The 66,005-nt window shown below is 34.1% G+C and overlaps 2 protein-coding genes across 4 annotated transcripts; both read right to left on the reverse strand.

The window, feature by feature from the left end:
• Window positions 1-11,584: 11,584 nt before the first annotated feature.
• LOC129314795 (uncharacterized) lies at window positions 11,585-24,722 on the reverse strand. Of its 3 annotated transcripts, XM_054958221.1 has the most exons (8): window positions 24,313-24,720; window positions 22,524-22,586; window positions 22,345-22,440; window positions 21,974-22,021; window positions 17,210-17,281; window positions 13,083-13,141; window positions 12,270-12,360; window positions 11,585-11,909 (listed from the first exon to the last, which is right to left on the reverse strand). In XM_054958221.1, exons 1-8 carry the CDS (start codon window positions 24,604-24,606, stop codon window positions 11,772-11,774), a joined length of 861 nt encoding a protein of 286 aa, XP_054814196.1. In that variant the 5' UTR covers window positions 24,607-24,720; the 3' UTR covers window positions 11,585-11,771. The 3 variants fall into 3 exon arrangements, with proteins under 3 accessions (XP_054814196.1, XP_054814204.1, XP_054814213.1); XM_054958229.1 differs by lacking the exon at window positions 22,345-22,440 and having other exon boundaries at window positions 24,313-24,722; XM_054958238.1 differs by lacking the exons at window positions 22,345-22,440; window positions 22,524-22,586 and having other exon boundaries at window positions 24,313-24,722.
• Window positions 24,723-39,358: 14,636 nt separating this feature from the next.
• LOC129303014 (sister chromatid cohesion 1 protein 4) lies at window positions 39,359-60,154 on the reverse strand. Its single transcript, XM_054942002.1, has 18 exons — window positions 60,035-60,154; window positions 59,785-59,926; window positions 58,788-59,049; window positions 58,514-58,618; window positions 58,334-58,431; window positions 58,166-58,215; window positions 58,043-58,124; window positions 57,242-57,290; window positions 56,991-57,102; window positions 55,949-56,792; window positions 55,077-55,484; window positions 54,830-54,974; window positions 53,753-53,889; window positions 51,894-52,936; window positions 50,261-50,288; window positions 42,878-42,980; window positions 41,934-42,063; window positions 39,359-39,953 (listed from the first exon to the last, which is right to left on the reverse strand). The coding sequence occupies exons 1-18, from the start codon at window positions 60,152-60,154 to the stop codon at window positions 39,855-39,857; spliced, it is 3,957 nt and encodes a 1,318-aa protein (XP_054797977.1). The 3' UTR covers window positions 39,359-39,854.
• Between the last annotated feature and the right edge of the window lie 5,851 nt (window positions 60,155-66,005).

Below are 66,005 nucleotides of genomic sequence, written 5' to 3' on the forward strand. Positions count from 1 at the left end.
CAACATTCATAAGTAAAACCTTTACATAACACGAGCCAAAAGAAGGAACAACATCTTTGTAGGATCTTTAGTTTTCATATTTGAGACCAGAGTGGGTCTACTTCATTTATGTCCTATTAAAGTTGTAAATAGGCTAATTCAACAAAGAAATTTCTATTCTTTTCCCACTTCCATATAATACTTTTCCCTCATGGATAATTTCCAACCCCTTCCTAACTTTATCCCATTATTTTTTTATTCTAAATCAAATATTAGAGCCTGGTCTCTTGTTATTAATCTTTAGGATTGGGTACTTACCATAGTGATATTTATTTTAAACAACCTTTACCTAAAAGTCATATCTCCTTTTGGTCAAATTCCACCCAAGTTTCATCAATAAAGCTTTATTTTAGAGTTAGGCTTGATGAAGCCCTAGCCCGCCTCTCTCTTTTGATTTACAAATGTTATCTCAGGCCACAAGATGAATTCTCCATCTTTCTCTAGTACTTCTTTAGTAGAAATCCCAATTGCATTTTTCTAGCACTTCGTAAGTGCTTACTAAAAGGATTTATTTGCATCATATAGCTTGGAATTGCACTTAAATATAGGAGATAAGACTTGTACAGCCAGCCATAGAGATAAAATTAACTTTCCAACTGTCCAATTTAGACTGACCTTGCCACCACCCCTTTAAAGGTGTCTTTCACTACTCTTTGATGATGAAGGGGAACTCTAGATGTTTACCAACATCCCCTGTTTGGGTAAACCATGAATTAGAACTCAACTAAGAACACTTGTGATGGTTGACATTGATAGAGAAGTAAATTCTAGTTTTGGCAATGTTAACCTTTAAACCTGAGCTAGCACATAAGTTATTTAAGCATTTACTTTTCACTTCAACTTATTGTAGAGAAACTTTAGTAAATAGTATGATATCATCAACAAAGGATAGATGAGAGATAAGAGGACTTATTTTGGTCAAGTGGATAGGCTTCTAACTCCCTTTTTTGGTGTGCATTTGAATCTCATGAGCAAGCTTCTCCATATAAATTACAAAAAGATAATGAGACATAGGATCCCCCTTGCCTCACACCCCTTGAAGTGGCAATCTTCTTTGCCTTATTGCTATTCTAAAGCAACTGGATCCGAGTTGTAAAAACATAAGAAGAGATGAGATCAATAAATTGAGAAGGAAAGCAGAGCTCTTGTAAGCATTCATTAAGAAAATCCTAATTCACTTTGTCATAAGCCTTCTTTAGATCAATTTTATTCCATGAAACCTTTCTTTTTCATATTTCTCATAGAATGAATCACTTCTTATTTTATAATAATATTATTAGCACTATTCATGCCTAGGATAAAACTACACTAATTAGGGGAAATCACATAAGGAAGAAAGTTCTTCAACCGATTTGCAGCTATCTTTGTAATAATTTTATAACTAACATTGTAAAGAGTAATGGGGCAAAGGTCTCTAAATGACTTTGGGCTTCTTTCTTTAGGATGAGCACTAATAAGGTCTTATTAGGTTCCTTAATCTTTATTAGGACGTCCTTAATCTTCATTAGGTTCTCAAAAATATTATTTACAAGGCTAATAATAGCTCCTCGAATGGTAGTTTATTGATTTTGAAAGAAAAGGGCATTGAAACCATCAAGACTTGGGACTTTTAAAGGACCCATGCTAAATAGCACATCCTTAATCTCCTCCTCCTCTACAGGTTTAGCACATAAACATAGGAACATATCATCCACAATAGGGAAGATAACTGAACAATCTAAGATTGTTCTGCTAGTGGTGTCATTATAGAACAAATTTACAAAGTAAGAGGTAGTACATGACTTGATTTCATCTATATTATATAGCCGTGTACCTTATTATTATAAATAGCATCAATTTTATTCATCTTATGATGTTTGTTTACATACGAATGGAAGAGTTTGATGTCATGATCACCTTAAAGATTCTATTTAATTCTAGTCTTTTATGCCTAGAGAAGAGACTCTTGTATTATAACATCTTTAAGCTCTTTCCACAGGGTAATTTGTAGCTCATTAAGTTTGCTATTTTCACCATCTCTAGTAATAGCTCTTGGAATACTATCTAGTCTTGTCATAATCTTTCATTTACAAGCATCAATATGACTAAATGTATTATAATTGCATCTATAGAAAGCTGATGTAAACTCTAACATATTCCTGCACCGGTCAATGTCCTCATGCCATGTATTAAGAATAAACTCCTCATAAAGAACCTAGGAGGTGATGAACCAAAATGGCTTGTTGCATTTCATAAAGGATTCATCAGTCTTGAGCTTAAGCATGATTGGTCTATGATCGTATTTATAACATGTTAAATGCAACATACTTGTATTAAGAAAAGCGTGAGTCTAGATATGATTACACATATACTTGTCAAGCTTAGCCAATAAAATTCAACGATGCTATGCAAATCATAGCCTTTGAAAGCCTAAGTCCATCGGATTACTATTATCAAACCAAGACATAAAATCTTTATCACTTGACAACTTTCATTAAGCCTACGACATTTGTTCATACTCATATAAGGTTGCATCAAAATTTTCCCTTAGTATCTAGGGGCTGTGAGTTGACTCATATAACCAATTTAAATCCTACCAAAGGCCACGTTTAAAGGAAGGGTTTTGGCTAGCATAAACAATAGTAAAGAACCAGCAATTTCCATGCTTATTCTTTACTCCCAAATGCACGAACTAGAAATTCTTCTCAATGATATGAAACTTCCATCCATACTCATTCCAAAGACACCAAATACCTCCACCGAAGCCATCGTGTCCATTATAGTATCATATTGGAATCTAAGAAAAGTCACTTGCTTATCTATATTGTTCAAACTGCATTGAGTTGCTTAAATTACAAGAAAGTCCACTTTATAATATGATTTTAATTTACGAACCAGAGGAGAGAAACTCTTACTCCCTCTTCCTCTAAAATTCCATATTTGTATAATTATAGAGAAGGTTGAGAAATCACATGGGAAATATCCTTTTCCATATTTAAGTCCCTATCCATGTCATTTGCTTGATTAATCACATCCTCGGCACTAGGTTGTTCATCTATGGCAACACATCTATCATCTCTTTACATCAATAGTTAGATATGAATTCATAGTCCCTACATCAGGCCTATCATTACTCTCACCTGGGTCAAAAGTAGTTTCATACAAATAAGGCTAATTTTGGAGGATAGAAAACTAGTTGAGCGTTAAAATGGGCTTAGAGCTTGTGCCTACTATCTCTGGCTTTTTAGATCTCACATTAAGCAAGGTTTTATTTTCTTTCCCTCGAGATTTGAGTTTGCTTGCGCTTTTCCTCTTTCCCCTACCACAGCCCAATCCGAATGATTATTGCTTATATCTTTGCTAAATGTTCATTTACTTGAATCTATGATCTCGACCTTATTTCCCTCTTTTATCCTCTAAATATTAGACGTATATGAAACCTTGTAGTTATCCTTACCAATGAAAACCCCATTCACATTCTTTAGTGTAACTTCATAAATTGATCTTGGAAGGATTCTTGGTCTAGATCTTTCATCCAATTCTTAAGATTTCTCCTTATTCAAACCCCCACAAAATCACAGTGCACAATCATTCCTGGAGCTTGGTTATTGCTTCCACCCATTCTTCCACTAGCGCCGTTGTACTACTAGTCTCATCATCCTTCTCTATTATACTATTTTATTCATCCCTCTTCTTCAACCTAGGGTTTCATCCTTGGACTCCTCACATTGCTTCTTCCCACATTTTGTTGGACATTACTTATGAGTATGACTATAGCATCCACATGTAAAGCATATCATATAGAGTCCTTTATAGATAAAATGGGCTTGTCTTATCCTAATTGATCAGAAAAAGGAAGAAGAGGTTTATGTAAGTCAACTTCAACACAAACTCGAGCAAAACTACCCTCATTATAGATTGATGTTGACCAACCAACCTTAATAATTTTGCTTATTAAGTTCCCAATCCTCTTCAAGGTTTAACATTATATAACTTTATTGGCAAGTTAATCAGTCACACCCACGCAACTATCCTTCTTTGAGTATCCACTTTCTAAGGGTTGATATTCTACCACCATTTTTGAACTAAGAGGTAGTGGTCATCAATCATCTATGGGCCTTCCTGAAAGGCACAATCTCAATCCTCCTTATTCACAGAAGGCATCGTAAAATAGCCATTACTCATTGAGATCACTTTAATCTCCTCTTGGGGTTTCCATATATGAGTAATCTTATCTTGAATGATATGCTTCGAGAACTTAGTACCTAGAAATTAACAATCATAGAATTTATCTATAGTTTACACCATGAAGTATACCCTTCCACTATTGCACTAAGTTTTAGCCATTTCTCTCCTGAAATATCACTCTCAAGCATCTCCTCCTTATCTAACTTTACAGAATTTTAACTGGCTTCATCAATTTTGTTTCTTGTCTCAAAGTAAGACTTCTAAAAGTTTAGAATATCTTCTTCCTCATCATGTATGATTAGATAGCTTGCGCTCCTAATAGCAAGAAGCTTGTCTTTGTAAGACAGAGGCACACATCGCCTACAGGCGGGGATAAGTTCTTACATCTTCGTTTCCTTAGCTTTCTCCTTCTTATTCTCCAAACTCCTAAACACAAAGACCATTGATGCCAAATCATGATGCTTATCTCATTCTCTCCCACCTCCCTTGTCATAATCGTTCTCCTCTAGCCCACTGCCCCCCTCACTTACGCATTGATCACCATCGCTTTTGCTCATTATTGCTTATTAATACATGAAATGATTTAGCTATAGAAAAATTCTTTTACACCAGTATATATTTTCTAAATGATTATTTTATCTTTTAATTATCATGGTATACTTTTTTCTATTATGGTAAGGTTTTTAAATATATGGTTGTCTTTCCTACCATAAAAAGCCTTTTTATTATAATGGTAGTGTTTAGAAAAATATTTTTCACTCTCTAATACTATGTTAGACATTTTTCTACTATAGTAGAGTTATTTTTTAAATTTTTTTAAGTTTTTTAGATAATGTTATTATTTAAAATGAAATAAATTCAGTAGATCAGTGAGGGATGTTTCAAGATTCACATTCCCATTTTTGACAAAGTCATAAGCACAGCTTTATGTCATTGTCTTGGCTAGCAAATTCACGCACAACTTGGGATTGATTCCCTTTGTATAATAGAGAACGCACTGATAGATATGTATACAATATGTGATGACTAGACTACTACATACAAAATGTTTTGGTTAATGGCTAATTAAGATGCAATTTCTTAGTATAGCTTAATCTATAGACATGCATGGTTAGGCCAAATAGAAAGCGCAAAGGCTTTGTTTGATGAAATGCCTTGTAGAACAATTATTTCTCGAACAACAATAGTTACTGGGTCCGTAAAAGTTGGCTGCTTTTTTGATGCATTAAGAATTTTTCACGAAATATAGATGGTTGGTATTAAACCCAATAAGAATTGTATGGTCTCTGTTTACTTGCTTGTGCACAACTAGGAGCTCTTAAGGTTAGGAAATGGATTCACATGTACTTTATCACTTTGATAAGAATGGGTTTTTGAAGAAGATGGCATTTGCAACATACTAATTGAAATGTACAACAAGTGTGGCTGCATTGACCAAGCTCAAGGCTTTTTGAACAATTAGTTGAGTAGGATGTTTTGGAGCACTATGATTAGAGGATTCGCACAAGGATTTAAGGCACTTAATGTTGCAAATGATATTTAAGAAGGAGATGTACTCAGAGTCTAATCTGGAGGCTTTGAGGAATTGAAATTGAAACTTGAAAGGGAAGCAAAGAGGAAGAAGGTAGGTCTAAAGAAGTCGCGGCTAAGGTCTAATACATTTGTGATGGAATTTTGTAGAGGGCTAAAATAGTCATTTCATAAAAATTAAAATGATAGCCAAGTCCTTGGCCCTTGAAGACTTCAAAAAAATTATCATATTTTACGATATTTAATTGTCATTTGGGTATTTTGGGAGAATATTTTTTGGTCATTCTCCCAAAGAAAAATTAACAATATTAATAGTAATTAAAATAATTAAAAAAATAACATAATCTGTAGATCAATCCTCGTAACTCCAGTGCACCCTCAACTAGAATATGGGTTACCAATATTGTCTAATAATAACATAGATCAAGTTTGAGATTTGACATAATTGACTTCTTTTTTTTTGTGCAAAGTGAGCCTGAGAAGGTGCAATTTCATTTCAGACTTAAAAAAATACTGCCAGAAAATGACAATTAAGTCCCAAAGGATCAACTTTATTCAAGGTAAGTCTCAAGATATTTTAAAATACCAATTAAGTCCCCAGGTCCTTAAGTGGCATTTTAATATAATGAGAAATGACCGAAACACCCTTATTTGGCTAGTGAAATTTTGAGGTTGTTCATTCTCTACTCTACCCTAGCAATTACTTGTTCGTCGTCTCTTCCCTGCCTTGTCCATCATCTCTTCCCTGCCCCATTACAAGTGAGTAAAGCTCTCCGTCATCTCTTCCCTGAGTTGTCCAGTAAAGCTGTCTATCATCTCTATTCTAGTCCTGTCCAACATCTCTTCTCTACCCTAAGTGATCACTTGCAACCAAGTAGAGGAAAGCTATTCATCTCTTCCTTGCCTTACCTTCCTACCTAATTAAAGCTTGAAATGTTTGATTCTTAGAGCAGCTAAAATACTTCTTGGACACTAGAAATGGTCCTTGAGAGATTAAGATCTAGTCAAATACTTAATCTTTAGAAAGAAACTCGATTAGATCATATACAGATTAAGCTTTTGAGTTTATTAACAATATGGGAACAAGGGATAATGAAAAATTATCATTAAGAGTTTAATCCCAGCTAAAGTTGTGTTTAAAATAATTTTAGAAAGATTATAAGGTTAACACAATTATAAAGAATGCAAGAAATTGATATTGAATGAGTTTAGAAGAGTTTGTAATCAAACATGAAGAATAAAGCATGAAAAATTATGTTTATACCAAAATAAGTGAGATTATATGGTAAGAGATCATTTGTATTGGTATAAGAGAGTTTTATACCGATATAAGACACGAATAATCTCAAAAATGAAGGTTTGTACTAGTATAAGGGGTTTTTGTACCAAAATAAGGAAGAATTATATGGTTTATACCGGAATAAGACTGTCGATACCGGAATAACGGATACAATTACAAAATAAAATATGGGTCAATTTGTAACGGTCATAACTATTTCATTTTAAGTCTAAATCAAGAAAATGACCTATGGTTGGAAAGCTTTGAATATCTAGTTTCCAAAAGTAGGAACTACTCAAAAAGTCAAAGTATTTTGAGAGATATAATAAAAAAGGTGAGCAAAGGTCAAGGTCATTTTTCTGACGTACTAAAGGCTTCAACAACCAATTTTGAAGACTCATAACAATTTCATATAAAATCTATTTTGAACAAAATTAAGTTCTTTGGAAAGATGTACAAGTTTATTTTCAAATAAAAGAATTTTCACATCAAACGAATTTGTATATTAAGATATATATAGAAAATACTGAATAAAGGTCAAAACCATATATCCCTAAAATTCTTAACTCAAATCATAAATTTTAAGTATTAATAACATAATTCCACTTTGAGTAAATATAACCTTTGAAAAAATTTATGGAGTTAGTTTTTAAATAATATTTAAGATAAAATATTTTCAAATCTTGTGATTATGGTTATACCTCACTATTTATTTTAAAACAAAAATGAATGATAAGATTTAAAATAAATTTAAATAAAAACAATGAGTTTAACATAAAAATTAGAAAGCTTAAAGATATTATACCCATCAAGATCAAGGCTATAATTTATCCAAGCTTATATGTCTTTATTTACTTAAGCTTTTCTTGGATTATATTTCTTTTTATCTTTATGTTCTTCATTCTTGAGTGAAGCATGCTAATGATGGCAATGGCTTCCTCTTCATGCTTACTCACATTGGATAACCTTTAATAATATATCACAATCATAACGGTTAGTTCAAGTATTAATATGCATGAGAATAAATGTAAATGATATTATGTCATGCATGCATATATTTAATTAATATATATTTGTCATCATCAAAACTTAAGTTAAACATAATGGCATAATACATTATGTCCAATACGCTCTAGTAATTTGCAACTGAGACACCATATTTTATAACTTTATTCTGAATAATGGGGAACTCCTGCTCGAAATTTTAGATCAAAGAATTATTAAATTCTTAAAAAATTATTACAGGACAACACTCTAATAATTTGCAACTGAGACAGCAAATTTTACAATTTTCTTGCGAATAATTTACAACTTCTACTCAAAATTTTGGATCAAAGAACTTTAAATTTTTAAAAAAGTTATTATTCTAGGACAGCACTCTAATAATTTACAACTCAGACACTAGATTTGTAACTTTTTTATGAATAATTTGCAACTACTTCTTGAAATTTTGGGTGAAAGAACTATTGAATTCTTGAACTTGCAAAGCTATCAAAATTATTTTAGGACATGACTCCAATAATTTGTAATTGAGATATCAAATTTTGCAACTGCCTTACGAATAATCTGCAACTTCTCAATATTTTGGGTGGAAGAACTAGTGAATTCTTGAATTTGCAAACCTACCAAATTATTTTAGGACATGACTTTAGTAATTTACAATTGACATACCAAATTTTACAACTTCCTTACGAATAATTTGCAACTCCTTCTCAAAAATTTGGGTAGAAGAACTATTGAACTCTTGAACTTGCAAAGCCACCAAATTATTTTAAGACATGGCTCCAGTAATTTGCAACTGACATACCAAATTTTGCAACTACCTCACAAATAATTTGCAACCTCTGTTTGAAATTTTAAGATGACACATTTTTAGTGATCATAAAAGATATAAACTGTACATATAAGCTACATGTATTAATTCATCTAATGCATCTGTATATATCACTTGTTCACATACACACAAGAATGAACTTGAATTTACAAAAGAGGAGTTGCTATATACCAAAAAAATTCCCTAATACTATCAATATATATGTACATAAACCTATATATGTCAACTAAATCTAACTTGATCTAATCTCATATTATAGAAACATCAACTTCGATTTACAAAAGAGGAGTTGTTATAAGCCAAAAAGGCCCCTAAAACTACCCATATATATAAATGTCACCCAAATCCAAGTTCATATGGTAACCCATTTATAGTAACATCAACTTTGATTTGAATTTCTACACCTCTTTTGTGTATGACCTGCTTTATGGCAACGAGAACAATGATAAACCTTCTTTTGCTTCATGGCAACCTGTGTGCAATACTATACTTGTAGATTGCTTGTCTACAATTATCAACACTTGCAAAAATATGCCTAGATCTTACTAGCAAATCCTTCCATTTTGTTGCATTTAGCTTAGGTATTGGTATTGGGATATTTTGTATTGCACATGGTAGAACTTCAAGATCATGTGTAGCATGTGAATTTTCAGCTAAACATCCTGCTCTGCATTTCCATTCAAATCATGTTTATTACTACCATTCATATTTATATTAGCATAATATTAATCATTCAACTATTAAAAAAACTTACCCATCAATTGAATCTTTTATTGCCTTTATACTTTGCTGTATCTTTCTAATAATGTACACATGAGCAAAATTATCCTTCAACTTCATTAATTGATTTATCTCTTCATCATCTTTAAGCTTTAAAAATGCATTACAATCAAACTTTATTGTGTACTTTAACTTTATTCCATTTAAATCATAATTCAAGTATGATGAAATTAATCTAACAAGTCTTTCAAGAAACATTCCTTATCTGATCATTCTTTCAATACAACTCCCCCAATTATAATGCACTGTCCCATGCATATCTTTAAAAATATTTTCACCAAAATGAAAATAACAAAAAATTTTCTTTAAACAACTACTTTCCATCATACCCAATAATATCAACTTACAATAAGCAAAATAAAATATCATAATATATCACTAAAAAATAAGTTACTTTGACATTAACGATTTCTGCATCAATGAGACAATGACAACATTCTATCTTAAAATATGAACACTCGATAATAAATTCTTACACTTTTAGTTGCCAAATGTCAAATCTTCATGCCAAATCTTTAGAAATGTGAAATAAAAAAAAAATTCATGTTTAGTTGCAAAAAAGCATTCCTTCTTTTTCCCTACAAGTGTCATTTTGCAAGAAATCTGAGCATACTTAAGTCAATCTTTTTATTCAGATATAGGGATTTGCCAAAAAAAAAAAATCTAAAACGCACCAGCCAAACAAACTCACGTAGAGAGAGAATAAGCGCTTACCTGAGCCAATAATTAAAGCAACTCCACCTTTTTCAAGCGTAACTTTATTTTAGGAATGTGTATTTTTTTAACTTGTCTCTTCATTACTAACATGTAGCTCTTATTAATGGTGAGAAGGAGTTTGCTCAAGAGAAAAATGTTAGAATTGATGAGTATAGATGTTATATTTAATTATAGGGGCATTTTAGTTATTTCTACTATAACTTTAATTTGTGAAAAAAAGCATGAAATTTTATTGATCTTTTAAAATTACTTAAAACCTAACTTAATTTAACTAATTCCTTTAGAACTTGATTGTTATTTTTTCAAATACCACAAGTAAACCCAAACCCCTTCCATCCTCATCTTCTGTTCCACCACGTTCAAGTCAGTAGACTCCTCGAACCCATCTCAAATGCATCTAGTTTTGGTGCCGTGGAATGATGAACGATTGTACTCATTAGTAAAACGCACCGCTTTGCTCCTTTTTTTTTTTTTTTGGGGGGGGGGGGGGCCTAAACACCGTTTTGCTCGTTAGTTGAGGCTATTTACTCAATCTTTTTGGGAGAATGACTTTAAAAAATCATAAGATTGAATTAAACTTTAATAAGAGCTAAAAAATTTAGAAATCCAAAATAAGAACCAAAAGTTTTTTAATAAATTGGTTTAAAAATTTGCTACTCTCATTTTATAATTTACAATCTTCAAAACAAAAATTCACAAATAAAATTCGTTAATTTGTAAATATAAAAATATCAAATATAACAATACTTGAAAATCTTTTTCTTCACAATTTTACAAATATCACTTACAAAATTTTGTTTTCGAATAGCAAATAAAAATAGAATAACAAATAACAGCAAAATTTTAAAATATTTGACAAGTGTTTTTTGACAAATTAATAAATTTCACTTGAAAATTCTAGTTTTAATGATTACAAATCATGAAATTAAATAGTATGATTTTAGACTGACTCACTAAAACATATTTAATCCTTATTTCGAAATTTTCAAATTTTTTGATCCTTATATTTAAGAATAATTTAATCTTTTACTATAATACCATTCTCCCTTTCTTTTTGGCGCGTAAATTTCATAGGGAGTTGAAGAAAATATTTTTATGAATCAATACATTATTTTTCTTAACCAAAAAAATTATATTTTTATGAAACCAATACAATTATTAAAAAAATTATATTTTCCTTATACTGTTTTTTATAAATCAATAATATTTTTCTAAATTAGATGATTATACATCTGAAATACATGATCAGGGAAGATGATAAGCTCAATGTATCAAAATTACATAGTTGTACCTAAATTTCAATATATCATCACTAACATACGAACTTTCGATAATTGAACAATACCTGAAAAATGTTTAACCACCACTCAAAGTTTTGTTTCCATCATAATTCAGATATTATCACCCAGGGTGAAGCTAAATCAGTCATCTTCTGCGCACAGCAGAATTTGTTCCACGATGGGTCTCAGCACCTGCTTGGCCAGCAGCCGGCTCCTCTGGCATATTCATTGCTTGGGTAATGGCATTCATAATAATGAGTCCTAGCGGGATCAAGTACATCCACTGAAACAAAGATTTCGAGTTAAAATTTTGATTTGGAAAATTGAAAAGGAGGTAGATTGAAAGAAGGGGAGAAAAGATTTTCGACATTTATGTCAGGTAGCTTATACACACTATGTTCTCAATTATAAGACAATTTTAGAGGGTGTGATGTTCCTACTATAAGACAATTTATAAATTTCAATTAATATTTCCCCCTAAAATATCCCTAATTAATGAGTAAAAAACTAGGCCTACATTGGAGTAAAGTTAAGATTGGAAAACACTTTTAAGACATAAATTAGTTAAAACTGTTTTATTAGTATATACAAGTTAGGCAACTTCGTCTTATAAAAACAACGGAGGGAGCAGTACGTTACTCACATATTTAGCCCAGAAGGACCTCTCTGGCGGCTTCACAACTTCACTCTCTCCATCCCCACCACCAACTACATCTTCAGAAAATACGGGAGCCCTGTAGGGAGGGGAAAAAAAAATAGTAATTGTTGACAAACTAATCGCTCTGCTGTCAGTTAATCAATCGGGCAGACTGAAAGATGAAATCAAGTAAACATGTCAATCAGCTAAACTGCAATTCAAGAGGTTTTGTCCCTATATTTGTCCGTTAGTACTCGGGTCTTCCCTTTGCAGAGGAGAGCAGCTGGCTAGCTTGCAAAGCTCATATTTCACTTTCTCGAGTCCCTTTGTTTTGCACATAAATATACAGAAAGTAATACAAGCTTGAATTCGATCCTAAAATGATCAAAAAAAGCTTTCCTAGGGCATGATGGAAATGCTCTTGGCGACAGAATCTCAGGCATTGCGAAAGGGAAATGTATAGGAGGAGCTAAGGAGGAGGCAGATATCCTCCGGTGAAGCATGAAGAAAAAATAATGATGTGAGGCATTTCGAGGAGGATGTTTTGAATGAAAGGATGAGGTGATATTGGAGGAAGGAGGTACAAAGTGTCAATCCTATGGTCAATCACTGAAAGGAACATCATTAGAGATGGCAGAAAATGGTGCGAACAGAGAAAAGGGAAGACAGAGGTTGAAACTACGGTACACTTGAGAGGAGGGATGCACATCCCAAAATTCACCTTGAAAAAGAGAGTATTAGATGGATATGAAGGGCTGCATCTATTATGCTTAACAGACTAACGATTCCGAAGCTATCAATACAAGAAAGAACATTTACCTTGGTGCTTGTTCACTGTTCCTCAATACTGTGTGTGACCTGAAAGACCACCTTGAAGGCTAAAGCAACATGAAAGAAACGCATGCGATTAGCTTTTGCAACAGAGAATCAGGTACTCAATAAAATATTTGAAGTTTGCACTTGAACTGATGCCATTTAAGGTTTCACAGCCCAATTACTCTTCAAAAACCAGGAGAGATGGTGGTATATTAAACACGCAGATATCAGGTTTACGAGTAAACATGCAGATATTTGGAGAAAGGTATATTGAAATGACAAACCTAAATAGTCACCTGCCACTGCAGTTTTGGATTAAAACATAATTCTAATTACAAGTTTCATATCATGCAATGACCCACAGAATTTGTACAAGAGAATTTCAGTTGGGTCCCCTTAATTTAAAGAAATTTTATCAAGTCTCAAAAGATTTTAACGATGTTAAAATTTAAATTAAAGTATATTTACTAATTTTCCCTTCTTCCACCCCTGAAGAATCCTCCCTACACCACAGCTACAATGCCAAAGCCACCACCACAAAAGTCACCACCGACAACATGCGGAGCTCCATGGCCAATGGCTGGACAGACACTGGAGCTCAGATTGGCAGCATGTCAAGAGAGATGAATTTGGGATTCAAACCTTCAACATGAAGTTTCTTAAAAGACATAATAACCATCAGACCAACAAACACTTCAAGTTTTAAAAGGCAAATATATATATATATATATATATATAAAACCTTTGTAATCTTCAAATGAATGCAAATGACTAGTAAATTTCAAAAGGGTAGGACTATTTTTGCTACAATAAAGTTGCAAATTTTAACAAGGTAATTGTACTTGTAAATGGAGCTGTTTAGTTGATAAAAACCAAGTTCTAATTCCTTCACTTGTGAATTTCAGCAACGTAACTGTAAATATGATATGATACAATTGGGAACCCTAAAATGGTCACTAGTCAATCACCGCTCCGTCATCAATCCAACTATCAGTGATGGCGATTTGGCTGCCACCAAAGATGGCTGAGCTTCAATGGCTGCCTACATGACACAGGTATCATGATTTTTTTTTTTTTTGAGGGGGTGGGGATTTTAGTAGATGCACTTTAATTTTTAATTTTGTTGAAGTCCCTTGAGACTTAAATGAAATCAATTGATCAAACCCCACTCCCACCAACTCTGAACACTCATCCCTAACGTTTGCTCAAATCGAACTTCACCCGTCGGTCATCGACCATCATCGCTGCCCGTTCTACCATTGTCGCTCTCTTAGGCTCCTGACTTTCCTTGTTCGAACTCTATCTCTCTCACCATGTAGCAAAAGTGCAGAACTCATTGTGATCATGATGCATAACTCGTGTTGCTCTCAGCTGTCCTCTCTTGCCATGAAGCAGAACTTGTCGTGAAGCAAAACTTGTCACAACAGTGCTATCCTCTATCTCTCTCAATGAATCTCCTTATCATTTGGTCATTAGTTTTCTGATTGCTATGCCTCTTCCTTCTTTGCATTTTTAATTCAAAATAAGTGGTTACTATGTTATTTGCTGTTACTAATTTGTCTATTGTTTCTTAGCATTTCTGATTCTATTGTTATTTTTTTTATTATTGTTAGACTTTTGAATGGTTATATTTCTATAATTATTGTTGCATTGGTATCTTGTATTAAAGATTAATCTTGGATTTGGTTGAACATTTTTATAATTAATGTCTTTTTATTTAATTTGTATTATTTTAATCATAACGGTTTAACCTCCCGTTCAACCCCAGTTAAACCGCTAACCCTTGACCCAGTGCCTTTACTGGTTCAATGACCAGTCCGGTTTTAAGTACCTTGCCATTTATAGATAATATAACTAAATACCCAAACTACCCTTATATCCCTAATTATCCCTATTACTCCTAACCCCTATGTATCAATACTCCCCCCAACAAGAGATCTTTGTCCTTAAGAATCAATACAAAAGTAGGAAAACAAATATCTAAAATAAAACTTATCTTCTTCCCCTCCTAAGTTGCTAAAACTTGATAAAATAAAATAATTTTAGGACAATATTAATGCACATCAAAAGCCCAAATTTTCTGCAGTGACTCTTCAATCCAAAAGCCTATTATGGCAAGTCACATAAACTTGTGAGACACCCATTGTTGAAGTTGAAGAACACCCAACATCTCCATCTTCGTGACCCAATTCCACCCAAAGGCTTTTTGAGAAGCCTAAACTTCATCAACATAATGTCTAGCAATATTGTATTTATACCCATTTTGGATTATTCCCTTTTCAAGAGACTTTTGGGCCAGGGATGCTAGAGAAGCCCAAAACATGTGAGAAGGGGCTTGCTTGCTGCTGTGTGGAGAATACTTAGAGGATACCAGGGGCAAATCTGCAATTGTGGAAAAATTTGACTGTTAGGGTTTTTTTACAATCACACATGGACCCAACAGATCATTCGAAAAGCTCAAATTTTGGATTGGGTCCAGCTTACTTCCACGAGAAGAGCACATAGCTAGAGGATATTGAGTAAATCCCAACAAAAACCCTAAGTCCATGATCACTTGCAAATCTCCACTCGACCCGTTATCTTCATGATTGAAGCCATATGCTTGAAGGCCACTTACCTGGATACCTTGAAGGTCAACTTGGTCGAGTTCATCACCACCCTCATCTTTGTGTTCGTCGGTGAAGGCGCCGGCATGGCCTTCAACAAGCTAACCAACGATGGTGATGCTGAACTATGAGAGAACTTGACTGCAGGCATTGAGTTTCTGATGCAAAAGGGAGACTTCAACGTTGCCATTGGAATTGTTAAGGAGATGTTGTGCTCTATTTCAAAAATTTGATGATGATGATTGCTCACCTTGTGGAAGGCACATAACAGTAGGTGGTGAAGAACCGACTGAAATATTAAGAAGAGAAGGCCCAAAAATTGATGATGGAAGTATGGTGCAAAAATCTCTCGTTAAGTAGGTCGAAGTCATCAACTGCTCCAAATGCTTTAAGTTGATAAGTGTAGATGAGCTCGTTAATACTAGACACTGTCCCGGTTCTTCACTTAGGAAGCCAATGAGGAGTGTTGTCTGCATATCTTTCTTGACAAAATCACATTCCTCAAACACCGACTTTTCCATTATCGTCACATCTATGCATGCAGACTTTGTAAGCTCTAGTTGTTTCAATTTTTGATCAATAACTTCTTGAATCGTGAACTCCTTCTCGATACTTCTTTATTCTTAATTTTCATCTTCATCAAAGTCATTATGTAGGTTAGTTACATTTGCTGAATAATCGTTCTTCGTGTCTTGATTCCCCTTCTGACCATACTTCTCCTGAAAATCTGCCATATATATGGTGCTAGCTAAACTATTTGGATTGAAGCCTTGGACAAATCTCTGAAGTTCAGGCTAAAGTCTATTAATGAAGACCTTAGTGGTGATGGACTTTGGAAGGTGTGCATACAGTAAGACTTCTCAGAATTGCTGTGCATACTCAGTCACAAATGAAACATGTTTCAACAGTCTTAACTTTGCGACTGCTGTGAAGATTGTTTTCCTAGTGATTTAAGTTGAAGGAGGAATAGTGGTAGTAGACACAGATGTCGTCATTGTTGAAGGAGGGTACAAGTGCTGGTTAACAAGTACAGTGAGCTTAGCAGAGATTTCATTCATCTGTTGTGAAATCCGAGACATAGATTGCTTAAAATCAAGGCAGTGCTCTAGTTCACCTCTAAGATTGGAGGATCGAATCTCCGATGGCTTCTCCATGGCTAGAGAGGAGGCTCTGATACCTTTAATAGGGTTAGAAGAGGGAGAGGGAGAGGGAAAATATATAGAAGGGAGAGAGAGAGAGAGAGAGAGAGAGAGAGAAATAACAATTCCATTCATAATGACCAATTACAACCTAAAGGCCTATATATAGATAATATAACTAAATACCCAAACTATCCTTATAGCCCTAAATATCCCTATTACTCCTAATCCCCATGTATCATCATGTATGAGTGACAAGTCAAGGGTGAAGGATTCCTTGTACAAACATAATTTTAGGTTGACCATAGATGGTGGTATCTAGAACATCAATCTTAAAGTATATTCTTCACAGAAGTCAACTGGGTAAAAAGCATATCTAACTCACCAGCTTCAATTGTCGGGGATAAGGGCATGCTCCAAGGGCACCATAATTGACAGCCACAATGCTAAGGCCTTCCTGTAATAAAAAGATTAGAAGAGTGAATCTGACAAGAATAAAGTGATAAATGGAAACAAATGCCAAGAGAGAACTGTAAAATAACTTATTTTACACATGCTATATATAGTACAGATGAGACAATAATAGAACTGAAATACATACCAACCACAATAACGATCAATATCTACCCATAAGATACAATCTTAGCTTGAAAGACTATGCAATTGGTGGTAACAGAGAAATGATGGAAATGGGAACATTAGATGTTATCAAATCACAAACTTCTAGTTATATAGCAACATGATCCTTTCTTGCTCAGCAGTAAACTACATGATAGTCATTTTCAGGATTTGTATGATGATAAAATAACTGGCAGTGCTCAGGAGTTTATTGTTGTTGTAAATAAATTACCCTCAAAGAGTATTACTACACATTCTTCTTGGTACTAGGATATTTTTGCAAATTTGTTTCTTGCTTTGGGCCTATAAATAAAGGCCTTTACCATACTTGTGACATCATCAGAAATTCCTTCAAAGAAAATTACTCTTTACCTCATTTGCCTAGTCATTCATTCTCCACCTTGCTCATCTTTTCCTTAATAATCCAATAGGCTATATCTCATTATTCAAACAAAAATTGTGGAAAGAAGGGTTCTTGGTGCTAGTACTACTCTCCTTAGTGAAACCTTGCTATGGCACTATAGACAAAGATATCCCAACTTTTAATACTCACCGATGCAAACCTATAACGAGAAGGGTGTCAACATTCCAAGCATATTAGAAATTCCTATCTAAAACGCATGAGTAACCATTAGCTACTCACAGTTACAACATTAATCATCAAATAATGGCTGGTAACTCCCCGAGGCAAATAATGAATAATTTTAACCCCATAATCCCCTCTTGAATGCTTTGCTTTAGGATAAAACTAACCCTAAGGACGAATATAAATAGGGTTTCCATTGCTTTATATGACATCAAGAAACTTGAGAAGTTTCTCTATGATTTGAGAGTGTTTTCACTTTTCCATCCGAGTTCTATACAACTATCCTTCACACAAACACAATGACACAGCAACTAGAAGTCTTTGATCTACTTCTCTAGAATAATCCCCTCAATCTTCTCTCAACTTAGTCTTCACTACTTGGGCTCCTCATCATGGCACCCTAATACACTTGTGCAATTAGTGCTCACTCTTGTTGAGCAACATTCTCTTAGAGAAGATAAAAACTTAATTAGACATTAACACAACCAAAAACTACAGCAACCCTAATGAGTTTGCATACCACAAATAAAAACACCAAAACTTTAGCCTCAATAAGTTTTCTATTTCTGAAGTGCTAAGGAAAACTCAACACCCTAGTACTCCACAAAATATCACTATCACATAATCAATGCCAATAAAGATCATAAAAAGAACTCTGCCTATGTTTATACCTGGTCCTAAGCCTAGGCAAAGGAGGAGAGTTATTTTAGGCTCTCAACAGCTAACGTAAAACTTTGTTGAATCTCATGAATATGAACAATAGTCAGTTTTGTACTAATGACAGGTTGTTGCCTGAAAGTAACGCATTGTGTGGCTTAAGTGCAGTAACAAGTGAGTTAGAACTGCTGCATCTACAGCTTGATTTAGTGTTAAATGAGCAAGGGCTATCAAGTTATTTTAGACGAGAGCCACTAAAGAAGTTAGTTCATATGAGGAAGATCAAATCTTGTACTTGGAATGTTAGGACCTTGACTTGCAAATCTATACAGGTGGTAAGAGTTATGATTCATAGAAGAATTAATATCTTGTGCCTGCAAGAAACTAAATGACTCGATGAACAAGCTAAGAATATTCAAGGCTATAAACTTTGGCATATAGGGAAATTAAGCACAAGGAAAGGGATAGGTATTATTGTTGACGAGGAGTGAAAGAATGTGACAAAAATTAACAAAATTGGGGACATAATTATTTCCTTAAAAATGATCATTGGACATGAGTCTATCAATATTATTAACACTTATGCACCTCAAGCTAAGGTAGAAGCCAGTTTTAAGAAATTATTTTGGAAGACTTAGAGGATTTGATTCAATGCATACCACAAGGTGAAAATATATTTATTCTCAAGAGATTTTAATGGTCATGTCAGGAGAGGGGGAGGTAATTATGCAAGGAATCATGGTGGTTTTGGTTTTTAGGAGTTGAATAATGAAGGACAATCTATTCTTGATTTCTCTTCGGCATATAATTTTAAGATTGTTGACCCTTGTTTAAAGAAGAAGGATGTTCATCTCATCACTTACAAAAGTAAAGTCTCATGATCACCAATTAATTTTTTTTTTTTTGGGTAAGGAACTTGGATGGAAGACTTGGTAAAAATTGTAAGGTGCTTTCTATGGATGGCGTAACAGCACAACATAGAATCCTTTTTCTTGATATGCGTATTACAAGTAAAAATTTGAAGATTAGGTCGTGGCTGTTAAAAGGTGAGAAGCAGGATATTTTAAGAGGAATCTTTTGGCTGAATGAATTTGGGAGTCTTAAGGGAGTGCTAGCATTTTGTGAGAGAATATGACTAAGAAGGTAAGGAAGGTTGCCAAAAAAGTTTTGGGAGAGTCAAAAGGTATTGGTCCAAGAGATAAGAAGTCTTGGTGGTGGAATGATAATATATAAGAGAAAGTCAAACATAAGAAGAATTGTTTAAAAACCATCTATTTGAACAATAATGATGAAAAATTGGGAAAGGTATAGTATGACTAAGAAAAAAACAAAGAAAGTTTTGAGCAAAGTGTATTCTAAATTATTTGAAGAGTTTTTCATTGGTCTTGAGACAAAGAAAGAAGAACAAAAAATTTATTAAATTGCTGAGTAGGAAAAAAATTGAGAGATTTGGAACAAGATATATAAAGGATGAAAAGGAAGAATTTTGATTATCGATGGTGTTATTAAAGACAGCTAGGAGACCAACTTTTACAAACTTTTTAATGATGGAAGGGGCTCACCTAATAACTTGGAATATTTAGCAACTCATAAAGGAGAATAATTTGTCATTCCATCGAAAGATACACGATATTAAGATAAAAGTTCTTAAGAAAATGACAAATCGTAGAACCAATGAACCTAATTGTATCTCTATTAAAATGTAAAAATGTTTAGGTGAAGAGAGGGTGCAATGGCTAACTAAATTATTTAATGGGATCTTACAATCCAAAAAAATGCTTGATGAATGGAGGGGAATCACCTTAGTCCTTATTTACAAAAATAAAGGAGATATTTAGAATTATGCAAACTACAATGGGATTAAACTTATGAGTAATGCAATGAAATTGTAAGAAAAAATGATTAAGCATAGGTTAATATTGTAGACTGGTATTTCTAAGAATTAATTTAGCTTTATGCTAGGTAAGGCTACTGTAGAACCAATTTATCTACCAAAGAGATTAATGAAAAAGTATCGATGCAAAAGTAAAAATTTACACATAGTTTTGATTAATTTGAAAAAAACTTATGACTATGTACCAAGATAAGTACTTTGAAAATGTGAGATGGAGGGTGTAGAGGTTGTCACCACCAAAGGAAGCGGTGGAGGGTTACTTGGTGGCATGTTAAATGGTTCACCCATAGTGACCACAAGAAGGCATAGGGGATGGTTGGCAATCATAGAGAACTTAGCTGAGAGTTCATTCATTTGGTTGGAAAGTTGAGATATGGTTTGCTAAATCTCCATAACGTCGTGGGTGTGTTGGTCTAGTGTTAGCTAGTTACATTGAAGCAAAGTTGATTGCATCTCCAAACAATGTTCAAGGTTACCAATGCATTCATTAGATCATGTCTTTGGTAGAGACATGGCTAGAGAGGAAGCTCTGATACCTTAATGTTAAGAAGATAAGAGAAAGGAAGAAAGAGGTTAATTCATTTCACACACTCCCATTACATTCTTAGGACCCTATTAATAGATATTTAGAATATTCCCAAGCTACCCTTTTATCCCCTAATTTCCCTAATTGCCTCACTATTCCTAGTTCCCATGTATCACAAGGCATATCAAAAATAAATATTCATTTAATCTCTTTGGAGATTTTCCTAAATGTGACTATTGAGAGATCACAGAGCGACTTACTTGTTCTACATTTTCTTAATAGATTTATTCTACTTTATTCCTTTTATCAATATTGGGCACTTACCATATTCATCATATTAGAATTGGATTTATCATATAGCACTTTACTAAGATTAAAGGTCACTTGATAGTATAATTATATAATAATTGCATTTAAAGGTTAGTGTTTTGCATTTTAGTTTAGGTCCATTTCTTTGTATCCTAATCACTTAAAAGTTGAACCTAAGAAAGCCCATAAATTGCTACTTGGTGCTAATGACCTCAGTAGACCCTATACTATAGAAATAATTTGGACCTTGTTAGTTGATAGCTGACACAATTAAGGGCTGATAACATTCAAAGAAAAGTACAGAGTGGTTGCAGCAGACTTGCAACTGAATACTGAAAAGGAGGGAGACAACTAGGAGAGAATAAAGCAACATAAATGAGAAAATAAAACCCTGAGATATCAGGGATAAAACAGACAATCACAAATAACCGACAACCATTTAAATAAAAACAGATAGTTAGAGAGAATATCAATCTCATCATGCACCAAATCCTGAATAACAAGTGCGAGAAACTGTCTTTGCATGAATAATGTAATTTATAATAACAATGAAAATTACCATGTGTATTACAAAATTCTCCTCTAAACCTTCTCCTGTAAGACATCGCTGGATTCAAAAAGAAAGAATCATTACTTCTGTCAAGTAAAATGCTCACAATGATGCAACAAGAAGTAAATGAGGTAAAAACCAGAAGAGTGAAAAATGTGGTGGCAATGGAATTAGAACAAGCATGTGAACAAGGAAAGACTAAGAGAGAATAAAAAGAGGATCACATCTATAAATTAATATCAAATGATAAAGGTATTAGAATCTTAGTTTCAAGCAATGTTGTTACCTAGAATCCTAATCTAGGGAATGAAAGCAATTCAGCCAGGCAATGATTTAGAAATTTCAAATTCACAAGCACCTGGAACCTGAATCATACTTACAGCTTTCACTGAGGATATAATATAGTCCCTACCAGGAGGGCTCAAAACATTGGACGGCAGTCTTATCCTATAGAAATCATCTTCTTGCAACAGCTTCTGTCATGAGTATCAGAACTTTCTATTGAGCCGATATCCCATAAATAAATAGATAAATAGACAGAAGGTAAATAAATACTTACTTCAAAATTATTCTGCTCAATTTTATTGAAAGAGTTTCTTAAAAACCGCAGCTTTGTGAGTGTCTGAAAGATTGAAATTGCATTTCAGAACAAAAGCACAAATGAAGCAACCAAAATGTTATGTAATTGTAATATTGAAATATTAGTTACTTTTAGTTAGGCTAGTTGTGGGAAATAGCCGTTGGGTAGTTATTAGGATTAAGAGCCTGTATATACTAGAGATACCCTTGTAATCCTTATGTCTTCGCTATTCCAATGAATTGATCATATTATTCAGAATCCCGTGTCTCTCATTCTCTTCTCTCTCAATCTCTCTGCAACTCTTTCTCTCTTCTCTGTTCTTCTCCCTATTTCTCCCTATCTCTCTCTCTCTCTCTATATATATATATATCAGAATTACACTGATATAACACAAACATCCAAGGGGCATTGATATGAAAGTGTTGAGCAAAACAACTATACATGACAATGGATACGGGCCTTATAAACCAAATGTCCTTATAGGTCCAAAATGGTCTGCACACATTGACAATTGTTGAATTGCCCTTTTAGTGGTCACGTTACCATGATTCTAACCTAGAGGGATTCACCATCTATTCATTATCTATCTTTTATTAGATAATCCTACATTACCAGATCATTCATTATCTATATTTTATTAGATAATCCTAGATCACCGAATCTAGGGCACACAGGCTAGAGGAATTCAGTCTTACTATGTGTACTGTTTTGCAGTGAGGCAGTTCATGAGTAAGCCATAAAAAGAGCATATGGAAGCTATATACAGAAACTTGAGATATTTGAAAATGACACCTGGAAAGGCCTATTATTTGAGAAAGGGAATTCTTGAGGTATTGAAATCTTTACAGATACTGACTGGGCAGGACCAATGATTGATCGGAGATCCACCATTGGCTGTTGTGCCAATATTTGGGGAGATCTGGTCACTTGAAGGAGTAAGAAACAACCAGTATTGACTAGAAGCAGTAGAAGCCAAGTACAAGGCCTTATCATCAGGCACTTGTGAAGGAATGTGGATTGTTAGGCTATTAAAGGAATTAAAAATTGAAGCCTTTGGGCAATGAAATTATGGTGTGACAACGAAGGCAACGACTAAGATTGTGAATAATCTTGTTCATCATGCTGATAGGCAGGAATTTCATAAAGGAAAAGATTGGAGCAGGTACAATTGATTTGTCCAATGCGACCTCTCACTCTCAAGTTGCTGACCTTTTTACTAATGTTTTATCCAGAAAGATTTGAACTACTTTGCAACTAGTCGTGAATGATCAACAGCTTGAGTGCTGGAGATCGATTCTGTCAATTTTTATTTTTTTTTTGTCTTCATTGTATTTTATTTTACGCATTTTCACCCTTGACTTCATGGGGTCTTTATCTTCTGCAATCATGTTCTGTTATTTCCTTGTAGGGTTAGTTTGCAATATGTGCTATCAACTCGCCTATGTAATCCGTATCTGCTTTGCTCGAATAGCATATTGGGGTTTGATATTTCTCCCTCTCCTCTTACCTCAATCACAAGAGGGGAAAAACACAGACTCTTCATACTAAACTCCAGACTACACTCCGGTGGAGTTCTAAGTTTCGCCGCTTTTTTCAAGCGATCACCTCAAGCACCAACAGTAATGTTGCAGATGCCGCACAGCATGGGCATTGTAAGTAGGTGCAAATTAATAAAATTGTTCCTTGGAATTTCTGAAATTAAGTTTAAGGAACAGCACAGAGCCACAGTCAAAGCACCTGAATTCAACAACGAGGATAGCCAACCAACCTGGCCGCCGTGATTCCATATCTTAAGGCGAGCAGAAAAATTGCCGGCGCCAGAGAACAGGGAGTCTCCAAAAGCGTGTTCGAGGTCGAACTGGATCTTGGAGTCTGATCCGGATTCGGAAAACCTCTTTCGAGAGGTGGTAGTAGCGGTGGGAGGCGGTGATTGAGTCCGAGCGAGCCCTCCCTCGAGGCCAAATTCTTCGTCGTCGATGAGAAGCTCATCCGATTCGAAAGCCAGCGACGAAGCAAGCAGGAGACACGCGGTGAATGCTAAGATAAACTGGAATACACTCATTTTGTCGCCTCGGCAGGCTGTAGATGCAGTTCAGGCGGCCGCGGGGTTCTTTTCCGTGTGTTTCTATGTAGTTACTTGCGGACGAGGAGCAAGACCGCTTGGGCTAAAGTCTTGGGAAATCAGCCATATTAAAATTACCTTTTAGATTCATTTGATATCCAAAAATTAATTAGCAGCAATTGGATTAGTGGGGAATGTTGGAGTAAACGAAAAAAATTTGGATAAAGCTAGATTTAAATGTTGGCTAAGTAAGCTTCTTATAATAAAAGTAGTTATGAACTTTATACCATCCCCGTAGGGGTGGTGAAGGAAAGGTAGAGTAGATATTTACATGATAAAATAAAATTATATGATAAAGTTGTTAGAGCAATTATGTTCAATAAAAAAAGATTTTTTCTTTTTCACCAATTTCCTTTTTTATAACATACGGCACAATAATTAAAATTGAATTATCGTAGTTTTTAAATAAAATATCAATCCACATTTGATTTGAGTTTCGATTGAAATTTGAATTCAATTGAAGACTAATCTTATTTTTAAGGATTCCTATTTCAAGCATTAGATCTCATATCTCAATTAAGAGGAGTCATGGAAAGAACAGGTTCAAAATCTTGATCAATGCCTTTTCAAATCTTGCTATAGCTGTGCGAACTCTTCTCGCATGCCATAAATGACCTATGAAAAAGAAGAATCCTAAAACAAAATGAGAGGTAGGTAACTAACTTCTAGGATATACATAATTTTTAATATTAATTTAAAAATATAAGAATAAAAAATAGAAACAAAGCAAATCCTATTTCTTACAAAATAGGATTTTCAAGATAAGAAATAAACAAACTATGATAAATCTAAGTGACTCTTTCTTAAATCCAAGCGATCTTTTCGTAAACATTTGTCCCCAATCCAATCGAGGATCGAATTGATTATAAAAATATGAGTTTAATTAGTTGATTTATTAGTGAACAAGAAAAAATATTATCTGATGGGTGAATAGATTGACCTTAAAACAACAACAATTAATTATGATTGCTATAAAACAAGCTCGTATTTAATCAAACAAAGGGGGGAAAAATTTGAGGTATGGAAGAAGATTGGAGAGCACGGGACAAAGGCACACCGACAAAGTCATTCAACTATTGCTGTTTGATTTTTAATTTTATGGACAGCTAATTTTTTTAATGTGATCAATTATAAACTATGATCCTAAATTTTAATAAAAGTTTTTGATATTCAGAAAATATTTTATTTTAACTTTATCCCAATTTTCTTTTTTTTCTTTCTACATCTAAATTTTATGCCTTAATTATTATTAATGATTAGAATAGTTTTATTGCATGATTTTTGGTTTATAAATTTAATTTGAGATTTTGCTTGCTATAATCGATTGCTATAGCAACATAAGAGCATTTGGCTTGGCTTGAGTGATTACTTATGCTTTATTTCTAGTGTGGCTAATATAAAACAATTAAAAGATTTTAATTAATCTATAATTTAATTTTTTGTTTAATTCTTGAATGATATTTTGAAAAATATATAATAAGATGAAAACAATAAAGTTAAATAAAATTAATTTTTTTGTGGACGAGGAAGGTTGAGCTTAGTTGATTGTGTTGTGAATGATTGCACTACTTGTGCTTGATAATTTTCTCAATTGAACATGTTTTAATTATTTAATTTTAATTTAGTTTTTTAAATTAATTTTGTCATAAAAAATTTCCCCCATTATTTAACTTTTCTTAATCATAATTCAAATAGTTAATCTATTGATTCTTAGAAGACCATCTAGGTTTTGTTTTACTGTAAAATCTAGTTTTTATTAATTTTAGTGCTATTCGATAGTAGTGTCAACGAGGTGAATATAGGAAATAGCCTTAGATGAGAATTTCCAGTCTAGTTATTGGGGACTTTAGACCTCCAGATGCACCCTTATTTTTAAAGGATGAAGTCCCACCACAAATGAGATTCTGCACAAATGCACTTAGTTTCTCCTAAAGCAGGTAGTCAATGATGAACTGAAGCACTCAAACTTTCACGAAGATCCCAATTTAGAAGACATCTAGACTCTACAACCTGACTGTGTTCACATCAATGTAAATGGCTTTATATGGAATTTTCAACATGCTACTTGCGGAGAGGTCATTAGAAACAACAAGGGTTACTACCTTATGGGCTTCCATAAGAACCTTGGAGCGTGCTAGTTATTATATGTAACATTCAAGAAATTTAATCATAGTTAATTAACTTAATGAGTATAATTGGTGAGTTGGTGAGGTATGCGGTCAAAGGGGTCTAATTGGTGTAATTAATTATAATTTCAGCCCTAGAAATGGGTCCGGAGTGAAGTAGGCCCACTTGGGTAAGAAAGAGGAAGAAAAAGCAAGAAAAAGCACTTTATGCCATATGTTGTGGCATGTGGTCAATCCGTTATGGCACACAAAGGTAAATTTAAATGCAACGGGCCTCTCTGTGCCATGTGTCACAGCACATGGCTAAAAATTTGATTTAATTGGTTTGAATTTGCATGCGAAATCAAAAGATGAGTAAGGGAGAAAATGAAAAACACAACTTGGCTCTGCTAGGGCACGTGCATTGGGATAGTTAAAAGCTTTCTAACACCAAAGGTAAGAATAATGAGCTTCCCATCTTTCTTTCTCTCCCATATTTATGAAGATCTTGTTAGATATGGCAAAACACTTAAGAAAGGGGTGAATTAGGTGTTTCATCAAAACTCTATTCAAAGAAGATTTTGGCAACTTTGAGTTCTAAACTATAAGTGTAAGAATGTCAAAGTTGTTTTCACAATTTTAATTTGTGTATGAATGTCTAAAAGCAATTTATAAGTGCAAGTTTGAGTAAGAACATGTAAAAATATCAAATTTAATTTTATACACTAAAACATAGCATTAACTAAGGTTGGTGGAAATATAAAGAGTTAAGGGAAGAAAGATTGCAAATAATGATTTATTCTACTTTAGCTCCTTCTCTTCAGCCTACATCCAGTCCCCAAATAATTACTTGAGATTTCTTCACTGTAACACAAACTTGAGTAAGTACTTGCCACCTCATATATATACAAGTTTAGTTTAAGCACTTGTAAGTCATTACAATAACTTACTTTCCTAGTGAGCTTCTTTTCCTAAGAGAGAAACCTCTCTTGATTCCAAGAAAAAATCTCTTCCTCACCTTTACAAAGGTTAAGTATGTGAATCACTCAATTGAAACTCTCTCTAAGAGTAACGATGAGTATAATGAAGCTCTTATACTCAAAAGATGAAAATATAAATGATCTTGACTCAAGAATAATAATTTTCATATAATAAGAGTAATATGATTATGAATTTCATAACTCAATAATTTTTGAGATTAATCTAATGTCAAGATCAAATTTGAGTGTTAAATTTATAACTCATAGAGTGAAATGATAAAGATATTAAATGATCGTTTAGAGACGTTACATAGGTGATTATAACTATTAGTGCATTTTTTTATGAGTGAATAGTGCTAAATGATGTGTGTTTTAGAGGTTTCTCAAGCAAAAATGACATATTACACAAGTTTTGGAAGTGTCTTACACGTGATTTGACTTATAGAACTTATTTAGTGAAAATGAGGCTTCTAGATATCATTTTTTTTGCATGTGCACAAGTTGTTTCACACATGATTGAGCATTTAGAAGCTATTCAGTGTGAAAATAAGCTTCTAAATGCATTTTCATGTGTGGTCGAGAGGTGTTCTCACGCAATTTTTTGCATTAGTGCTAAATCATGCATGGTTGACTGACGCTCTCACGTGTGATTCTGCAACTTCATTATGCAAAATTTCATAATGTCCTAACTCACTCAATACAACTTTAAATTTAACAAATTATATATCATTAGAAAGATCTTGAAATTTAGTTTTTAATGAAAGAAGTTTCACACTTAGATTCAATGTATAGTTTTAGATATGATCAAAAGAGTGTTTGAAGGTCAAGACTAAAATCTATACAAAATTAATATCTCAAAACTCAATTTTAAAATTCATATTTTTCTTAATAGAATTTCACTTTGAATAAATAAATTATCATTGAAAATATGTTGTAGTTTGTTTTTCAAATGAAATATATTTCATATTAAAATGATTTTTGTAATGAGAGACATGGCATGAAACATGACCAAAGGTCAAAACTGATTTTTTGTATAATTCACATTTATAGCTTAGACTTCAGGTGTTCATGAATTTTTCAACTTAAATCTATTTTGAGTAAATAGAACAACTTTGAAAACTTTATGGAGTTAGTAAACAAAATGTTTCAATCTTTGTGAGACATATATAATGAAAGATGAAAACCATGATTATAAAAAATTATATCTCACTCTTTCTCTTAATAACTAAAATGCATGTTTTGATTTAAGATTTTAAGATTTCTTGAGCCAATACTTCATATCTAAATCAATGTGTTTAATATAAAGACTCTTAGTCTAATGATATCATACCTATCAAGTCCAAGGCTTTCAAGGTGTATCCAAACTTATATGAATGTTTTCATTCTTCATAAGCTCTTCTTGGATCATCCTTCTCTTTATCTTTATGTTCTTTAATAATGAGTGTAGCATGCAAATAATGAATTCATCTTTTTTCCTCTTCATGGTTATTCTTATCTTTAGTTTGGATAACTTTAAATGATATACCACAAACAAGATGGTTAGTCTAAGTATTAATATGCATATATCTAAGTTGTGAAAGATAATACTATGAACACTCTTGGATATAAAACTGATTTAAGATGAGGAAAAATATGATAGTATAAAATACTTTGATACACACAAATCATTTTTCCAAATCTCATATAATATGAAACAATATGAGTAAAAACACTTTAAAGTACTTGTTCCATAGTTATAGTTATCTATTATATATATGAACACAATCAGGCATAAGTATAGTTAATTTATCTATATTTGTCATCATCAAAATTTAAGCTAACACATAATGTCACAAGTCATTATGTCCAACAGATTTGAGTTAAAATTTGAGTTGGGAGATTGATTTTTAGTTTATAGGAGCTATGAGTCCGAACCCATTGGTTAAAATATATATAAAGGGAGTTGTTTAGGGTAGATAAATCCTATATTAATGATTTTGTGTATGGTTAGTTGGGTAGAGCCATTAATATGCGAAAATTGTAATAAGTATGGTTGTTGGGAGTATTGGTGAACCATTAATGGTGGTTTGAAGATTTATTAATGATAATGTATATTAACGAAACCTAATGAACCCATTGGCTATAGAAGGGTAGAGATTTATGGGATTGGTAGAATAGAGAAATGTCAAATTAATGGTAATATAATCCCTAAGAGTGAGATTATGATGATATCTTTGTAATGTGAATTGTAGATTATCGTTATTGGTACCATTCAAGCTTGTGAGAAGCTTTGGAAGTTGGTATTTAGAGGAGTAAACCTTTGACCTCTCAAAGGTTTAAGGTAATCGGGGGAAACCTATAAGCTCCCTGAGGTTAAACCATAACATTAACTCCAATCTTATAATTATTCGAGGTATTAAAAAGAATTTCACAAAAATTATTTTAAAGGAATCCCAAATTGTCATTTCAAATCCCATACATAGAATTTAAAGACTTCAAATTAGAGTTTTAAAAGCAAAGCGGAAGCTTGGAAGACAATGGGACTCAAATAATGAGTTTTTAAACTCAAAACAGATTTTCACATAGAATTTGACACGTGTGCTATGGCTTATGGCTCGTGCACCATAGCGTGTCTTCTCTGTGCCATACACCGTGGCGCATTGTACGAAATTTGATAGATCAGTACCATCATTTGACAGTACAGGGAAACTTCCAATGCATCCCAAATCTTCGTCTGATGTCCGATTAAGGTGGTTTTAGTGTCTACATGGAACTTTCTCCTAGTTCTAGCTAATGGCACTAGTTTCATACTCAAATTCATTTTCTATCAAAAGTAAGATACTAAAACCCATTTTGACACATTTTCACAAAAATTCCCAAATGGGGTGTCCCAACTCAACCACACGTGCCAATAGCTTACACCAACCCTGCAACCACACTCAATGGACTCTTGCAGACTCGTGCAACACACTACACACAACTAAAAATACTTATTTTACAAAATCACCACTCAACCCTAATTTTCACAAAACATAGAAGGGGAGGAAAAGTTGCACAAAATCAACCATTTCATTCATATTTATCAAAAATATATATGCTTATACTTGCACAAGTATTTTGGCTCTATCCTCATGTTCATAACAAAACTCACTAACCTAAGGCACAAAATACATTAATTGAATACAAAATCATGCAGGTAATGCACCAGTCATGACAATGAATCCTACTTGGCAATTACATTAACAAATACACATGAAAACAACTAAAGAGAGGTATAAAGAGGATTTATTCCACAAATCCTAAGCCTTTGTATGTTTTTCCTAACTTGGATCCGATGAGCTAGGTCCTAAATATATTGAGAATTGAGGGGTGAGTACAACCACTCAATAACCAAGTTTCACTTAACCCTTACAGTTATATATTAATTATAAATAGATGCAATTAGGCACATAAATATATATTTCACATAGCATTAAGCCACGGTTCACAAAACTAACAACCATGTGACTAGGTTTGCCACAAAACACTATATCATGTTGTTTTCAAAACATAACTCAGGGTCACAAAAATAACAACCATTCACCTTTAACACATGCCAGACCACAAAACTAACAATCATATGGCCGGATTTATATGCATGATCATATGCCAACCTTATATCCTCCTGTTACCTCCGACACGAAATTAGTAGCTATCACATGGCTACATCTTTCATGGACTAACCCAGCCTTTCACTTGTAAGGAGCTATCGAGCCAGGGTTAACTCACTTACTTATGTAATCTGGTTTCCCTTAATACTAACAACCATGGGGAGTTGTACCCCTAATCTAACCTTCTTATGAACCGGTGGAGATTAGTTAGGGTCGAGTCCCTCGTAGAATAAGTGAGACGGTCCCGAATCAACCATGAGACAAGGGCTACCTCCTGATTCCAACGGTCGGTGCCAAGGCTAGTTCCCAATTCCAATGGTCACTACCACTATCATGTGGATTTCAATCAATCTACTCCTCTCCCTAGGCAAACTCCCACTGATAATCATGCTATGTACATTTCACACATATTACACATTTTAACAATCATTTCTAACCACAATGAACTTACATAATACTTATGCTCATAACTAACTCATATTTCATTACAATTCTCCACCCATAGTAATAAATCATAAATAATTTCATAAAATATTAACTGTGGTAGAATCAAGGTTTTTTTTTCAAAAGAAACCATTTCACAATCACGCACTTGCCAACATGCATCATCAAATTAACCATAAATCACATTTCACAATGCAATTAACATACAACTATAGAGATTAATTGTTCCCTTGTTATCTCAAACCTTTGAGAGGTTAAAGGTTTACCCCTCACTATACCAACTTCTTAAAGCTGCAACAAGCTCGAAAGGTGCCAAGACAAACCTTTCTACAACCAAATCATAAGGATATCATCATCATCTAGCTCTTTAAGCTTTATCAATATAAAACTCCTCATATACTATTTTACCAACTCATAACTATTACCCATTATATCCAATGGGCTCATTAGATTTTATTAATGCATATTATCATTAATAACACTTCAAACTATCATTAATGCATATTAACCTCTCCCAACTACCTCATAAATGTCAATTTCGGATATTCAATGCTCCCATGGACCAATGACTTGCAAAATCATCAATATGGTATTTTAATACATAAAATCACTCCTATTTAACTCATTTTAACTAATGGAATCAGACCTATACTCTTATGGACTGAAAATCCATCTCCTAACTTAAACCCTACTATAAATGATCATAAATGAGGGAGAGAAAGGAAGAAAAGGCACCATGATCTTACCTTGGGTGTTTGAAGCTCCAATCTATCAATAATGAGATCAAAAGTCGTGCCTTAGCATAGCTAAAATGAGCTCTTCATTTTCTTTCTCTTCTCCTTTTGTTCTTTTCATGCAGAAATAAATCAAATACATTTGATTTTTGGCCGTGCGCTGTGGCGTACATTGCCCTCTACCATGGCGCATGGCATAGAGAAGCTTGCTACGTTTAAATTGTGTCCACGCACCGTGGCTTGTGGCACAGAACACAACTCTTTACTTTTTCTTCCTCTTTCCTTACCCAAGTGGTCTGCCATCAATCCAAACCCACTTTAGGGCTGAAATCGTAACAATTATACTAAGTTAAGCTCCTCTGGCCATATAGCTCATTAACTCACTAACTACCCTAATTAAGTTAATAAATCAGGGTTAAAATTTTTTAGATGTTACAAAACCTAGCTTAGATAGTTGAATATTAATTGTTTATTTGTTTAGAAATGGTTGATTTGAATTGTGAGTTTATATTTTAACTATTGATATAATGTTTGGCAATGTGATAAACTTGTAAAATGGTTTTGGGAATGGTGCCTCTTTTATGCCACATGTTGTGATTGATGATTTTGTTTTATGGCATGTTATGGTGTAATTGACAAAATGTGATATTTTAAAATGTACTATATAAAGTACATTCGATGTGGAGTCTATTAAGAGTAAGAAACCAATGTGAATTTGTGTTAGGATTGTGAATTGGGTCACATTTGCATAGTATATGTGACATGTGCATAACATAATCATTGGCAAGAGTTCACCTAGAAAGATGAGTAGATAGTTAAATTCACGTGGTATTGGTAGTGACTGTTAGAATTAGGAACTTGGCTTGGCACCGATCATTAGAATTAAGAGGTAGCCCTTTTCTCATGGTTGATTCAAGATTGTCTCACTTGTTCTATAAGGGACTCAAACCTAACTAGTATCCATCAGTTCATGAGGGGCTATATTAGGGGTATAACACCCCATGATTATTAGTATTAGGGGAAACCATATTACATAAGTAAGTAAGTTGACCCTGACCCGATAGCTCCTCACAAGTAAAAGGCTGGGTTAGTCTGTGAAGGACGTAACCATGTGATAGTCACTAGTTCATGTCGGAGGTAACATAAGGGTATAAGCGTGGCATTTAATCATGCATATAAATTTGATAACATGATTGCTAGTATTGTGGTTTGACATGTGTTAGGGGTGCATAGTTGGTATTATTGCGACCCTAAGTTATGTATTGTTATTTAGTATGAGTATATGTGCCTTTGGGCCCAATCACATGGTTGTTAGTATTGTGGACCATGGCTAATTTCATCATATGTGTTGTACTTGTGTGTTATTTCCTATTTGCATTCATTTACAATTGATATGCAACTATATAGATTAAGTAAAACTTGGTTATTGAGTGGTTGTACTCACTTCTCAATTCTCAATATTTTTAAAGCTTAGGTCATCGGATCTAATTTAGGAAAAGCATATTGAGGCATAGTGAAGGGAATAAAAAGAAAAAGAATTAATTAAAGATATTAAAGATTTAATAAGATTGAAAGATTAAAGACATTTTGTTAGGATATTTTTATTAATTAAGAATATTTTGTTTTAATTGTTGTAATATTTGAATTATTATTATTTTTTCATTTAATTTTAAGATTTTAAGAATTTCTCGCGTTTAATTCTAAAGTTAAAGTTGAGGTCTATAAATAGTGCCTTAGCTCATTTATTTTGTACACACATTTAATTGAATAAGAATTACTATTATCTTGCCTCTCCTCTGAGTTTTCTCTTTTCTCTCTATTGATCCCTTTCTTTCTTTTCTATATTCTTTCCCCTTTTGTTCTTCCCCATTCTGTATCAACTGGCATCAGAGCCAAGATTCTCGCACTGCTTTTATTACCAAACTCACTTTAAAATATCTTCTTAGTTCCAAGAATCATCATACCAAAATGCTTTGGGAGATAAGTTTATAATTAAGATTCCTTAAGTTACTCGGTAAGGTTCTTCGACCCTAATTTTTAGGTTTCTTGCCATTTGTCTCCTTTCCTTATTCCTTTTCCCTATTATTCTTGTTTGTTTCCACTTTCCTTCACTTGAAGCCTTTTTATCATATTTCCTTTTTTTATATTATTTTATTTTTCATATTTTGTTTCCTTCCTTTATTTATTCCATTTTTCATTTCTTTCATTTATTCATTCAATTTTTTCTTTGATTTAATCATTAAAAAAAATTCACCTTATAAATAGTTATCTACCCTAGGCTAATTGAAGTTTCTATTGGTTTCTTGAGGGGTTTCCAAGTCCTCAAAAATCATTGTGAATGCTTCACTCAAATTATTACTTATTTAACATGTTTGGTCCCCTATAGGGTTAGACTTGTTAAATAGGTCTTCACTTTTAAGTAAAGGAACTTAAGAACTTTTTCTCAAATAGGATATTAGAGCCTCTAAAGAAAATATCACCTTTAATTGCCTACAATCACCTAAAAAAATCACATTCAATCATGATGTTATGACTTCACTTAATTATCGATATGATTATATTGACCTTCATTAATATAATTATCATTGTCAATATGATTATGTTGACCTTTACCACTATGATTATGCCAATCATCCTCAATGTTACTATCAATATGATTTAGTTGATCAATCAAACTTAGATTTCATATGTTCACCACTATGATTATGCTAATCATCATCAATGTTACTATCAATATGATTTAGTTGATCAATCAGACTTAGATTTCATATGTTCACACCTTGAACTTGTGAGAGATAAAATTGATGAACTCTAAAGCTCCGTTCGATCCATATTAAAAGAAGGGCATTGCTATCAAGTTGAGAAAGAGAAGTTATATCAAAAGGAAATAACTCCTAATTCTCTTGATAATATCTTAAAACATAAAGACCTTAATATTTTGACTGCTAAAGGAGATGATATGCGTAATCAAGACCATGTACCTATATTAGTGGTGTTAGAGAGTAATATCACTATGGATTTTGAGATTGAGGCATGTGATGACATATAAATTAAAGAAGTCTGGTCGAATTATATTGAAACTTTTGCTCCTACCTTAGATATAGGCATTGTTGAGACTCAAGAGGCAACTCTTAATTAAGAAGAAGAGAAATTATGGAAGCAAATTCTACACACAGTAACTGAGAATTATGAGATAATTAATGATGGTATCCAATTTCAATTGACTCTTACTTTACCTAATTCATCTATTATGCCCTCTAGTGTTGATGTTATTACAAATATGTTATCACATATTATTCGTGAATCATATAGTCCCCACCAATATTATCTTATTCATTGGAAAGGATTTTAATGTTGTGCTTCTACATGTTCAGACTATTTACTATTCACTTAATGCCATTTATTGGTATTTGATTTGTTGGAAAGGGTTTCCAAACAAAGACATAACTTGAATTTCTTGATCCTATCGTACCTTTAGAGTATATCCACAATTTTACTCTCTAGAAGAGAGTTCATCAAACAAGGGAGAAATGATGGGAAGAAAAAGAATTAATTAAAGATATTGAAGATTTGATAAGATTGAAAGATCAAAGATATTTTATTAGGATATTTTTATTAATTAAGAATATTTTGTTTTAATTGTAGTAATATTTGAATTATTATTATTTTTTCATTTAATTTTAAAATTTTAAGAATTTCTCGCATTTAATTCTAGGGTTAAGGGTAAAGCTTATAAATAGTGCTTTAACTCATTTGTTTTGTATGCACATTTGATTGAATAAGAATTACTATTATCTTGCCTCTACTTTGAGTTTTCTCTTCTCTCTCTACTGATCCCTTTCTCTCTTTTCTATATTCTTTCCCCCTTCTCCTTCCTCGTTTTGAATCACATAGGATTGTGGTGAAAATTCTACTTCCATGCCTCTCTACTTTATTTATGTGTATTAATGTTGCATAATTGCTAACTAGATCACATGCCATTATTTTGTACTACTTGCATTACTATAGTTTACAACTTGTGTATTTTGTGCCCTGGGTTAGTGAGTTTTAGTTATAAATTCATTGATAAGGCCAAAATATATGTATTTTGCATGATTTGGAATGAAGATGGTTGTTTTGTGTAAAGTTTTCCTCCCCCTTGTATTTTATGACATTTAGGATTGAGTGGTGATTTTGAGATTTATGTATTTTTGGTTGTGTATGGTGTATTGCAGAGGTTTGGTAGAGTCTATTGAGTGTGGTTGGAGGATCGGTGTAGGCTTTTGGCGCTTGTGATTGAGTTTGGACACCATTATTGTGAGATTTTGGTGAAAAAGTAGTAAAATAAATTTTGGTGTTCAACTTTTTGTAGGAAATGAATTTGAGTTTGAAACTTATGCCCTTAGCTAAAACTAGGAGAAAGCTCAGTGTAGACACCAAAACCACCCCAATTGAATGTCAGACGGAGATTTAAGATGCATTTGAAGTTCACTCCCTGTGCTATTAAATTGACAATTGATAATTATTAAATTCATGTAATGCGCTGGCCACGCCATGACACATGGCACAAAGGTGAGTGAGTCGCAGTGCATGGACCTTTAGCCTTGGCTCATGTCACGTTTTCTGCACAAAATATAGTTTTGAGTTTTGAAACTCAATATTTTGAATTTCAATTGATTTTCAAGCTTTTACATTATTTTAAAACTTTGATTTAAGTATAACAAGGGTTTAAGAGATTAAAAATGTTGAATTTTGGGATCCCATTATAATTGATTTGAGTGTTGCTCCCATTTATATAATTTTATAAAGTTGGTAATCCTTTGAGGGGTTTTATCTTTTGATTACCTCAATTTTGGAGTTAGCTATGGTTTATTAAGAGAAACCTTACATGATGCAAAGATATTGGCTATCAAAGTTGGGACTGGGGTTTGCCACTCAATCTTGGCAAAATCTCCATCCACTTTGATTCTATTGAGGCTGTTAACACTTTGAGACGAGACAATCCTTTAGATCACCACTTAAGAGATGTTATTGATTACATTAGGAATCATTTGTTTCTCACGCATGTTGTAGAATTACACCATTCTCACGGAGACATCATTAGATGTGTGGACTTTATGGCCATTCTCACAAAGACATCATTAGATTGTTTATCCATGTATCTTGAAGATGAGAACCATCTTTTGGTTCTTCATGCTCAATTTTCTTTTTCAAGCTTAGCTTTCCGTTTGTAACCCACAAAAAAAAGTGTTTTTTTAATTAATTTTAAAATCATATATTTTTTTAAATTAACAACATAAGATTATTAGCTATTTGTTAAATCATATATTTTTTTCTATCTTAATTTTTTCCTTTTTTTAATTTTTATGAAATTTTGTTATATTTTTTATTTTATATTACTTCGATGTCTTAACTCTTAATCATATAATTGAATACATTTTGTGCATCATAGCATAGGGGGAGAAATTAGTTTTAGGAAAGGATCACACACCCAAGATATAGATATATATAGATATATATTGATATTAATACACCTAAGATATTTAGCGTGCCGTCTCCTTCCATGAAGCTTTGTAAGTGATACTGGATTACTGCCCGTCGATCTTCCTCTCCCCTGTTGTCATAATTTGAGTTAACTCTTTTATTTATTTATTTGTTGCTAATAGCTCATGAGAAACTCTAGTTATGATTGGTTACTAGAAAGGAATAAATTAAAAAATTAATAAAAAACAAAATAAATTAAACAATAACTTCTCTTCATGTTATAATGATAAAACTTATTAATATATATTATAAATATAAAAATCATCACGCCTTTTAAAAATTTCATGAATCATGATTTTTAATTTTATGAACTAAATTATTCATTTTCTTTATAAATGTGATTCACCATTTTTTTTGATAATCTTATTTTTATTTTTTCAATTAATTTTATTTTTTTTAGTAATTAAACGTGACATGTGTAATCGAGTTTGTCAATTTACTCGATATTTAGCCAAAGCTTGTGTGCGCATCTTTTAGTGCAGTTGTGCTTCAGTTACTTGATTTTTTTCCCATTATAATAATAAGTATTTTGTTAAATTATGAAATTGGAATTAAAGTCATCGACTTTTATAACGAGTCAATTACCTAGGAGAGAACAGCAAAATAAAGAGAAAACTTGAAAAAATAAGGGAAAAAAAATAGATAGCTTTGAAGCGTATATCATTTCATGATGAAATCAATCTCCATTCTCCTCTTTTTCTTTCTTGTTTTTTTTTTGGACAAACAATCGCCATTCTCTTCCCGTCGTTCTTTTTTCAGTGAACCAAACATAATAATTGAAAACAATTTTTTATTCTTCTCAATTTTTTTCTCCTTTTCTTCCTTCTTTTTTCATCATCCAAACATGTATATGTTTCATTCACAAAACTTTCACGCATATCATCGTCCTTATTATTCATAAATCACACACTTCGATTTAAATCAATCCAAGTTCACTTAAATGAGGTTTAATTGCCAGAAAAGAATTGAATAAAATATATTCAAAAAATAAATATAAAAATATAATGATTAAGATGTAAAGAAGAGATGAATCAAGAATATTCACAAAAAGATATAATTAATTTAAATTATGAGATTGATAATCATAATAATTCCTGTAATTTGTGATAAGTGTGAATTCGTCATTTAATTTAATTCATTTTATTCTTTCTTCTTTAATCCGTTCTATCCAAATGAACTCGTCATTGGGATGACTCATTCCTCCCGCAAGGTTATGTGAATGAAAATGGAAGTATCAAGGGACCGTTCCTGCAAGTAACCATGTCTAACAAAAGAAATGGGCTCATAAACAATTCTTCACAAATGTCTTGTAACTCTTCAAGGATCAATACAAGATGATACTATACAATCCATAGGTACATGATTTGATAACCATTGCAATAACATCTAGGATGACGACTACTACTCCAAAACCACCTTGACAAAGAGAGCGATAGCAAAATACCAACCTTTCTTGCACGGAACCGTTTGAATCACAAACATACAAATTAGCAACTAGAGTCACAAATGGCGATATTTTACAAAAATATATACATAAAATATTGATCCGACTATGTTGTTACTACAGTCAGCATCATACAGGTGCCTCTTCATGCTCATCTGTCCCCCGCTACAGAACAACCCATTAAAGAACTAGACAGCTAACCCCTATCTCAAAAAAATCATTAAAAAGGGAGCGGGTGGGGGGATGAAGAATTACCCAATATGGTAGACATGAACCAAGTTGGAACCATCTGTATCTTTAAAACTACATCAGCCAATCCTATTCAAGGCTTAGAAATCTGATTTCATCAGCTTTGATCGAGGTTTGATGTTAATATTTGCAAAGGGTTTCATCTGCTCTACATGAACATAATCCCTGGTCTTGAGAACCTGCCAATATGATCGAGACAAAATTAACCATACACAATGTCGCTAAGTAGTCACAGCAGTAATAGTCTGAACGTTTCACAGCAAAGAAATAAAATTATCTATGGAAAACTGGTGGTCATCCATTATAAGTTACATATTCCACACATACATTAACTTCCCAATCAAGAAAAATTTTTTTTTTTTTTTTAAGAATCAAACATGGAGTCCACATATTAACCAAACATAAAAGTCAAGACAAGGTTAACAAAGATCTAGCTCCTTTCTTCAATCACCACCTTACAACAAGAAAACGGCAGTTGACCACAAGAGTAAAACTCATTTCAGAAAGCATTTTTTTTTGGACAAACATTCAGAAAACATGTTTAAAAACCTGTGAATATAACATGAAAGAAATATATTTATATCCAAAATCATTCAAGATACACTTGTCTTGAAAAGCCTCATTCCCATGAGTCCATGACCAATGAAAAACTCCCATGCTTTCCAATTCCTTTTACCACCCTGTCAGAGGAAAGCCTTGACAATAATACAGTGAATGTTCGAAAGACATGCCTAAAGCAATTCAAACAACACTCTAAAAAAGGGGGAGTAGGGAAAGAAACATCAAATACTAGTTAAACCTAATGACCATATTGGCGTGTTCATCCCTGCTCATTTCCAGCCATAAACATCTGCCTGCTTGAGGTTGCTTTTTTGAACTATTTCTTTAAAGCAGCGTGAGGAAGTAATTAGTATTTGACAAAATCCTTGTAAGCACTCTTCAGAAATCTTTAAAAAATCAGAAGTTCTTGCTACTGTCAAATTACTCGAGAATAGGTAATCGAGCTGGTAGGGCAAAATCAGAGAAAAATATGGTAATTAATTATTTGAATTGAATTGTGATGGTTCCGTCCTAAAAAAAAAAAAAACTAATTTTACCTCTGCTTTCAAGGATAAGCTCCATTTTATCTGTTTACTTCCTGCAATGGGTAACTAACTATTGCCACCACTCAAAAGACATTTTATTTTATTTTTTCAAATGTTTGGCTAAGACACCTCATATTGTCAAAACAAGTAATTGTTTTATAAATATTCAGCACCTGCCATTTCTTAGGATAGGCCAACCAAGAGATTGGCGTCCATACAAGTCAATTCAGAATCTGCTATTCCCCACTCCCAATTCGTCAAAAACAATTTGATGGCTACAGATATAAAAAGCCTCCCAACCCATCCTACTTTTTGAAACATTTAAAGTCACTAGATACCAATGGGAAACTTAGTGCTAATCACCTCCCAGGAATCCACACAGCTAGGAGGCTAGAACAAGGTCTGACAACCAGCTAAAGTAATCAAGATGAGTGATTATAAAGTATAAACATCAATATCACTCCATCCAATCCCATACAAGCATGCCCGAGTTAAGCTTCAAATGAAAATAACTCAAAACAGAAAGGGCATATGCAAGAGAACCCTCAAATAACAAAACTGTAATATCAGTAAGTTTACTTTTTAATCTAGCACATCTACCAATACAAATTAGGATAATCTCAGAAAATACTTAGGTTTTCCAGGGTTAAATTGTAGTTATACAGTAGTTGCAAAACACAACAGTTCCAATTTTTAGATGCAGTTAGTGGAACAGTTTAAACTTCAAACAACAAGAAGCCCTTTCCTGCTAGGTGGGAGTTTAAAGTTCAAACAACAAATGAAATTGAGTCATTCGCATTTAAGAGATTGCATACATATTAACCAAACTTCTTAAGTTCTAATAAATTCAAAAACTTTTATCTTGATGACGAGATGACAAAAGAAGGTTCCAGAAAAGTAAACATTGACACAAAATTAACAGCAGGGAAAGGCATTTTTGTTCCCGTACTGCATATGATACAGAAGGGACCCCAATAGACTTTAGCAACATATCTTGAGCAAACAGACTCTACAAATCTCCTTACTTTATACAGCACTGAATTATGTCACCAAAACCAAGATTCATGAACATACCAGTGTTTCAAAAAACATCCTTGAGGCTTCTTTCCGGGTTTTACCAGCTATTAGATTATCAAGTGGCAGGTTCTTCCTTCCATGCACATCTTCCTTATCAAATAAAGCCTGCAGATACTTGGCAACAGCTCTGTGGATAGAAGTATTAGTTGGCTACCAAATTAACATATAAATGGATTCAGATCTCATCAAAATGTTAGACCTCAAACAAGATGATGGCATAGAATGCTCTATCAAAAAGAACACAATAAGATTCAAAAGTCAAAAAAATCCAACAAGCAATAAGGATTGTATATTAATTAGCATAACAGAAAGAAACATCCAAGAATTTAAAAAGACAAAAAATTACTGAACTAGAGCAAGACTCCACTTACCTACACCAACACTAATAACAAGCATTATCCCACTAGGCCCTCCACTTAATTACAAGCGAAATAATTTAAATCTAGCAATAACAGGATAACCCCTCTCTTACAAGGCATCAGGACTGCCCAAGGCAATGCCGTCAGGTTAAAAGACACTATTTAAAACAGCAGTGCAAGAGGGAATGAAGCGTTACAGCATGATAAATTTCAGGGTCTGAATTCTTATTCATCCTTCAGGTAACAGGGCACATCAGTTTTATTGAGATTATCTTAGTTTTGGTCAAAGTAATCTGCTCTAAACCAAACAGTGTAATCCGAACAAACCAGTATGCAATACTAATAAATAATGAATAAATGAAAAAAATAACTACGGCAAAAGAAACAGGGAGCTAATAGATCCAATGGACTTTATTAGTCTACAATACAGCATATGATATATAATTAGAGGATTACTTAGACCACCATATATTGATGCCAGATTTTTAGAAAATAGTATTGCTTTATTGCATGAAAAGGCACAAAAAAAGCAGTTAGTTGCTGCATGCAGAAGTTTTCTACAAATGCTTCAAATATACAAACCTGGTCCGAGAAGACCATCCGCTATTTTCTAGAAGAGCTCCTTCATCACATGGTATATAATCATCATCACCTTGAACCATATCATCATCAACATTCAGAAACCCTGAAAACAGATTGAACAGGATGCTACCTATATCAGACAAACATAACCAGCAGCAATAAATGACTCACACTCCACATAATGACTACATTGACTATTTTAGAAGCCACAAAGGCATAGCTAGCACCTATCCTGTACACAAGACCCCTGGAAGACATAATTTTCTATCCCCCCTACCTTCATATTGGTAGCTCCCTCAAGGAAGAATAATGATAAGATTTTAAATTATTGACAAATGCAACTGTCAATCAAGAAGAGAACTACACTTCCAATCTAAAATATAATCCTGTATAAGGAAACCTAAGTTAATTTTCTTTACTATTCCTGCGTCCAAATTCTTTCATTCAGATTTGGGATCAGATGCCACAAGCCTGTTAGTTTTGTGTCTAATTCGGTACTTGATGAAATAGAGTTGTTGCATTTTTGTTTTGGTCATCCTAGTCACGAGCACTTCAAAAAATGGTGATATTTGGTCACCCTCAATTCATGAATAAAGATGAATGGGGTCCTTCCAAGACAAAAACAATAAATGGAGCATGGTGGTATTTTTTACCTTTATAGATGGTCATATGCGCCTAACTTGGGGTATATTTACTAAAGGAGAAATCTGAAGTGCCTGTTGTTTTCCAGAAATATCATGTTTTGATTGAAACTCAACTCAAAAAAAAAAAAAAAAATCCAGATTCTTAGAACTGGCAATGCAAAAGAATACTTCAACTCTAGCCTTGAAAATTACCTAAGTTCCCATGGGATTCACCACCAAAGTTTATATTCACATACCTCTATCACTTAAGCCTGATCCCTGTGCTTTAAAGTGCATCTTAGTTTGGGTACTCAGAGAACCAAAAGGACCACTCCAATTTTGACTTGAAACTAGTCCTAACTCTAGACTTATGGGCACACGATCTTTCAAAATCATTGGGTGCACAACAAATGTTCACATGCCTCACTCACTTAAGCCAGATCCCCATGCTTTAAAGTGCATCTTTGTCAAGTACCAGCAGAACCAAAAGGGGCACAGATACTACTGCTCTCCTACTCAAAAAATATTACACTTCCAATGATGTCACCTTTTTATGACCACCAACAATCACTCCTAGGTAGACCATCCTATTTCCAGCCACTTCTTGACCTCGAACTGCCTAAAAACGGCCCAGTAACATCTGAATTGCTACCTGAAACAGCCTTTAAAACTCTCAAAACAGAACCTGATCCTTCCACTGAACAACGTGACCTCATTAATGACTAGAGAGCAGAACATTCCATGACTGTCCAGAATGAGGAATCAGACCAATTTGAATTTAACTAGAGGCCCAGGCACAAGAACAGGTCCAGGAAGAGCAAGCAACTAATCAATATCGAAGTCGTGGGAATATTACATCTTATTGTCAATAATTAGCATTTATTATTGTTCATTAGGCTTTATTAGTATTTATCAGGTTTTATCTCTCTTGATGTATGCAAAAAGGACCAATTTGTACATTAGAATACACATGAATGAGAAATAAATTTTTCCTCTCTCAAAACCCCCCATGGTATTCGAGCATCATGCTCAACATTCAAATCAGGTTCATTCTGAAATGGCTGGCATGAGACTTCCTAGGTAGTACGTGAGGGCATTCTTGGGGATAATGGTGGGGCAAGTTTGGACTCTTATTACCACCCTAGACATGCTCAGGATGCTCAAAACACCAAAACCCAAGATAGCAACGGCAATGGCAAACAGCAGTGTGTAGCCCACACGTGACACCCACAAATTGCATCCTATTGAGGAAATAGCAAGGATAAAGATTGTCCTTGGTAAGGAATTTGAAGTTAAGGATCTCAGGAACTTGAAATATTTTCTTGTATGGAAGTTGCAAGGTCAAAACGAGGCATATATGCATCTCATAGGAAGTACATACTCGATGCTTCTCAAGTAAACTGGCATGTTAGGTTGTAAACCTGACAAAACTCCCATTGTGGTCTCGAGAAAGAAGTTTGAGTGAACAATAAGGAGCCAGAAGGAGAAGACAGCTCTAATGATGAGGTTGAAGAAGATTACAAGGAAAAAGAAGAAACCATTGATAAATACAGATATCAAAGACTGATGAGGAAGTTGGTTTATCTATCCCACACAAGGCCACATATTGCTTTTGTTGTCAGTATAGCGAGTCAATACATGTGTGATCCAAGGAAGAGACACTCAGATTCTCAAATACCTTAAAGGTACCTTTGGTAAGGAATTAGTATTCAAGAAACATGATTAGAGGACAATTGAGATCTATACAGATGCAGGCAAGGGGGAACTATGGAGACAAGAGATCCACCTCTGGCAATTACTCATTTGCGTAGGAAACTTAATGACTTGGAAAAGTCAAAAGCAAAGAGTTGTATCCAAAAGCAATGCTGAAGCAAAATTGAGAGCATTAGCTCAAGAAATCACAAAAGAAATATGGATAAGAAGGGTCATGGAAGAAATACAGGTAAGAATTGATCCACCAATAAAGTTGCATTGTGATAATAAGGTTACCATAAGCATGGCATTGAATCCTATACATCATAAGATATCTAAACATGTTAAAATGGAGAGACATTTTATCAGAGAGAAAGGAGGAGGCATTGTATGTTTGACATACCTACCTATAAAGTTACAAGCCACAGATATGCTGACCAAGGGACTACCCAAGCCTACCTTTGAGAGTTGTATAAGCAAGTTGGACATGATTAGCATCTATGATCCAACTTGAGGGGGATTGTGGGAATATTATGTCATTATTGTGAATAATTATCATATATTATTATTCGTTAGACTTTATTAGTATTTATTAAGTTTTATCTCTCTTGATATACATTAAAATACACATGAATGAGAAATACATTTTTCCTCTCTCAAAATACTACAAAAGCATATTACACTGATCATCTAACTCTACCTCAGATTCTCAATTTTGCAACTTGGGCTGGCCTATTGCTTTGAGGAATGGGGTAAGGTTTTGCACTAACATCCTATTAGCAACTTTGAATTGTATAAACAATTATCTCCTGCTAAGAAAGCTTTTACTACAGTTGAACAAATACCTAAAAATGTTAAATAGGCTATGGAGAATCCAATGTGGAAAGAAAATATTTATGAAGAAATGGAGGTTTTGATTAAAAATCAGACTTAGGAGTTGATTGAGCTTCCTCAAGGTAAAATTATCGTGGATTGTAGATGGGTGTTCACTAAGAAATACAATCCTAATAGGAGTGTAAATAAGCGTGATGGCTTGTTACAAAAGGTTTCACTCAAATCTTGATTGGCACTTGTTTCAGTTGGATGTGAAGGATACATTTCTAAATGGGAATTAAAAAAAAAAAAAAGGAGAGGTGTAGATGGACATACCTCCTGGTTTTAAAACAAGTGTGAACCAGGGTAAAGTATGTAAATTGTGTCAATGATTATAGGGCCTGAAACAGTCCCTCATACTGGGATTCAAAGATTTACTAAAGTTGCGAAGAAGCATGGATATACTCAATGTCAGACAGATCACGCACAGTGACACAAAGTGATGGAAAAATAACTACATCCATTGTCTGTGAGGATGATATAATTATTACCAGCAATAACCTGTGAGAAGCAAAGATTGAAGTAGGTGCTAGTAGCTGAATTCAAGGTGAAAGACTTGGGACAATTGAGATATTTCCTAGGTATTGAAGGAAACATCGATAAATAAGGATATTAGAGTAACAGCCATGCCCATGGAGGTCAATCTCCAATTTGGTCAAAAGAAAGACAAAGATGGGAGGATAATAGTGAGCCTCCCAGTTAATGAAGAAAGATATAAGCTATTAGTAGGGAAACTAATTTCTCTCTCATACCAGACCTGATATATCTTATCTGGTTTGTATTGTAAGTCAGTTTTCTACCAGGCCTGTTGAGGAACACAGAGAATCAGTCTTCAGGATCTTGCACTATTTAAAATTCACCCCTAGTAAAAGCTTGTACTTTAAAAAGGGGCTACACAGATAACAACAACAACAACAACAACAAGCCTTTATCCCACTAGGTGGGGTCGGCTACATGGATTGCAAGACGCCATTGTGCTCTATCATTTATTAAGCTTTTAGAAATATTATTAATTAAGAGATCACGTTCAACAACTTCCAAGAGTGTTCTCTTAGGCCTTCCTCTACCTCTCTTAATCGGACTCAAAGTTATATGTTCCACTCTTCTCACTGGTGCCTCCCTTGGTCTTCTTTGTACATGCCCAAACCATCTCAACCGATTTTCTACCATTTTTTCCTCAATAGGTGCCACCCTCACTTTTTCACGTATGTGCTCATTTCGAATTTTATCTTTACGTGTATGTCCGCACATCCATCGTAACATTCTCATCTCTGCTACTCCAACTTTATGCTCTTGCTGTCCCGTTAGAGCCCAGCATTCACTACTATATAACATTGCCGGTCTGATAGCAGTACGATAAAACTTTCCTTTAAGTTTATTAGGCACCTTACGGTCACAAATAACTCCTTTAGCTTTTCTCCAATTAAACCACCCAGCTTGAATTCTATGCGAAATATCTCCACTGATTTCGCCATCATTTTGAATAATGGCTCCCAAATATCTAAACTTTTCCACTTGAGGTATGATTTGATCTCCCAATTTCACTTCCAAATTATTTTCGAATAGTCTTTTACCAAATTTACAATATAAATATTCCGTCTTACTTCTACTCAGACGAAAACCTTTCGACTCCAATGTCCTCCTCCATAACTCAAGTTTGCAATTAACCTCTTCTCTTGTCTCTGCTATAAGAACTATATCATCCGCGAAGAGCATACATTTCGGGATTTCCTCTTGAATATGTTCCGTCAAAACATTTAAAATCAAGTTGAACAAATAAGGACTCAGAGATGATCCCTGATGTAGTCCAATCTTGATAGGAAAATCCTTTGTTTGACCACAAGGCGTTCTTATACTAGTTTTTACCCCCTCATACATATCTTGTATGGCTTTAATATAAGCAATCCGTACTCCCTTTTTTTCCAACGCTTTCCAAAGCACTTCTCTTGGTATACGGTCATAAGCTTTTTCCAAATCAATAAAAACCATGTGTAGATCTTTATCTTTACAACGATACTTTTCCATTAATCCCCTTAGTAGATAAATTGCCTCTGTAGTTGATCTACCTGGCATAAAACCAAATTGATTCTCAGAAATACTTGTCTCCAATCTCAACCTGTGCTCAATTACTTTCTCCCACAATTTCATTGTGTGGCTCATGAGTTTAATCCCTCTATAGTTAGTACAATTCTGAATATCTCCTTTATTTTTATAAATAGGAATTAATGTACTTCTCCTCCACTCATCAGGCATTTTCTTGGACCGTAAAATCACATTAAATAATTTAGTTAACCATCTCACCCCTTCTTCACCTAAACATTTCCACGCTTCGATAGATATACAATCAGGTCCGTTAGCTCTACCATTTGCCATTTTCTTAAGAGCTTCCTTTACCTCCTTATCACGTATTTTTCGATAGAATGACAAATTTTGTTCTCCTACACCAGTTACTAAATCCTCCAAGTTACTAGATGAATCCTCTCCATCATTGAAAAGTTTAGAAAAATAAGTCTCCCATCTATTTTTAATTTCATCATCTGTAACTAAAATTCTTCCCTCTTCATCCTTAATACACCTTACCTGTTCTAGATCTCTTGATTTTCTTTCCCTACTCTTGGCAATCTTATAAATATTTTGCTCTCCTTCCTTCGTCTCAAGGTTCTTATAAAATTCTTCAAAAGCTTTGGAACGAGCTTCACCCACAGCTCTCTTAGTTTCCTTCTTAGCCATACGGTACCTCTCCCAATTTTCCTCATTGTTACACAAATGTATGGCTTTAAAACAGTTCTTCTTATACTTGATTTTGTCCTGTACACTATTATTCCACCACCAAGACTCCTTATCTCTCGGACCAGAACCTTTCGATTCTCCCAAAACTACTTTTGCAACCTCCCGTATCTTTTTAGCCATATCCTCCCATATGATGTTAGCACTTCCCTGAGAATCCCAAATTCCTTTATCCAAAAGATTTCGCTTGAAAATATCTTGCTTCTCACCTTTTAATTGCCACCACCTAATCTTTGGTGTTACTACTTGTCGACGTTTTTGGATTTTACTCATAATACACACATCAAGGATTAGGACCCTATGTTGTGTCGTTACAGCATCTCCAGGGATCACCTTACAATTTTTACAAAGTTTTCTATCTGTGTTCCTAACCAAAAGAAAATCAATCTGCGACCTTGAGGCTCCACTTTTGTAAGTGATGAGATGCTCATCTCTCTTCTTGAAACAAGTGTTGGCAATCTTAAAATCATACGCCAATGAGAAATCAAGAAGAGTTTGCCAGAAAGAAGAGTTTGCCCAAAAAAGGGGGGGGGGGCTACACAGATGAATTGAAATATTCACAGATGCTGATTGGGGAAATTCTCGCACAGAGAAAAGGTCAACTACACGGAATTTCTTCTTTGTGTGGGGTAATTTGGTCAAATGGAGGAGCAAAACACAATCTATAGGATCGTGCAGCAGTGCTGAATCAGAACTTAGAGCTTTGGCTCATGGGATCTGTGAAGGAATTTGGCTCAACCGATTACTTAATGAAATAGCAGTGAAGTTTGAGGGGCCAACACATGGAATCGCATCTTCTAGGGAACAGGTATCAAAGTAACCAAAAACACGGACCTGATGGAATCCATACAGGTTCCCATTCCCTTCTTATGGAATTCCAGGAACCATGTCACCTTGATCTTTTTTGGTGTAAAAGCAGATCAGGAATTACCAAAGAAACTTTAGTTGATGTAGCTTGACTCTATTACACGAGTGAACCCTTGTTGATCCATCTAGAACAATAAAGTTGGACGCTATTGCTTTCCTTGTATGATTGTAGTAAAAAGGATAGTATTTAACAGTTGATTTCTTGTGGTAAAGGTGCGCAATATCTCAAGAAAAGAAAACACCTCAAACAGAAAATTTTCTAGCAGGTTTATGCACATTTCTTTGCTTCTATTCAATCATATATATATATATATAGCAGGACCGCTGTTCTAATGCTCAGTACTCACTTTGTACTATGGTTCGCTACTTAGAAACTCTCATAGCAGCCCTACTCAACCATCAAAAGAAAAGCAAATCAATAATATGAGCCTACATATACACGGCCTCTTGGACTGGAAAACCACTTATAGATATCTACATAAGCTTCTGGCAGCGTACATATCAGGAGATGAATCAACAGTGTAAGGATTTAGAAGCAAACCTGTATCCTCTGCAAATACAATATTTTCCTGCGCCATGCAGCCAAAGAGCTTGGTTAGATATTAATCAAAACTTAAATTAAAGGGAAAACATACTTTTTGGTCCCTGCACTTTGCTCGTGTTTTGTTATAGGTCCCTGCACTTTTTTTCAGTGTTTTGAATCCTTATACTTTTATTTTCCAATGTTCTAGGTCCCTAAATGAATAAATTGAACAAAGTGTGGGGACCTTGGATAAGCATAAAACACCAGAAAAAGAAAGTGTAGGAACCCAAAACATTGAAAAAAAAAAGTGTAAGGACCTACAGTAAATTACAAGCAAAGTGCAGGGATCAAAAGGTATGTTTCTTCCAAATTAAAATACACCAAGTTTCATAAATAAAGAACCAGAGTTCAGAGATCAACCGCTTCAAAAAAGAAGTATACCAAATTGAACAATAAAACCATATGATATACAATAAGATAAATCATTATGAATTTAACAAAATTACATGATCAACACTATCTGGTATTCAAGATCAATACTTCTATGAAAATGAGATGAGAAAAACTGTGTGCATAAATATGTGTCTATTATGGTCAAATGAAGGCATCCTCCTAAAAAGGTAAAACAGGAGAAGAACCAGCATGCACTACAGATTTCAATTAAATATGATCAACAGGATTTTATTACAAAACTTGCAATTGACAAAATGCAGAACAGTAATGAAAGGGGAGAAGAGAGAGGAAGAAACAGAAAGAAAAAGCAGGGAGAAGTTGGCAGAGGGAAAAAAGAATAAAACTGACAATATAGTCCAAATAGTCTAAAATCCACATTAGCACAATTGGTAAGTGTTTTACATATAGAGACCATGGGATAACTCCTTATAACTTCAAAAGTTAAAAGTAAATTAAATTATTAATTTCTACTGCTAATATTGAATTAAAATATCATTTCATATACGTATCATTAATCCTTTATGACTAATTAATATCTCTCCCAATCTCTTTCAATTCTCACTCTCCTTCATTTTCCACTGATTAGAGACAATTTGCCCTCAACTTCAATGCAGAAGCAATTGAAAAATCCATCTTGAAATGTCAGGTAGAATGAAAACTACTTTGAGACATGGTGGCCAAAAGCCCAAAACAACTTATTGGTTGAATCTAAACTCACATTCTGCAACTTGAAGTTTAACTTCTGATTTCTGCTCAGAATCCCGACGTTCTACATATCCTACATCACCACCTAATTCTTCTTTGAAATGTGTTGCTCTCGTTCTTGTCAGCGATTTGTGTACTTGGTAGACTAATAGCATACAAAATTTCAACAAAATGGTGGTCCGCATTATCTGTCTGCCCTATGCCTTTCCTCAAAAATCATAAACTAAAATAAGAGTTCTAATTCAAAGTAAAAGCCAATCTCCACGTCCATCCATGTCATTAAGATTTTCCACAAGCTTTTGAACTGATTTGCAGCATTTTAGACAAGGGTAAAAAGTGATAAAGATTTTGGAATACATTTGTGCCTATAGTGAAGTATGTTATGCGTATCATATCAGTTGTGCCAAAAAAAGGGGCAAGCCTCCTTTAAAGCAACAGTTCAACATAGATGGCATAACAAACATTAAAATATTATGACAAATGGGGAGCTTACATCATTTTGGTCCACCAAAGAACTCTCAATAGCTGAAATTTCATGGTGCATTCTACTCCTCTGGTCAGCTTCATGAGAAACTGAATTTTCTTCATCAATTAGAGAAATCTCTTTGGCATCCAAAACAACAGCTACACCATGTAAATAATCTACTCTAGTATTTTCACTATAACTGCATCCAAACCTTGAGACTTTATCATCATACCCAGAACCAGAGGCAAGCATTTGATCCTCATTTATGCCCCCAAGCAAGTTGTTTCCACTTTTCTCAAGATGTAGGTCCCTATTTGAGGTAGCCTGGTTATTAGCGTACTCATCTATTCTCTCACATCCAGTAGCCAATGATGTGTATAAACTGTTATGAGTCTCAGAACCATCCATTTGAACTTCTGTTCTAATATCAACTCTGTCTTCTGAAATTTCAGAGATGCCTACTCCACTTCTGTTGATTTTACTCTCTGCAAGTTCATTCTCTAGAATAGGGAGGGCATGCAAATTCTGGGAAGATGATATGCCCAGTATATCTGTATGCATAGAACCATAACCATCCAAGTCATTGCTTTTATGCATTACAGTCAATGGAGCAGCAAAATCATCAGGCATACAGTGGTTGTTGTCAAAGACAGAATCAGCATGAAATGATGATTCCAAGCCAGGGGTAATGGAGCAATTTTGAGAGTCAAAAACCTCAATATTTTCTCTACAACCATTCATTTTGGTGGTTTGAGAAATTTGAACCTCCTTCACATGGGAAATAACATCTGTATTCCTGTGAATATTAATATCAAGAGATTCTGCATTAAATTCAGGCTGATTGCTCTCAGGCACAATAGGTGCCCCAAAAGGTTGTTCCTCCGCATCTTGGACCATGACAGGTTCAATGTTTCTTTCCACTCCATGAATATCAGTAACATTTGTTCTTGAATGGGATTCATTATCATTTGTTGCTTCTGAGAGAGAACTGTCTAAAATGTAATCACAAACCCTAATCCCAGTTAGATCCAATTTCTCATTTCGCAGAAGTATCAAATCAGCTGACACACCTGAAAGATATACAAAAAAATAGCTCAGTTTGAAAGACCCTACCATACATTTAAAGAATTTTTTATTTTCAGCCAATATTTCCATTCCAGGACAACTACTAAGGAGAGGGCATTATCAGAAGTACCCTGAAAATCTAAAGATCAAAGTTTCAAGCAAAACACAGAAATATCTGAACATAAGAAGCCAGGTTCACAACACCAATATGGTTTTGATTCAAGTTCAGTTAGGTCCCTTGAAATTAATCAAGTATAGTCCATTTAAATTTTACACAGGTTATTAATGACCCATGATCATTTTAGTTTGGTAACTTCCTGATATCATCCAATCAATAAAATCGAAATTTGCAGTACTTTTCTTCAAATCGACATCATGATGTATGGTCCACAAAATGGGTCTAGATTATATCATGATGGGTTCAGGAATAATGGGATCCAGGCTGAGTCACGTGAAGTGCAATAAGCGTATGATAAACAGGGAGTAGGTTAGAGACGGGGAACATATGCTAGAGTGGGTTAAAAGTAAGGGTTTCAAGAGATTGGAGAGTGCGTGATTGGGAGAGATTAACAGGGAATGATTACATGGTTATGGGATATATAAAATAGCCATTTCTATACACAGCTACTTGACAAGGAGAAAAGGTAACTAACAACCATTTGAATGACTCCATTGCTTGTTCACAAATACTTTCCTCTTATTATAACATATTTGTCTTGCCTCACTGGATATGTGTTTGTAGGGTTGTATTATATGTTTAAGGAAGCAGGGAGGTTGGGGCATATACCTGAAAGCCATAGCACAAAACACACATTTCTCACCTGTAAATATTGGATCTTGAAAAATTTCATCCTCCAGAAATTGTCTTTGAATCATTAATATTTCTTGGTGAGTGCAAGGAGCTTTCTTCCGTGTGCGACGTATGTCTTCAGTATTTGTTAGTTGTTGCCGTATTATACTAAAGAAAGAAGGCAAAAATAATTAGTATCCCATTGCAAGAGAAAAGCAAAATACAGCTTTCTATAAAGCAAGAGAACAAATGCGGCATCATAAGCACATCTCGGCCATAACCAGTCAGTTAATAAAGGATATATCTATTAAATGCATCAGGGAAGTTATTAAGGTTTTAATACGGACAACATTCTAGTGCCTTTTCCATCAGGTACAGTACACGCATTCTATAGACCATGAAATAACACATCTTTCTCCTCATTAACCAAAGTCAACACATCTTCAGTCATGAAGGAAATTAAAAAAAAAATGAAATAGGAAACAGCAAATGAAGTTAATTATTAGATAATAAAACTTTTGGTTGTATATGAATTAGTTGAATGGTGTAAGTTAACACCCTTATTTAGGGAACTACAATCTTCAACTTCGTGATATATATGCTTTCTTCAAGGATGACCATCTAATAAAAAAGATTGTTGATGCGATGTATTTAACACAAGCTTGTAATTGCTCTCTGGCAGTGTGCCAACCATTCAATCCTCTGATGCATTCGCTGGGTAGAGCAGAATGCTTGTATATTTAAGAGAATGCGTCTTTGTCATTCATCATACTTATTTTTCAGTTAGTTTCCTAGATGGAAATGTAAAGGGATTGAAGAACTCTCATGCATTAATGTTAGTTTCATAATATTCAAGTTATTGCTATCTGAGGATTTATCCTCGTCTTTCAAGGAATAGTGGCAGGGAGTTTTAGTAAAATTGTTAGGTACAACTTAATAATCACTATCCAGATTCTCCTTTGCAACAAAAAATATTAAAAAACTGAGTATGAATTGCACCTAAAAACTTACAAGATATATTAATCACATAAAGCATAACAGAACCCTCAACATAAAATAAAGAGGAAAACCAGGTGCAATTGAACATGTGGGCATTATAAAAACCTACTCGCCATGCAAGACCATTGTATCATCTGTAAGCACCTTCCTCTTTATGGCACTAGTGCGTGATACCAAACGGGGACGTTTTATTGATACCACTTCAGAGGCTGCTGGAGTGGGTTTCACTTTCAAAAATGAAGATCGTCTTCCAACTAGAGCAACAAAAAAAGAAGCCGCCAAAACTAAGACTGATTCTCACAGAAAAAGAAACATTATAATCTACTTCTAAAAGTATTAAGGGTTCACTTTAATACCTAATATGGAAGACAATAAATCGTCATCATCAGGAAGGAGATCTGCACTTCTCTTGGATTGGGTCCCTCCATATGATTCAGCCAAATCCACACTCTGCATTGTCAGAGTACTTTCAGTGAAACTTCGCTTTTTACCTGAGACACATTTCACTCCTTCATCACTCTTGATGCCTCTAGGTGTATCCCAACTGTCAGGCGTAGATTCCATCATCAAATCGTTAGGTCCAACACTCTGTTGATATGCTAGCGAGAGCATTTTTTCAGGCGCTGGCATGTCAGAAGCAACAGATTTGCTGTCACTTCTTACTGGATTATCAACAAAGATCTGACTCCCATGTTGCTCATCGGATTTCTCCAGATCTTGGTGAATTTGTTCACACAAAGATTGCTCTGTTGTCTGACAATCACCTAAAGCAGGACGTGAAACATTGGTCATGTGACACTGCCTGCAAATATGAAAATAACCAGCTACCAGAACAATCTATTTCTCTGTCTATCGAAGTTACCATATATGTTTACTGTAACTAATTAATGAAAATCATTCAACCAAAATTCTTAAATGGGTGTTAGAAAGTTGATTTCCTCAACCAAAAAAAAAAAAAAAGATGGTAAAGTTAGAAAGCCATGAACTAAGTCCCCAATTTCAACGGAAGTTAACAAGGTGAAGTAAATGTCACTACAACAATTGGATCCATGCAGTAAAGATGCGCTATCATAACATAATTCCAGAGTGCCCATTGTACTCATCAGTTAGAAAATAGAAGAAAAGAAACGAAACAAGACAAAGGAGAGGAGAGAAACAACTAAGCATATTTTCAAAATAAATAAATAAATAAATAAAACTGTGTGACACAGAATCAGCACACTTTTACCTCCAATGAACAACACATTGGTTTGGCCCATATGGGATGTGCATGGTCGAAGATGTAATTCATCTGGCTGTACAGCTTCATGAGCAACATGGTTCAAAACCTCTGCTTCCTTCAATTCCTGGGAGGTCTGTGCTTCAACATCAACATCCTCAGGTCTCCCAGGTGAACCTAGAAGATGCACAACACTGGGTGCTTTAACCTCACCAAAGGGAGCGGATTCCCCCTCACTGTTAGCAATTTCAACATCAGTTGAAGTTTCATGTTTTGACAATGCATGTTTATTCTTTAGATGACCGTCTGATTCTGACCCTTTTGAGACATCTAAGTGAGACAAAAGTTTACAACTGGGGACCTCCTGATCGGACGTAACATGAGAACAACTTGGCGATGCAACAGTTTCACTTGCACTTGCTCTTCTAGAAACCACATCATCAATAACAGTTTGGTCCAGAGAAGCCACAGCTGGCTCATTATTTATGGCAACCCCATCGTGCAAATCTTCCACCTTCTCAGGTACAGCAGAAGCACTAATAATCCCATCTGTGCATTCTGGCACAAAGGGTGGGCAATTCTCTCTTTCGCAATCACCCAAAAGGCAGTCAGTCTCCCCATGGTGAAAATCTAAAACACTACCATTCTTCACATTATCTTGCACAGAATGATCAATTGCAACTTCCTCTAGCACAGTTGAAAATTCTTGTGTGCTCTTAATCGATAGAAAATCAGTTGAATTATGATAAGCTGCTTCATTAATGACCTGAGCCAAGTTTGGCTCTTTAAGTCCAGGAGTAGATGGCCCTTGAGCATATTCACTAGCTTCAGTACCAGAGGATGCACCATCAATCTGATCAGAATAAATCAATTAAGTAATTAAACCCCGAAGAGATCATAACTTCAAGTCTCAACAGAAGTAGATCATAAGGAAAGAACAGCCCACAATTCCATCCAATATTCCACCTTTTAGAATATAAATAAATGACAATAAGACATGAAAAAATAATCAGTAACATCCATAGGCAGCCAGGCATTCCACAAATCTAACCTTGTCTCCACCGACTTTCACCTGCACCCCATCCAGTGTTTCAGTTTCTTCTTCTTTCCTTTCATTTTCATCCAGAGGTCTGTCAGATTGCACGGATTCTTGAGGATTAGCCCTGCAATCAACACACACACACACACACACACACACACACACATTTGGGTATGTCAGGAAATTTATGTTGTACATGACAAAGATGAGTGATGAAAATGATAAAAGATTACTTTTCTTAGAGAGATAGGGAGAGGTCTTACTCCAATATGCCATCACGCTCAAAAGTGGATGCCTTTTCCGTAACAAATCCTGCTTTTCAAAATCAACAATCAACTGACCAATAAATTGAAGGAAAATATACAATATAAAGATGCACAAGAATATAACAAAAGCACAATATTATAAAATGAATTTAACCAAAGAATTAAAAAGTAACTGTTGTCATGTGATAACGCTTCTTATCACTCCGTATCTGATTAGTTACCTTACCTGTTTAACATGTTTAGTAATTAGGTTTGAGATTAAGATTCTGCTAGTTTGGATAAATAGTAGTTTTCAACATCCGGATGTTTATCTCAAGGTAAAAGAAATATTGCATTTTCATAGTTTTCAGTACTTTACTGTTTTTTTGTAGAGAACATTATTATCCATTCTTTTCACACAGCTTCAGTTTCACATTCATCAGTTTCCTTCAGGGTCCATATTCAAATTCTATTGGGCTCCATCAGTTCCCATGTAGTTTGATTTTTATTATAGCTACTTCAGGATTAATGATTAATTGATGATTTAATCTCCCTCTTCAAATTATAAGCCTAGAACAAAAGCAAGATTGATTTCCCAAGTCAATGCTTTATACACATTCTCTCTACAAACTATAGCTCCCGCTAACTTCCTTACTTCAAAACGTCCCCAATCATATTTAAGTATTTAGCTTAGATATCAACCTCATTTTTGAGAAGTAACTAACATCCCATTCGAAGCCTCTCCTTCCACTGTCCTTCCTAACACACACAATCCTATTTCAACGAAGATCTGCTTATTCTTCCCAGGTTATCACAAACCCAAAAGGCTTGGAGCACCCAAATCAGTATTATGACTAACAAAAGCATAAAACCAACTAGGCCCCACTTCAAATAGACAAACCTGAGGTCCATGGGTACAAAACTGGGGGGAAAATAAATTACCTCCTCAAGGTCTAGACCAATTTGAGAAGCATCACCATCACCAAACCTCTCTGAAACCCATGCATTTGAAGTTAAATACTGCTTGTCAAATGTCTCATCGCATGGCTTAGATTTACTATATAACTAGAATTTGAGAAGGAAAAAAAAAAGAGAACGGTGAATACTCACCATCTAATCCAAACTGTGAAGTAGCGTAAACTGCACCCTCCATGGTATCTTGTAATGTGATCTGTTCACGTGTACTGACGTGATGATCAACATAGTTACTGCAAGTTCACAAGATATGCACTTCGCCGTTACTAAAGGGTGAAAACCACATTACATAAAATCACCGTCCAGAATATTAACCAATTCATGCACAACACAACCGTGTAAAGCAACTGTAACTTCAAAGCAATATATGTTTCTAAGAGATTTCTCCTCCCAACCATGAGACAACCGTCAAGGAGAAAGCTGACACAAAGATTAGAGAAATTCAACAGTAAAGAATTTCAAATGAAACTGAACGCAAAAAAACCAGTTAAAGTTTCTCATAAATGTTGACGCACTAGTGACAAGTTCAACACCCAAAGAAACAGCTAGAGCCTCAATTAAGAACACAAGCATGTATTGTGAAACTTACCCCTGAAAGATATCATTATCTGGCAGTTCAAAATCATCAAGATCAAAAGTCTCAGGTAAGGTTATCGAATGGTAAGGTGCAGTGGACTCTTCCGGCGGCAAATCAACAGCAGTGGAGCGGAAAGCTTGCTTAATCTTAAGCAAAGCTTCACTGCAATCATCGAAGAGGTAATTCACCTTCCTAGAATATATCCTCACTACACCAAGCAGAAGATGACTGGACAAGCGAAGCGCAATTGGTACTTCAGGAAAAAGGATTGAATCTGTCCACAAAGGTGAATGTATAAATATCAGGGGGGAAAATGATACCAAAACCAGAGTATAACACATGCAGCACAAGCAACATGTACAGTATATTAATGAATTATCTACTTTTATATACATTGATATTAATCTCCACAGCAGTAATAATGACAGGTATGGCTACGGAATCAAAATAATATTTTTGTCATTTTTTTCCAACCAAAACTACATGCATTTGAAGGTTACACATGAAGCAAAGTGCAGGCCCTAGATTTAATGCGAACACAACACAACTGAACTATTTACTTCCCATGGAATACATTCAAATCTGGCCCTGATAAAGTCAGAACTCCCCAAACTACCATAACTATCCTTAAGAACCTGTTACAATTCAAGTAACATTCGCCTAATATTAATGCCTGTCACTCAACTGTCTTGTAACAACACTAACCCCTCCTTCCCCCCCCCCCAAAAAAAATAAAAATAAAAAGGAAATCATTGTCCTCAAGGATGTGGTACAATTGAAGCCTCAAAATCTGAAAAGTTGCTGCTGAAATAACAAGAGAAAGTAGTTGACTGGCCGACTGGTTGATTACAAGACAGTTGAATTGCAGCCTACTCTGGACTGCTAATGAAAAAAATACTAATTTTCTTTCTTATTCAAAAATTTAGCCTCCTGAATTGTATCAAAAAAACTAAATAAATCGTCTCTTGATAACAAAAGAACAAAAAGGCAAGCTGGTCCATAATTAAACAGCCAGAGAGTGAAATTCTAGACTGAGAGCTTATCCGCGAAATCATTCCATAACGATTTCTAAAACCCAATATCAAGCAGCCAGCACGATTTCTGGTTCTGTCATAAACGAGCCAGTCTTTTAACATTCCATACATCCCAGACTAAATAAAACAATGTTCGTTGCAATATCATTATCGTAAATGTAAATATATTGCTAAAAATTACCATAATAAGGTTTAAACAATATAAGATACAGGTAACTAACCCACAGAGACGCCAATGTCAGTATCAGCAACTTGATTCTTCCGGAGCTTTCTCTCCAAATGTGCAGCTATCCATATCGTTCCAAGTGGCCCTTTCTTGGCCAATATAAACTGAGAATAAAACATGTCTTTCACTCTTTTATTTGGCAGTAAATTCCTATATCTCGTGCAAGAAGCGGGCCCAAAATTTAAATCCCATACCCTCAAACACCTCCCACAAAAAAAAAAAAAAGAAAAAAAAAAAAAAAAAAAGAGAGATAAAACGATGGCCGGCAATCGAACAAACCTAAAGCTACCCAAGAAGTGTTTCGTCGAACAAAGCCCCGCTGGACACCTAAAGCTGATAATTCAACGGCTTAAATTACATGTACAAAACCCTAACTCCAAAATTGCACCGAGGACTTTAAGAATGTGGAAAAGGGCCTCTTTCAAAGAAATTTACAATCCTTTTAGTGGCACTTCATCGCTGCATAGCTCTAAAATCAAAGAACGAAAAGGAAACGCAGCATGTCTGAGCATAATTTTAGCCGAAAATGGCAAACCCTAAGTATGCCCGAATCGCGTATCGGAATGCTCCGTGAATAGTCAGTGCATTGAACTTTCACTTCAAATTCGAACGAGCTGGAAAAAAAAAAAAAAAACAGACCCTGGTTCCTAAGGATTCAAACTGCTCAGATTCAGAAGAGGCTTCGGAGCCAGACAGCAGTCGATTGCCGAGGGGCGCCTTCGATTGAGGAATTTCTTGTTTGTGTTTTTCGATTTATGGTTAATTTTACATCTTATATCTTATATTAAATTTAAAATGTTATATCGTTGCTGCACTGTCATCGTCTGATTGGTCGGAACTGGAAACTTGCAGCGGAAACATAGGCAAAATTTATTGATTGATTATGACTATTTAATTAATGATTAATGATTAATAATAATTAATCAATCAATTTTAGCAAATTTATTATTAATAATTAATAGTAAATTAAAATTAACCATAAATGAAAAATAAATAATAAATAATAAATAATAATTTTATTATTAACTAGAATATGCTGGCCGTACTAGTTTTTCTATGTGCTAATTTGAACTGGCAATTTGAAACTTACGTGGTTTCTTGATAAAACTATGTGGGGGAATTCTTTAATTTTGTTTTTTTTTGTTTTCATGTTCAAATTTTTTTATAGATTAATGTTTAAATTTTTTTTAAATTATTTTGAAAAACGTGGTAAAATAAAAAGTTGAAAAATTATTTATTTTATTAACATAATTGACATTAATGAAAGCATAATATTTTCTGCATTTTTTCAAGTTTTACAAAATAAAAAAATGTCAAAACATCAAAAATATGCTTTATTTTTTAATTTTTTAGAACAACTTTTAACTTTTCAATACAAATAACATTAACACGTTTTTAGACATATTTTTTTTTATATTTTTGTTTTTCAAAACAAAAAACTATTATAAAAAGAGGTAATCCCCTAAAATAAAATTCCAAGATTTAAAAAACTCAAGTTAATTCTCATCATTTTGCTTAGCTTTCTACTATAATAAAATCCTAAGGTTAAAAACTCACAAGTGAATCCCAAAAAAATCAAATCTTACAAAGTACTCAACTATAAATGAAACAAGAATAAGCAAATCCCGAAGCATTAAAATCTTTACGATAAGATAGGGTTGAAGACTGGGGAGACTTTTCTCTTTGTGTGTATGATGGTGGCTTTTGTTCTTTGATCGTCCTTCCTTCCTTGTCAATTTTTCTTGGTTCTTGCTTGGTTTTGGTTTCGTGCTTTGTTCTTTTTCTTTGTAAACTTTTTGTGGTTTTACTCTATTTATAATATATTTCTCCCATCTTGTGATGGTTTGCGTATTATCTTTTTTTTTTTTGTAAGCATTTCTTGGTTTTTAAAGTTCTTGATGATCGTTTACTTCATGCCATTATTACTTTTCTTCTAACTTTGGTTGGAAGTTATTCTACTAGTTAAGGTAACTCTTCATGGGATACGGTTTAGGCAAGTCTTCATGCAAACTTACCTTGTTTATGTAATATTTGAAAACTTCAAATCTAAAATAAATTGATTAATTAAGGGATAAATTAGTTTAAAAGATGATTAATTAATTTAATTATATTTTTGAATTGCTAATTGGCTTTTTAGATCATATTTGCCTCTAAATTGAGTTAGGATGGAAGTTGGATTAAATCGGGTGGCATCAAGGGGAGCAAAAATAACATTTTGCTCGCTATATCATGAGTCGCGGCTTGTGTGTCATGTGCTATGGTGCACGGCACAACACAGACAACATAAAAAATCAAGATTAGTAAAAAAAGGCAGTTTTGTGGGGAAAAGACCTATGACACGAAGGGGAAGGCTTTGAGCAATGTTAGGGCATCATTTTGAGAGGATTTTAAAGCTAAATTGGGCTTTCAAACTCTTGAGTATGTTTCCTACCTTTTTCCTTTACCTTTTCATCTAATTTTTTATAGAATTTAGAAGTGGGATAATTTGTTCTGAATGGATTAAACTATGGGCTTATATTTTAAAGATTTAAATTGATTCTAAAGCTTTGATTTAAGTTTCTTAACCTTGGATAAGTGGTGATATGAAACTATTTTACTGTTTGGTGAAAGTTGGATCAAGCTCTAACTTGATCATGGGGTTTTAAAGTATGATAAGTTGAGATATTAAGTGTTATGTTGTGATAGAGTGAGATGGAGGCTTGAAGAGATTATGTGAGCAAATTGCAATCTTGACAAGCCTTTTTGTTGAGAATATGAGTGAGAAGTGGGAGAATTGGAATGTTATTGATAGCTAATAGTGCTCGTGTTAATTGAAAATTAGCATATATTACTTGCTGATATAGATTGTGGTGTGGAAAAACTTACCTTGATACAAGAAAAGATTTAGTGCCGCGAGTAACCCTTTTAGTAACAAAAGAGTTGATGTAACTAGATAATTTGTATTATTTATTACCTTGTATAAGTTATTCTCAAGTTGTTCTTACACGATTTGTTATGTGTGTGTGTGTGTGTGTATATAAATTTTGTAAAAGTTTACTATTTTAAAAAATGAGCAGAGTATTAATTTGTAAAATGTCATATTTTTGAAATAAGTGGTAAGATTCATTATGTTGGTTTTGAAAGTGGTTTATGCATGGTCTTTAACCATGATTTATTAACCTAATGAGGGTAATTAGTGAATTAATGAGATGTGTGGCCAGAGGGGCTTAACTTGGCATAATTGTCATGATTTCAACCTTAGAAGTAGGGTCCGGATCGATGGTGGGCCACCCAAGCAAGAAAAGAGGATAAAAAAGTGAAAAATTATTTTTTGTGCCACACGTCGTAACGCGTGGATGGTTCGCCGTGGTGCATGGAGAGAATTTAAACGTAATGAGCTTCTTATGCCATGTGTCGCGATCAAGGATAATGTCGGTGCATGACCAAAAATCAGATAAATCAGTTCATGAACTACATGAAAACAGAAGAGAAAAAGAGCGAAAAAATGAGGAGCTCGGTTTTGGCTCAACTAGGGCACAACATTTGGTTTCATTGTTTATAGATTGAAGCTCCCAAACACCCAAGGTAAGATTATGGTGTCTTCTTCTTCCTTTCTCTCCCTCATTTGTAATGATTTGTGATGGGGTTTAAGTTGGGAGATGGATTTTCTATCGATAGGAGTATGGGTCTGATCCCATTAGTTAAAATAAGTTAAACGGGAGTTGTTTAATGTATTAGAACACCATACTTATGATTTTGAAAGTGGTTGGTCCATGAGAGCATTTAATATTCAAAAATTGGTATTTATGAGGTAGTTGGGAGAGATTAATGTACATTAATGATGGTTTGATGTGTTATTAATGATAATGTGCATTTGTAGAATCTAATGAACCCATTGGGTATGAATGGGTAGTGATTATGAGCTGATAAAAATAGTTCATGAGGAGTTTTATATTGATAAAGCTTAAAGAGTTAGATGATCATAATATCATTGTGATATGGTTGTAGAGAGGTTCGTCTTGGCACTATTCGAGCTTGTTGAAGTTTTGGGAAGTTAATATAGTGAGGGATAAACCTTTGACCTCTCAATATTGTATTATAATATGTTATTTTGTATTTTAGCCCAATATTATATATGATGTGAATATGTGATTATTTTTATGGTGATAGACTAAAATACTAATACAAATGCAAGGAATGTTGTATACATGTGGTGATAATATATGTGCAATGTATTATATGGCAATAGAGGTCAAATGATGTATGTGGTATTGATTTTGTGTTTTGGCTATATTACGTAAAATTGGCATTAAGTGGCTAAATTTTATGTTTGATTTTTTTGTGTGTTTAAACGCTTAATTTGGTGTATTTTGGTCTAGTAGACTCGGTTCAAAACTTAAAATGGGTTAATGGTATAAGTTTTGAGTTTTGGGTACTTGGATGCTTGAAAGTTGTTTTAAAAATTGACTTTTACATTTGAGTTTTTGAAATTCTCATATGGTGTCCAATCGTAATGAAACTTGTACCATTAGTTAGCTTATTAAATAAGCTTCACGTGAGCACTTGAATCACTTTAATCGGACATCAGATGTAAAAATGGCACATATTCGAAGTTTATCTCAAAAAGCTGTCATGACAGCATTTGCTGTCATGACATGACACATGCACCACTGTGCATTGTGCGTAAGCCACAGTGCACAATATAGTGGCCAAATTAGCCTTTTTATATGATATGCAATGTGCATTGACCACGAGCCGTAGCACATGTACTAAAATACTCAAAAATAACATTTTTTGACCCAATTTTTAAGTGTTTGCTTCTCAAAACTCTTCCATGCTTCCAATACTTTTATAAATTATTAAGTTTAAGGTCAAACTATAAATTTGAAGGGTTTTTATGAGATTCTAAATATTTTAAAATTATTTCTAAAAGATTATTAGTTTTAACTCTTTTATATATAATATGAGTTTAAGAACAATCATTGCTCCTAATTATGATTGTTTGTTGTAATTGTGTGGTGAATTTTATTAATATCAAGGTGGACATTAGAATTTAGGCCTTATAAACATTATAAATGAGGGTTGTAATTTAGTTCTACTTGACAGGACTCTAATGATTATTTTCCTAATGCTTTGAACATAGGACTTGGGTTTAGGTTTGCTAGCATTAAAACCAAAAAAAGATTGTTTATAAAATAAACAAGTTCTTAAATGAAAACCAAGTGTCATGGTTTCTTAGTTTTTCAATATGGGATCTCAGCTTTGTTTCATATGGTTTTCTCTGCTTTTAGGAAATCAATTGTCTTTCAGATGATTGTTTGTTGTTTATTTTAGTTGGCTTTATTGCCTTTTATTTAAAAACTTGCTGTTCTCTTTTCAACGCCTTTAGGTACCCTTGTGTTGGTTTACATGGTTGGAGATTGTTCTTTAATGGACATGTAGTTTATGCTAAAGTTGCTTTCTCATCTCTTTTGTATTAGTAATGTCTTCTTCTTAGAAGATGGATGGATCAATTTGAGTTGCTTCAGCCTATTTACTTTCATGTCTTTACCTTATTGTTTCTTTAGTTTCCTTTTCATCTCTTTTGTATTAGTAATGAATTTTCATTAAATAAATTGCCTTTAATTTAAAAGAAGAAGAAGAAAGCAAAAACTATGACATCTTAAACTTAAAATCCTTGATTTGGGGTTTTCAGTTCATGGTACTAGGTTTTGCATTTTAGGCTCGAGGTTTGAGGCTCCGGGCTTAGGGGTAAGGCTTAAGGTTTATGGGTGAGGGCTTTAGGTTTGAGGTTTAAGGGTTCAGGGTTTAGGGTTCAGGGTTCAGGGTTGAGGGTTCAGGGTTGAGGGCGCAGGGCTCAGGGCTCAGGGCTCAGGGCTTAGGGTTTAGGGTTTAGGGTTTAGGGTTTAGGGTTTAGGGTTAGGGTTTTAGGGTTTAGGGTTTTAAGGTTTTAGGGTTTAGGGTTTTAGGGTTTTGGGGTTTTAGGGTTTT

The sequence above is a fragment of the Prosopis cineraria genome, unplaced genomic scaffold, assembly GCF_029017545.1.
Source record: "Prosopis cineraria cultivar Desert tree isolate PC_DT_omini unplaced genomic scaffold, ASM2901754v1 PC1, whole genome shotgun sequence".
Lineage (NCBI taxonomy): Eukaryota > Viridiplantae > Streptophyta > Magnoliopsida > Fabales > Fabaceae > Prosopis > Prosopis cineraria.

Coding starts and splice junctions, on each gene's coding strand:
- LOC129314795 (XM_054958221.1), bottom strand. CDS start 24,606: ATGAGTGTATTCCAGTTTATCTTAGCATTCACCGCGTGTCTCCTGCTT. Junction 22,587..24,312: donor TATGGAATCACGGCGGCCAG/GTTGGTTGGCTA, acceptor TCAATCTTTCAG/ACACTCACAAAGCTGCGGTT. Junction 22,441..22,523: donor TTGAGCAGAATAATTTTGAA/GTAAGTATTTAT, acceptor TACTCATGACAG/AAGCTGTTGCAAGAAGATGA.
- LOC129303014 (XM_054942002.1), bottom strand. CDS start 60,154: ATGTTTTATTCTCAGTTTATATTGGCCAAGAAAGGGCCACTTGGAACG. Junction 58,432..58,513: donor GTTGTGTTGTGCATGAATTG/GTTAATATTCTG, acceptor GTGAACTTGCAG/TAACTATGTTGATCATCACG. Junction 57,103..57,241: donor GAGCGTGATGGCATATTGGA/GTAAGACCTCTC, acceptor TGTTGATTGCAG/GGCTAATCCTCAAGAATCCG.